Source organism: Zingiber officinale, chromosome 11A (assembly GCF_018446385.1).
Source record: "Zingiber officinale cultivar Zhangliang chromosome 11A, Zo_v1.1, whole genome shotgun sequence".
Lineage (NCBI taxonomy): Eukaryota > Viridiplantae > Streptophyta > Magnoliopsida > Zingiberales > Zingiberaceae > Zingiber > Zingiber officinale.
Window position 1 is genome coordinate 15,187,974 of NC_056006.1, and position 58,830 is coordinate 15,246,803.

At 40.1% G+C, this 58,830-nt stretch overlaps 2 protein-coding genes and 1 long non-coding RNA gene across 5 annotated transcripts; 1 reads left to right on the plus strand and 2 right to left on the minus strand.

Moving 5' to 3' along the window:
* Nucleotides 1–792: 792 nt before the first annotated feature.
* Nucleotides 793–26,042, minus strand: LOC122032681. Of its 2 annotated transcripts, XR_006126189.1 has the most exons (3): nt 25,759–26,042; nt 1,302–1,427; nt 793–980 (listed from the first exon to the last, which is right to left on the minus strand). It is a non-coding gene; the product is annotated as an uncharacterized LOC122032681 (long non-coding RNA). The 2 variants fall into 2 exon arrangements; XR_006126188.1 differs by lacking the exons at nt 793–980; nt 1,302–1,427 and adding an exon at nt 21,627–21,837.
* A 2,450-nt stretch (nt 26,043–28,492) lies between these two features.
* On the plus strand, nt 28,493–29,462 carry LOC122030853. Of its 2 annotated transcripts, none has more exons than XM_042589903.1 (3): nt 28,493–28,841; nt 28,917–29,076; nt 29,154–29,462. In XM_042589903.1, the coding sequence occupies exons 1-3, from the start codon at nt 28,586–28,588 to the stop codon at nt 29,254–29,256; spliced, it is 519 nt and encodes a 172-aa protein (XP_042445837.1). In that variant the 5' UTR covers nt 28,493–28,585; the 3' UTR covers nt 29,257–29,462. The 2 variants fall into 2 exon arrangements, with proteins under 2 accessions (XP_042445837.1, XP_042445838.1); XM_042589904.1 differs by having other exon boundaries at nt 28,494–28,841; nt 28,928–29,076.
* A 160-nt stretch (nt 29,463–29,622) lies between these two features.
* Nucleotides 29,623–38,379, minus strand: LOC122030852 (pyrroline-5-carboxylate reductase-like). Its single transcript, XM_042589902.1, has 7 exons — nt 37,980–38,379; nt 34,648–34,696; nt 33,254–33,345; nt 31,929–32,001; nt 31,586–31,706; nt 31,352–31,457; nt 29,623–30,013 (listed from the first exon to the last, which is right to left on the minus strand). The coding sequence occupies exons 1-7, from the start codon at nt 38,307–38,309 to the stop codon at nt 29,825–29,827; spliced, it is 960 nt and encodes a 319-aa protein (XP_042445836.1). The 5' UTR covers nt 38,310–38,379; the 3' UTR covers nt 29,623–29,824.
* Nucleotides 38,380–58,830: the final 20,451 nt, after the last annotated feature.

A 58,830-nucleotide genomic window follows, 5' to 3' on the forward strand; every position in this document is an offset into this window, starting at 1 on the left:
GACCAAGAGTCCTATGTGGCTGCCACAATGGAACACACGGACCAAGCAGTGCAGGATGATGTGGAACAATTTGATGATGTGGCCAATGGTGCTGGCTTGCCCAACTTGTCACGTGGGACACATGAAGCTCCTTCCCAAGGTCAGGCTCAAGGAGAAGAAACTCCACCAACGCCGGAGGAGGAAATCTTGTCGGAAAATCAGTCACCTCCGGCAGAAAGAAACCAGCCGGATGGACCTAATGTTACTGCAGAGAATGAAAGGGATAGGCAGCCACAACAAAAGAAATCTTGGGCCAATCTCTTCAAGGACAATAGGAAGACAAAGAACACCATGAGCTTGGATCAATATGAGACCAAGGGGGAAAAGTTAGCCTTCGATTTTGCTATATTGACACAATGGAGGATGCAACAGGTTTCTGCCTCGTTGATTGTTTCATGGGCCAACACCCGGGTAGAAATGGAGTGGTTGCAATAGCATCTCGATGGACAATCCACAACAAGTTCTTCCTGCATAAAAGTGGATGGATTGTGTTCCAATTTAATACAAAACATGGACAGCATCTTCCAAGGAGGGTCATACTTTGCGTTTGGAATTCCCATCTTCTTGAAGGCTATGCCATGTTGTTTCCTATTCAATGAGGATGAACGGCTCGTCCCGGCTTGCCACGGGATTATTGGTCGCAAAAGGTATTGAGCATGATAGGATCGGAGGTTGGAAAATCATTGTACACGAACAAATTGACAAGGACATGGGAAAATTGGAGTATGCTCGTCTAAAGGTCGAAGTTCCGGTTATCGGTGAAAGAGTCCATAAGGTCCCAATTACGCTGCCCACGGGAGTACAAATTGAGTTCAAAATATACTATGAAATGGTCCCTGATTATTGTGAAGTCTGTAGGAGAATTGGACACCGTAAAGAGGGCTATCATAGAGGTGCTGCCCCTGTTGCCCGCCAGCAGAACCACCCAGATCGTCAGCAACCTGGAAGGCAAAGATCACAATCAATGAGGGGGAGGGGTAGGACAAGAACGAGATTTAGAACTCGCTCAAGGCAACAATGGAGACCGGCACAGCAGCAAACAAATGTGAAAGGTCCAATGGAAAGAAATGGGCTGGAAATTGTAGCAGTAAGCAGCCCCATTCCAGTAGCAGTGGTACCTCCATCTGATTGTGGTGGTGAGACTCATAGAGGTGATGAAGCAACAGGGCAACATGTACATCAAATGGAAGTGCCGGATCTAGACACAAGTGGAAACATACACAACAATGAAGAAAGGCGGCCAGACATTGAAGCGAACCAACCTGCACCGGCTGGATCAGTGAGCTCATCCTCCTCTTCGGATACAGCAGCAAGTGCTACCTTATGCTCCACATCAAAGGCTTCATCATCCTCCCTTGCAACAGCCACCTCCTCCGGTGCAAAAGAGCCTGCAGAACCGTCATTTCCTATACTTAGAAGTCAAAGACAAATACGGGTGCGAGCAACCCACAATGGTCGTAAATGAGGGTCGCTTCTTGGAATATTAGAAGCTTTCACAAGTCTCTAGAGCATGGAGGAATGCAACACCTTCTCCAACAAAAAAATATTCAAGTTATGGCATTAACGGAAACAAAGCTCAATGAAGATTCCTTAAGTCCATTATTACAAAGGAGGTTCTCAGATATGAGTCATGCACATAATTTTGATTTTTCTAATCATGGTCGCATACTACTTCTATGGGACCTGCAAAAGGTAGATGTGGATATTTTTATGGCCACCGATCAGTATATACATTGTCATGTTCGATGTCGTATTTCTAGCAAAGGTTTCTTGGTGACTTTTGTATATGAACTTCACTCAATCACAACAAGAAGACTATTATGGGAGGTGTTCACATATTTGGGAGATACTATCACGGATGCATGGATGTTCATGGGGGACTTTAATTCTTTCTTATCCATTGATGAAAAGAAAGGGGGTTCACTGATCACAAACCATGAGATGAGAGACTTACAGATTTTTGCACAAGCTTGCGGATTGGTAGATCTTCGGTCCATTGAGTGTCGTTTTACATGGTCTAATGGTACCGTTTCTTGCAGGTTAGATAGAGCTTTAGTTAATTCTTTTTTTTTGTTAATGGCAGAATTTAATGCGTATGTGGAGTTTATGGCGCTGGGATGCCTCTCGAATCATTCATGTGCCATTGTGCACACTTTGGCCAAGGGCTGGCCACCAAATAAGTCTTTCAAATTCATCAACATATGGTCATTGCAGGAAGACTTTGAGAAGATCGTGAAGGGTTCATGGGTAGCTCCGACAATGGGTACTTGAGAGAGCTGAACAAGATAAAGATGTTCCGCTTGAAAGGGTGCTTAAGAGAGCTGAACAAAAAAAATTTTGGGCACATTTCAGAGAAGGCGAGAAGAGCAAAGGAAGAGTTGGAGGTGCAAAGAGGTATTCTAGATGGTGGTCCAACTCCTATGAAGTACAATCATATAAGAAAGAAAGCCAATCTACTAGCTGAAGCGGAAAAATAATTTTATCAACAACGGGCCAAGAATGTATACTTGAGGACTACGCACAAATGTACAAAGTTCTTCCATGATGTGGTGAAAAAAAAATAACAAGAGAAATACAATCATTACACTCAAAAAATTGAATGGGGAACAAACCACAAGTATAGGTGAAGTTGCGAAGGAATTTGTAGACTACTTCCATGGTTTACTTGGCCAAAAGGAGATGTACAGAATTTTGAGCAGCAATGAACTCACCGGAAGAAAGCCAACAAGGGGGCAATCTGAGAATTTATCCAAGTCAGTTGTCCTTGAAGAAGTAAAGGTTGCACTATATGATATTGGGTGTGGAAAAGTCCCGGGTCCGGATGGCTATGGTTTGAAAATTTTCATTTCTTCTTGGAATATCGTTAGTAGTGATTTTGTTGCAGCTGTGCAGGAATTTTTTTCAAAGTGGCAAGCTACTTAAGCAATGAAACCACTCATTGATCTCTCTTGTGCCAAAAGGAGACCATGTTGTGAGGGTATCAGACTATAGGCCAATTTCTTGCTACAATGTTATCTACAAAGTTATTTCTAAAATACTTGTTAGCCGGTTATCAGAGGTCTTGGATTTCTTATTGGATCCGGCTCAAGTAGCATTCATCAAGGGGCGTTCTATAGGTGATAACATCTATTTGACCCAAGAATTACTTCAGAGGTATACAAGGAAAAGAATCTCTCCTAAATGCATAATCAAAGTGGACTTAAAAAAAGCTTTTGATATGGTGGATTAGAACTTATGTCAGCGCTTGTTGGTTTTAGTTTTTCCCAACGATATTGCAATTGGATCAAGAAATGTGTCACAACAGTATCCTACTCAATCTCACTAAATGGTGATGTATTTGATCTCTTTAGTAGACAAAGAGGACTTAGGCAAGGGGATCCCCTTTCCCTCCTATTGTTTGGCCTATACATTGAATGTTGGGTGTTGCAGGGGACGAAGGGGCACCGTTTCCCCTTCATTTCTCTGATTGCTGTAAACGTCTCTCTTTGTTGCAAATGCCAAGGAGACGAAGGGACGTCCTTTCCCCTTCGTCTTCCTCAATCTTCTTATAAATGGTGCGTCCAAGCCATGAGAAGGCATCGGCAAGAGCATAAGGGTTGAGGCGACGGTGATCAGTGTTGGTCGAGCAAAGGAGAACGCCCAAGAGGCTGGGGATTTGGCTCGTGAACCTTGAAGCACTTTCCGGTTACCCGTGATCGTACTTCCGACAGCAGCAACATTCGACTGTTCTTCTTTGATTTCTTCGGGAGATCACTATGAGTGGTTACAACTTTTTCCTATGTTTGATCCATGCTGACAAATAGGCAACAATGGTATCAGAGCCATTTTTTTTTTAAAAAATGAAGAAATCCCGACGTTACGATTTCAGCGATCTCTGCCAAAATTGCATCCTGAATCGTGATTTCCATCCGGCTACATGGGAATCATACAATCCTCGGCAGCATAGAGTCACGACAGAGGAGCGTCAGCGACTGCATTTAAATATCGATGAAAGTCGGCCGCGGGATGCCTCACGTTTGTCACGAGAAGAAGATGAACAATTCATTTTTTTGTTTTAATCGATTGCTCAATCGATTTAATTATTTGAATCGATTGATAAGGAATTGAATCGATTTAATTCACGGGATAGTGAATCCTGTGTTTAATCAATTTTTTAATCGATTGAGAAAAAAAATGGAATGAATAGTATGTTGACGAAGTACAGTAAAAAAAAGCGTGAGGCCATGCATGAACAGTAACATACATGGTAAAATTTAATTAAATATATTTATTAATTAATTAAATATATATAGAAATGTATTATTAATTAATAAATATATTTAATTAATTTATGGTTCAATTAACTGAAAATTGAACAAGACCAACTTGTCTAATCAAACTCAGGTCTGGTTTAAATTATTAGTTGATTTAAGCAGACCAATTTGATTCAATGATACCTAGATCTGGTTCAAATTATTTGTTGGTTTAACCAGTTCAGTTTATTATTGAATTAATTGAGATCGTTTTGATTACATAAGTTGGGTTGATCAAATATGACCAGATTAATTATGTTATGTCAGATTTGATCAAAAAGATTAGATTTGTTCTAATGGGTCAGACTTAATCCAATGGATGAATCAAACATACCTAAGTTTGATCAATGAGTCTGAGATTGACTCAAATGGGCTTAAACAATAACAGAACATAGGTCAGAAATCTCTGTTCAATTAGATTAGTTCTAATGAGGAAACGGAATAGACTAAGCTTAAGATCCGGATTCATAATCGACCGATACAATGTATCAATCATATGAGACTCCCAAAATAAAGAAATTTATTTTTCTTAATTGCTTGTGTATTCTGTATATATTTATTCTATATGTGGGAATTGAATTTGACCGATTTTGTTATTGGTCTGTCGATTTTGTACTGACATCATGATTTTCAATTCCAGAACAATATACACGATGAATGGTCGCTATGAACGACAACATGAGCTATGGGAGGAGATCAAGAAGCTGGAATATGACTCGGATCACGGAGTCGATAGGCTTATTGGTCGGCTCGATTGGCTGTTATGAAATCTAGAGCAAGAAGGGTATCCAGTCCAGGACAAAAAAATAAGATGGGCTCTGGTTTATTCATTGTCGGAACATGTTAGGCAGATAACATTCCAACTTTGGGATGATTCTTAAGGGCACATCTCATACTCAGAGATGTATAGACAGTTATTTCATTTGGAATGGGGTCCTGAAGAATCTGAAGAGGATTCAGATCTCGAAGAAATGGATCTTGAAGAATCTGAGGATCCGGAAATAGATACTCAAGATTTTGAGGAGGATCCAAATCCCGTAAAATCTGAGGATGATCCAGGAATGAACCTCGAAGAATTTGAAGAGGATCCAGAAATGGATCCTGATGATTTTAAGGAGGATCCAGAGATGGATCCTGAGCAGGATGTAGAGATGGATCCCGAAAAATCAGAGGAGAATCCTCAAGAGTGTGTAGAAGATCCAGAAATGGATCTGATGGATACATCTGAGGCTGATCCACCCATCATAGAATCCGAAATAAACAGGATACAATTGCCCACTGCTTTAGCATTTATCCTAGTGGGAGTAGTGCTAGCTTATCTATGTTACTAGTGTTCTATTTACTATTGTTATGTACGAACAATGTTAGCTCATTTAGTTTTTGAGTCATGTAATAATTTCTGTCGTTATGTACGAACAGAGTTATGATAAATAAAAAGTTATATTATGCATTAACTGACTTGCTCATGATTAGTTCATATGAATATGATTAGTTCATATATCCATATGATTAGTTCATATAAAAAATGATTAGTTCATTTTAATAATAATTCATTTATTAGATGGGATGTGTGTAATATAATTGATCAATGTTGATTAGATTAGAACATACAAATGATGAGTGGAAACAAAGTTATCACTTGATTTTGTAAACTAATTCTAACTTACACTGAGTCAATAATTAATTACGCATATATGAATTACACTGAAATAATAAATAATGTGTTTATTTATGTAGATCATGACAACTAAAAACATCATAGCTGAACTCAATAAGGGAGAAAAAGTATATGGGGATAACTATGAAATTTGGCACCTCAAGATACAATACGTTCTTGAGAAACAAGAAATTCTAGAGGTTGTAAATCAATTAATGGAAGAACAGCTAATGGTTCTACAACATAGCACAGACGTGACCTTGATGCTTATAAGACATAGAAAAGGAAGGACTCCATTGCTAAGAGAATATTGATTAGTTCAATGGTGGATGACCTAGTATTTGAGTATGAGTTATTACCATTGGCTTATATTGTCTGGGTAGCCCTTAAAGAAAAGTACAGTGGAGTAAGTCAGCTAACAATTAAGTTTGATAGCTATAAAAAACGCTCGAATGTTACCATGGCTCAACGTCTCAGGGAGATGAGTAACATAATTCGAGAGCTTAATACTGCTGGTCATATGTTGACCGATGAACAACAGATTCAGATAGTTATCCGTTCCCTTCCTGATTCTTGGTAAACGATGAAATAGAATCTAACTCATAGTGAAAGTATCAAGACTTTCACCGATGTCTCACGCAGTGTTGAACTTGAGGCGGAGAGGATTGAATCCGCAAGGATTTCTAATCAAGATTTTGTAGCTGAAGGTTCTGGTTCCAAGAATAAGAAAAGATTGTTTAAGAAAGGAAAGGAAAAAAGGAAAGAAAGCTAGTGCTCTTGCTGTTAAAAACCAAATCAAGAATAAAGGAAAGAAATATAGACAAAAACCTAAGAGCAAGTTGACATGCTTCAACTGTGGCAAGAAAGGTCATTTTGCTCAGGATTGTATTGAGCCAAAAAAGGTAGATCCATCTCTATCTTCTTTCCATTAGCATCATGTTACAAGTACAGTGTTGTTAATTGATTCGTATCCTTTGTGGATTGTAAATTCAGGAACAACGAACCATGTAGCACGTGATCGAGCTACATATGTGGAGTACCGTCGGGTACCAGTTGGTAACAAATTGATATATGTAGGAAACAATGCAAGAATTGAAGTAAAAGGAATTGACACTTGTAAGCTCAACCTACATGGTGGGCTCACCATGTTTCTACATGATGTTCGGTATACTCCTGAGATTCGACGGAATCTAGTTTTCGTTATTTGTCTTCTTGATTTAGGTTATTGTGTAAATTTTTATAGCTGTTGTGTGGAACATCGAATTAACTTTATGTTAATTAGGCATGGTTATGTAACAAATGATTTTATGGTTCTTGATGCAAAATCAAATAATAATGATGGTTGTTTTTCAAACATTGCTCTGACTAGTAATGTTGATGTTAATGATGAAATTTGGCATGCTGGATTAGGATATATAGGACAAGAACGAATAAATAGATTAGCTAAGGAGGGTCTTTTAGGCACTCATGCTAAAATTAACTTATCTATATGTGAGCATTGTCTTGCTGGAAAGACGACTAGAAAATCATTTGGTAAGGCTATTAGGGCTAAATCACCATTGCAATTAATTCATTCAGATATTTATGGTCCAATGAATATGAAGGATAGAAATGGGAGTTCTTATTTCATTACATTTATTGATGACTTCACACGTTTTGGTTATGTGTATTTGATTTCTCACAAATCTAAAGCATTAGATTGTTTTATTCGTTATTTGAACGAAGTTGAGAATCAATTAGAACGTAAGGTTAAAACCTTGCGCACTGACCGTGGAGATAAATATTTGTCTGATTAGTTCAAGACAATATGTAATGAGAAAGGGATTATTAGACAGCTAACTATCCCTGGAACTCTACAGTGAAAGAAATAGGACTCTTCTTGAAATGGTTAAGTCTATGATGACACAAGCTAATTTACCAATCTCCTATTGGGAAGATGCATTATTAGTTGTGGCCTATATACTTAACAAAGTGCCTTCAAAATCAGTTCCATCTACCCTACATAAACGTTGGACAGGCAGAAAGCCGGATTTGAGTAATCTGAGACCTTAGGGGTCAGCTGCCTATGTTCATGATAAGACTCACGAACATGGAAAATTAGAACCCAGAGGTAAGAAGTGTATCTTTATAAGGTATTCTAAGACTTCTAAGGGTTATATTTTTATTGGTGAGCGACAAGATGGAACCATCTCTGAAATAGAGTTAAGAGATGCTACTTTTCTGGAAACTGAGCTCCCAACACGAGGTGAAGTTGATAAGACAATTTCTCTATATGAGATAGAGGAGGATAGTGTTCCTTTATCAACAAATCAGGAAATGCCTGAATCTAGACAACCTAGTAGGAGTAAATTGTCACTAAATGAGTCAGTTTCTCAACAGTCTAACCTACGAAGAAGTAGTTGTCAGATTATTCCTCATAGAAGGTTTGATATTGAGAATGAAACATTGATAATTCTCCCAGTTGATGATGAGAAACCTCGAACAGTTGAGGAATCTTTGAGAAGCTCAGTAAGAGAAATTGGAAAATTGCAATGGATGAGGAAATGGAGTCAATGAGAAAGAATCAAGTTTGGGATTTAGTCGATCTTCCTCCGGACCGAAGGGCTATTGGGAATAAGTGGATTCTCAAAATAAAGAGAAAAGGAGATGGATCGATTAATCGATACAAAGCTCGATTAGTTGCAAAAGGATATACCCAAATGGAGGGTATTGACTTTGAAGAGACATTCTTCCCAGTTGTGAAGTTTGTGTCAATACGTGTCATCCTAGCTATAGTAGCACAATTTGATATGGAATTACATCATATGGATGTAAAAACGATTTTCCTTAATGGTAATTTTGACGAAAAAATCTATATGGTACAACCAGAAGGTTATGTTGCTGAAGGCCAAGAGAATAGAGCATGTAAACTTAGGAAGTCTATATATGGACTAAAGCAAGCGTCAAGACAATATAACATGAGATTTAATAAAGTCATTTTGTCTTATGATTTCGAAATGATCAATGAGGATCATTGTGTTTACCTTAGAAAGGAAAAAGAAAATTTTGTCATTTTATCATTATATATTGATGATATGTTAATAGCTAGAAGTGGCATAAAGTATGTGATAGAAGTCAAATTTTGACTTTCATCGCAATTTGACATAATAGATATGGGAAAAGCAGAGTACATCTTAGGAGTGAAGATCATTAGAGATTGATCAAAAAAGCTTTTGGGTTTGTCTCAAGAAGCTTATATCACTAAGATGCTACAACACTTCAATATGTCATATTGCAATATCGAACAGACGCCTATAGCGAGAGGTACTATTTTGAGTAAAAGTATATATCCCAAGACTCTTGAGGAAATAGCCGAAATGAAGAAAAAATTATATGTCAGTGCTATTGGTAGTTTAATGTACACTAGGTTGTGTACTCGTCCTGATATAAGCTATGTTGTTGGCTTAGTTAGTCGTTTCCAGTCAAACTCAGGATCGAGACACTGGAAAGCGGTGAAGAGGATATTCAGATATCTCAAAAGAACAGCAGATTATTGTTGGTCCCTTTGGAGGCCGGCAAGATGGGAGGGGTGAATTGTTCTACAAAATAAAACTCGAACCTTTCTCGGATTTCAACTATATCATAAACACTTGTAATAAAAAGTAGAGACTAAGTAAAGAAATCATACACCACAGATTTACTTGGTTTGCAATCAGAGGATTGCTAATCCAAGGAAAGTAAGCGCACTATGATCTCCTCTGGGCGGAGAAGCCTCTTTACAACGTTGACAGCACAAATGAAAAGAACACAACTGGAAGCACAGAAAGAATTGATTACAAGTGAGTTGTTCTGAATGTGCAGACCAGTACTATATTTATAGTACCGGTCCGGGCGCATGGAAGGAGTTCCGGGCGCCCTGGAGGGGATAAAATTCTATCCCCAACGATCAGATCGCGTTTGACGCGATCCTGGTCAAAATCCACCTCCGGGCGCCCTGAAGGGTTCCGGGCGCCCCGGAGCCCAAAGTCAACAATGTTGACTTTTTCGCCTCCGGTTCAGCTCGTCTCGGTCCGGGTCTTGTTCGCTCCGGCTCCGTTAGTTTGGGTGATCTCGGCCATCCGGAATAAGGCTCACCCGAACCCAAATTCCAGCCTTCTCCTCGAGCAGCCTTCCTTCCCGATCTCTCGTCCCTCGAACGCCGCGCACGTTCTTCTCGTCCACCGGTGTACTCTTCTGCGGTCACCTCGTCCCTCGGACGCACCGAGCCAGTCGGCTCTCTCCCTGTGTCGTCCTTCTCGCTAGTCGCGTCTTCCGCTCGACTTCCTGTGTTCCTAAGCTCCTGCACACTTAGACACAAGGGTTAAACAAACGCAGGACCTAACTTAGTTTGTTTGATCATATCAAAACACCTTGGGGTTCCAACAATCTCCTCCTTTTTGATGTGAGCAACCCAAGTTAAGTTAGGGTAAACATATGCAATAAAAACAATTTATATTCAAATAAGTCCAAATATTTTTCAAATGAAAAATTATATTACCTCTCCCTAGACTTAACATACTTCTCCCCCTTTGATCACATAAAAATTGAGGTTATAAACAAGTCTAAGGTAAATTCAAACAAAAATTTTGAGTGTAAAATAAAAAATGTCTAAGTAAAGACACTCTTCAGAATTTTTCTTTCGAAAAAAAATTTAAGTAAAATATTTTTCAGATAAAAACAGTCACAAGTGTTAAAAAAAATTTTAAGTTTGAAATTTATCTCAACATTCCCAAAAAAAAAATTTCTAATTAAAAAAATTCTAAGTTAATATTCATAAGAACCAATTCTAAGTCAATTTTAAGAAAAATTATAAGGCAATATTATCATAAAAAAATTCTAAGATAATTTTCATATAAAAAAAATTCTAAATCAATTTTCATAAAAATTTCTAAGATAATAAAAGAATTTCTAAGTCAAGTTAAAAATTTTTTTAAATATTTTCTAACACAAATTGAATAACTCTTTTAAAGCATTAAGTAATTTAAATTAATGCTTTTTCAGTTAGTCCATTAAACTTTTCATTTCGATACTTGGCTTCCAGGTCGTGGCGAGGCACTAGGCCTTCTTGATTATTGGAACAATAACCACTTCCTTAGACAAAGCCTCATAAAGAAATTAGTTGTTTAATTTCCTTGCTGAAAATGTTAAGTTTGATTTTAATTTTAAATTAAACAGGTTTTTGAAACCCAGTAGAAGTTCCTACCTACAGGATTAACCAAGTATTTCCTAGGTACATAGATTTTTGATATATTTCTAATTTGACTTTGATGAAATCTATAATACCAATTTAAACCTCTATAATTCCTAAAAGTAGAAATATTTGAACCATTAGATTTTTTCAATCTTTCTATTTCTTCTTTTAGTTTTTGATTTTCAATTTTCAATTTTTCAAAATCCTCTATAAGACATGATTTTGCCAAAATTCTCTTTGTTTCTAAAATTTTATTTTCTAATTTGGCATTTTTATTTTCTAATTTATACATGGATTTAGTCATAGCTTTGATACCAAAGTAAAGTTCATCAGGGGGTAAGATGCATACCTCACTTATCATATCATATTTGAAGCCTGAATCTCCCCCTGCTTCACTACTTCCATCTGAGGTCGCTCCCCCTTCATCAATGCTGGGTTCTGATGTACTTTGTCCTTCGTAACTTGCCATCAGTGCTATCCCGGCATATTCTTGAGCTTCTGATTCGGATGAAGAACTGTCGTTCCAAGTTGCTTTTAGGTTGTGTATCTTAGGTGTCTTCATTTTGACCTTCTTGAGTTCTGGGCAGTCTTCCCTTAGGTGTCCCTCCTTCTGACACTGGTAGCACCGCACCTTTCTTCTACCTTTTTGATTCTTTTTATTCTGCATTTTAAATTTATTAGATCTAAAAAACTTTTTAAAATTTCTTACCATGTACGCTTCTTGATCGTCTTCGGAGTCTGACTCGGGTTCATCCTTGTTGGTTGCGTTCAATGCCATAGTCTGGGTTGTGTCCTTTGATATCTCTGCACATCTAGTTTCATGTAATTCAAGGGTAGAAAAACATTCCTCTAATGTACTTACCTCCAGGTCCTTTGAGATGTAGTAGGCGTCGATGATTGACGTCCACTCCGGAGTTCTGGGAAACGCGTTGAGTGCGTAGCGTATGTTGTCCCGATTTGTTACCGTTTCTCCAAGGTTCTCGAGATCAGTAATCAGTTCTTTTACCTTTGCGTGTAGATTGGCTACCTTCTCACCTTTTTCCAGACGAATGTTCATCAACTTGTTCCGGAGGATGTCTCTTCTAGCGAGCTTCGCTTCAGACGTGCCTTCATGGAGTTCCAGGAACTTCTCCCAGAGTTCTTTAGCAGATGAATAACTTCCGATGCGGTTGACCTCTTGAGGTGGTAACACACTCAGCAGGTGATATTCCGCACGACTATTTGCTACAGATTCACTCTGCTCCTTCTTTGTCCAATTGCTCTCTTCTTTTTCTTTTCCATCTTGATTCGTCGGAGCTAAAAAATCATACTTCATTATAAACCGAATTTCGAAATCAGTTCTTAGGAATACCTCCATACGACGCTTCCAGTCTGCGAAGTTCCCTTCGAATTTTGGTGGGACGATGCTTGGTCCGGCCATCTTGTTGCTTCGATCGGCGGTTAGTCCTCCTGAAGCGCCTTGCTCTGATACCACTTGTTGGTCCCTTTGGAGGCCGGCAAGAGAGGAGGAGTGAATTGCCTTACAAAATAAAACTCGAACCTTTCTCGGATTTCAACTATATCATAAACACTTGTAATAAAAAGTAGAGACTAAGTAAAGAAATCATACACCAGAGATTTACTTGGTTTGCAATCAGAGGATTGATAATCCAAGGAAAGTAAGCGCACTATGATCTCCTCTGGGCGGAGGAGCCTCTTTACAACGTTGACAGCACAAATGAAAAGAACACAACTGAAAGCACAGAAAGAATTGATTACAAGTGAGTTGTTCTGAATGTGCAGACCAGTACTATATTTATAGTACTGGTCCGGGCGCCTAAAAGGAGTTCCGGGCGCCCTGGAGGGAATAAAATTCTATCCCCAACAATCAGATCGCGTTTGACGCGATCCTAGTCAAAATCCAGCTCCGGGCGCCCTGAAGGGTTCCGGGCACCCCGGAGGGCTCCGGGCGCCCCGGAGGGCTCCGGGCGCCCCGGAGCCCAAAGTCAACAACATTGACTTTTTCGCCTCCGGTTCAGCTCGTCTCGGTTCGGGTCTTGTTCGCTCCGGCTCCGTTAGCTTGGGTGATCTCAGCCATCCGGAATAGGGCTCACCCGAACCCAAATTCCGGCATTCTCCTCGAGCAGCCTTCCTTCCCGGTTTCTCGTCCCTCGAACGCCGCGCACGTTCTTCTCGTCCACCGGTGTACTCTTCCGTGGTCACCTCGTCCCTCGGACGCACCGAGCCCGTCGGCTCTCTCCCTGTGCCGTCCTTCTCACTAGCCGCGTCTTCCGCTCGACTTCCTGTGTTCCTAAGCTCCTGCACACTTAGACACAAGGGTTAAACAAACGCAGGACCTAACTTAGCTTGTTTGATCATATCAAAACACTTTGGGGTTCCAACGATTATTGCCTCTGTTTCCAAGAATCAGATATGAGCCTAAGTGGCTACACAAATGCAGATTGGACAGGGGACCTTGATGACAGAAAATCCACATCTAGCTATGTCTTCTTGCTGAATGGTGGCGTCATCTCATGAAACAGCAAGAAGCAGGCTTGTGTAACCTTGTCGACAATGGAAGCTGAGTATGTGGTTTGTGCAGCGGCTGTGCAAGCGGTTGTATGGCTAAGAAGGTTCTTGAAGCATCTGAAGATTGCTGAGGACAGTGGGAGTCCTGTTATAGTGTACTGTGATAGTCAAGTTGCAATAGTTTTTTCCAAAGATCCCAAATATTATAGCAAAGGCAAACATATAGAAATTAAGTATAATTTTGTAAGAGATATTGTTGACAAGAAAAAGGTAATTCTTGAGTACAACCCTACACGAAATATGCTTGCTGATCCTTTTACTAAGCCATTGACTAAAGAGTCATTTCATGGACATGTGAAGTCTTTGTGACTTCGAAGAATGTAATTTATTGTAAAGACATTTTGATAAATGAAAAATGTCATGATCTATTCAGTGTATGTGTCTTTGTTACATTCGAATAAAAGGTCTCGATAAGCATGTTGGCAGATTGAGATTGATCCACTCACATAGACAATCATCTCTATTTGTTAAGTACGAATAGAGGTAAGACCGTTGCTTATGGGATAACATATGTAGCTATGAATAGAGACATACTCGTAAGTTAAGGTTGTCTTGATAATTGTGTCAAGATGAGATCATTTATGTAATGATTAGAGTAAATGCATCCATCATTACTAAATCTACTTAAAGCCATATTGGAATTTATATATTGAATTCAGGATTAGACATTAGGTATGTCTAGATCAAAATTTGTACGATGTTAAATTTTGGAAAAAACATACGCTCTTTTTAGTAAAGAGAATACTATCGTAGCATGTGATTTATACCACATGTGATATGACGACAAGAAGGGTAGTAGGAGAATGAACCCCTCTTTCTCTACTATGTGAGACCCTTAAGATTATAAGTTAATCTCAATCTTACCCTAAATGACTATTTAGCTGTCTATTTGAAGTTCTGATCAGTGTCTGCTACTTTAGCATGTTTCCTATTGACTATGGATGATTCGGTCTATGGAGCATAACTAGAAAAGCAACTGATTAGAATGAATAGATTCTAGCTAAAAAGGAATAGTAAGATTGATTTACATCTGTGACATTTATTCACTGGTGTCAGTTATATTTTTAATTCAGTACATAAAATGTAATTGTGAATAATTTGTTTAATTGAAGATGTTGAACATGCTCTTGACATATAGTCAATATGATGGATTAGAGATGTTTATAATGATGTAAATAATTTAATCTGGGGTAAAGGCAAGTCATTGATATCTCTGATTCGTTCTATAGAGAAGCTATGTAAGGTGTAATAATCTTCTTAGCAATAAATGCTCAGTATGCTTGTTGTCGCATGAACCATTTTCCCTAATGTATGGAATGAATGTTCTTATATGGTCTTTATGACTAATTAATGCTCTGGTCTTCGTGACTTGATCATCATAAAGTCTATGCGACTTATTTGGTCTTTGTGACTAATTAATTTTACTCTGGTCTTTGTGACTTAATCGTCAAATAGTCTATATGACATAATCAATCTTTGTGACCAATTAATATTTGGCTTTGGTATTATAACATGATCACCTCATAGTCTATGTGACTGACATGGTCTATGTGATCATATAACCTTATGGATTGACTTGGACGAGTGAGAGATATTGGGCGTTGCATGAGACGAAGGGGCACTGTTTCCCCTTCATTTCTCTGATTGCTGCAAACGTCTCTCTTTGCTACAAACGCCAAGGAGATGAAGGAGTGTCCTTTCCCCTTTGTCTTCCTCAATCTGTTTATAAATGGTGTGTCCAAGCCATGAGAAGGCATCGACAAGAGCATAAGGGTTGAGGCGACGGTGATCAGTGTTGGTCAAGCAAAGGAGAACGTCCGAGAGACTGGGGATTTGGCTCATGAACCTTGAAGCACTTTCTAATTACCCGTGATCGTGCTTTCGATAGCAGCGACGTCCGACGGTTCTTCTTCGATTTCTTCCGGAGATCACTGTGAGTGGTTACAGATTTTTCCTATGTTTGATCCATGCTGACAAATAGGCAACATTGAAGTGCTATCAAGAAAGCTCAAGACCACCGCCACTTTGCCATCTTTCCACTTCCATCCAATGTGCAAGTAGGTGGCATCACACATCTTGTTCATGCGGATGACCTTATGTTGTTTTGCCGAACGGATACATCATCTACACAACACTTAGCAAATTACTTGGATTTCTTTGAAGGGACCTCAAGACTAAGAGCAAATCCACAAAAAACTTAGATTTATATGACCGGTGTAGAGGCAAGGGAAAAGGCTCGGATCCTTGGTATTATGGGATTCCAAGAAGGTTCTTTTCCTTTTCGATATTTGGGAATTCCATTAGCGGCGAAGAATTAAGGATTATCAATTATGGGTCACTCCTAGAGGCTACTAAAGAAAGATTAATGATTGGCCCAAGCACAACTTATCATATGCCAGAAGGTTGGAATTGCTAGGTACGGTTCTCCAAGGTATGGTATATTTTTCGTTTTCAATGCTTCCAATTCCTAGTGGAGTCATAGATAAGATAAAAACTATTTGTCGTATGTTTGTTTGGTCCCCAAAACACCCTCTTATATCTTAGTCAAAGATTTGTTTATCAAAGCAAATAGGAGGGTATGGACTTACGGATCTTCTTGCATAGAATGAAGCATTGTTGAGCAAAGTCTTATGGGATATCAAGTCCAAAACAAATTCGTTATGGGTCAAATGGGTGCATCATCATTATATGAAAAGTGCAGATTTTTGGACATGAAAAACCAAAGATTCGGACTCTCCCTTGATAAAAAAACTCATAGAAATCCGTAACAAGGTCCTAGAAGCCTCAAATGGAGTAGGAAGAGCAAACATGAAAATGATAGATTGGTTCATTGGTGATAAACAAGTGGTTGCGAATACTTATCAATTCTTCATGCCAAGGGGTTCAGAGGTGGCTTGGAACTTGGTGGTGTGGAGGCTGGAAATCATGCCAAAACATCGGTTTATTTTATGGATGTTAGCAAATGGAAGTCTAAGAACCAAGGATAGAATAATGTATGAGTCGAACAAAGAATGTGAGTTGTGCCGACATCACGATGAATCTAATCGACACCTATTTTTTGAATGTTCTTTGGCTTGTGATTTATGGTGTAAGGTGAGGCAATGGCTGGATATTGGGTAGATTTTTCACTCTTTTGATGAGTTGCAGCAAGTTCTTGGGCAGAATTATAAAGGTAGCAGTCGAAAGACGAAGGCTCGATATCTAGGCATCTCAAGCATGATCTATTTTATATGGGAGGCACGAAATAGAAGCTGATATCAAGGGATTTCAATCACCATATATTGATTGGATGTTTCGCAAAATTCAGATTCATGTGCACCGCTTTATGGACCTCAAGCCAGCATGATGTTCTGTATAGCATGTGTTCGTCGGTTTCTGCCTAGAATTCTAAACCCCTATCCGTGTTTTTGTAATTGATGGTAGCATGTGTAATTGCTGGAAATGTTGTCCGTGTTTTGTGATTGGTTTGTAAACACCACTGAGATTGTTATATCCGTAAGATGTTATGTAATGGATGTAACTATGAATGCAGGACCAAGCTTGGACTTGTGAGTGTGTGAAAAAGCAAATCCGAATGTGGACTTGTGAGTGTGTGATAAATGGATTGCATGTTTGTAAAATGTATGCAACGTGGTTAGTGTGATATCATAGTGGACTCATGTGTTCATGTGATGAGAGTTTTGAAGGTATGAATAGAGTGGTAATTGTAGAGCTTACCTCGACTGTAGAGGTTTAAGCTCTTAAGTTGCTTTGAGAGTTTTTAACTCTCAAAACATATTTATACAATATGTATCTATTTCAAAAAATAAAATAAAATAAAGGCTTTGATATCCACTGAGACAGCAGACAGAATAATAATTATCTTATGGACTATATTGATTTTGTTAGTTCTAATATAAACATTGAAAATAATCTTTTAAAACCTATTGGTTCGAAAGAATACTAGAAAATAGAAAAAATGAAAATAAATGGCACAACCAAAAATATTATTCATCCAAAAACTAATTCTAATATTAACTAAATAATTATTTAAATAGACCTAAAATCCTAAAATACAAAAGTTGAAAATAATCCTAACAAAAAAAAAGAAATTTTAGAAAAAAAAATCTTCGGACTTTTCTGCATTAACATTTGTGGTGTTGAATCTTGATTCTAAGACCCTACGAGAACTTATGGGTTTGTGTCACTTCTGTTGATTCGAAGTCATGACCTCCAGCATTTTGTTGATATCACAAAGACGTGGTGTTGATTTCCAAGGATTAGCACAACTTATAGTGCTGTACTTGAAGAACAACACCACAATGTATTGTTGATATCACAAAATGATGGTGTTTTACAAGGATCAATATTGAGGTGTTGTTATTCCAAAAACAGAACCTTCGTATTACAACAGGGTGATGCTGGTTTCCGAAAATCAACACCACTATAGTATTGTTATTCAAAGACCAATACTAAGTTGTTTTGTTGATATCATAAAATAATGGTGCTGATTTGGGGGTGTAAATGAATTGAGCATGTTCACGAGATTTTCGACCTGACTCGATAAATATTTGATTCGTATTCGAGCCAAAATCAAACATATTCAAACTTTTTTTTCGAGCCTAAATTATTTAGTTCGATAGTTTGCAAGCCGCTGGCAAGCTTTAATATTTTATTAATATAATATAATTATATATTAAATAAATAAATTTTGAGTCTTTCGTATACTTATTTTTCAGCAATAGTTCGAATAGCTTACGAACTTGTTCGAATCTTTTGAGCCAAACTCGAACCCGAGCTCCGACTCGAGACAAATCCATGTCTAAAATTTTAAACTTTTCGGGCTTTGAATCGAGCTCGAACTCGAATATAACTAATTTAAGACGAATTCAGGCCTTAGATTTTTCTTCATATTTAGCTCGATTCCATTCGTTTATATCCCTAGTACTGATTTTCAAATATCAATAGCACTATGATGTTGTTATGTGAAGAATAGAATCGCAGTGTACTATTGACATCACAAACGATACTACTGATTTTCAAGGATCAACACAACTTTGATGATGTTATTCGAAAAACATAACCATGGTGGTGCTGGTTTCAAAAATCAAAACATGTGTGATGCTATTATTCAAAGATTAGATTTATAGTGGTGTTGGTTGTAAAAATCATAGTGCCCCAGGCGTGACCGGATCCTCTGGACCGCTTTTTGCAATCCAAGGGATGATCCCTTTGCATGTATTGGTGGTGATGAATGGTCTCCACCTATTTTATAAGTGGGGGTCATCTATCCCACCAATATATGTAAAAGGACCATCCCCTGGACCGTAAAAAGCAGTCCAAAGGATCTGCTCTCCCCAAGGCACGGTGCAATGATAAGACACTTGGTGGATACTCAAGAGCACCACGGTTTGATTGTCAATCGAACCATGCACAATTCTAATTTGGAGGAAAAATTATGAAAAGTGATATGAAGTACTATTATCCAAGTGGGGTCTGATGACCCCACCTAACGATTCTAGCATCCAAGTAGAGCATGGCAACCTGCAACGATCAATTGTGGAAGTTGGCTGTCAATAGTCTTCAACACGAGTACTTCCTAGATTTACTTTAATGACTTATGAAAAATTATTGTAGGACCGGATTGATCATCTCCAAAATTAATCGATTTGAAAAACTTAAAATCTGGATTATAAAAAAAATGAATCATAGAATTATTCACGAATCTTAAGGCAATGAAAACTAACGAATATCTCCATTAGGTTTCTATCTAAGATCTCTCCAAGTTTAGTGTAGCATCACTAAATAGGATCGAAAAGGATCGGTGTGTCTTCTTATTCATCTAATATTCTATCCCTTTTTTTTATAACCAGTACGAAGTATCCTACCTTTCAGACTGACTAATCCTAGAGATAACTGGTCCGACTCCATAAAAATTTCCTATCACCTATCAGAGTAAATTCAAAAATACTTACAGCTAAGAATATAGCGAGGATTCAAAACTAACTGGAGTTGATGCCAACTACCTAAGACCGGCTACTTAGGAACGATGGTTTGTGATGAAATTGGAAAAACAAAACATAAAATTTAAAGCCATTAATTTTTTTTTAAAAAAAAATGGAGCCAAGCCCACCCTAGCTCAAGGGTGGCTCCGTCCCGGCTTGTAATGAGCGGTACAACAATCCAACATCCTAGATTTGTCATCCCACTGAAGGAAAATATACTACAGTGCGTCATAGTTAAGATCAAACTATGAATGCTTAAGAAATTATATAGGCACCCTACCACTGCACCATTAAAAAAAAACTCTAATGTTCTATCTTGTGCTACTAGAAGGTGATCTCAATGATCCAGAAGAAGATTAATCATCATTGCCCATATGTAGCTCGATATGAAGTGAAGATTTAGAAGAAGATATTAACCATTGAACTTTGCAACATGCCGCCTTCATTTTGAAAGTGTAGATTTCTGATATGTTCCTTGATCGTGTGGGAATCAAATCACTAAGTTATTGAATCACATGCCATACATAGTATCAGAGCAAGCAAAAAGTTGATTTCTCACCTAGAACGCCCCTAGTTACCGGCCCCACAACCAGATGAAGGGAGATAAATCATGTACTAAGGGACTTCTTAGGTGGTAAATCACGTATCAGAGCAACCTCAAGCTCTGTTGCTCGGCCAATTGCTTGAAATGCAAAACCCCAAGTTATCAGCATAAATTCTCCAATCCCCTTCAGTTCATTCAATGGTTTCGCTGGCGTCGACACTTGAAATTAAGACTGCAATCATGGAGCTTCAAGTGTAACACTATAATGCAATATCAATCATGACCCTTGTTTCAGTCGAAGAAAATCAGGAAGGAGGTGAAAGAAAGAGACAAATGCAGGCATTCATTAATTGCCTCTAAGAAGCTGAAGGGCTCATGGGGCCATCAGAAGATATCACCACTAATCTGGAACCTGGAAATCTGGAACTTGTGCTCCATTTAAGAACAAGAAGCTACTCATGCAATGAGAATGAGACCCCAAGTATAGTGTAATTAGAAAGGTTTGCCTACTGACAAACTCTAAGTTTGTTAAACTTTCATTTGTTTTTTTTAAAAATCCAAGTGTTCAAACTTCACCTGATTAATTTTGGAGATAGACAACCTTCCCCTAATTCACCTATCGAGTAAATTCAGAGTGCAACTTATGCACACTCAGAAACTAACTGATATTCTTATTGTTCCTTTGAGTACTAGTGCTGTATTGTTCCATGGCCAGATCAACTCCAACACAACTCTGCTGACAAGCAAACTCATAGACACTAGAGTTCATGCATAATCTGTCCTCTAATGGGACAATGTTCCAAGCATAACCTAAAGGTTCAGATTTGCCTGTTGTCCTCATTAGGCTTATGATACAATAACTTGAACTACTTCAATCATAAAATGAATCAAGTCCTGGTCCTATAATTAATTGGCACAGTGTTCAGATTCAGATCTGAAATGTATACATATTCTGAACTGTTTCTACTCCCCTACAACTGGATACAATTCTAAGTTGAAACATCTGTAGATCCAAAATCGAAATGTAAATATATACTTCCTAAGTTCTTGGTGACATTCTCAGCTGACTGTAAATATTATCTTGATCCAACTTGAAGAGTGAAATATGGAAGCTTCATGGAAGAGAAGGGACTTATGTTTGAATGAAATGAGATTGGAATACTCTTAGAGTGCTCCAACACTTCACATGGCTATTAATGGCGTTTATTGGGTGTGAAAGTCTAACCGAAAAAAGGTTGATGATTGCATTAGACCCACACAAATCAGCTGTGAAATTTGTCTAAATTTATGAACAAGCTGACTATAAATAATTAGGACAAACATGACTTAACGATGATGATGATAATACTATATGAATAGCATTCGAGGTTTTTTTTTTCTTAAGAAAATAAGTGTCTTACTGAAGTTGAGGGACCCTTTCATATGTATCATTCAACACATGACCACCATCAGATGAAAACTGGAGGTTGTGGAAGTGGCTGATGACAACATACCATTATGTTTGTCAATAATCTTGGCAGGTGGATGTGCTGAAAAAAAGTTAGCTGGACCAGCAGAGAAATATATTATTTTTGATAGGCATAAACTAAACTTCACAAAAAAAAAAGTATGAAAACAAGATAGTGACATTTACATTTGGACCATGATTAACTAGGGTTGTAAACGAGTTAAATTTTGTGATATTCAATCTTATTTGATGAGTTAAATTTTGTGATATTCAAGCTTATTTGATAAGATAACTGTGTCAAGCTTGAAAATGATAAAAATAAAAATAAATAGCAAAATCGATGTGACCCGAGCAAGGCCACCTAAGAGTCGCGCGAGGTGGACTGCCACATAGGGTGTTGGATTCCGTGCAAAATTAAACAATAAAACACAACGGAACAAGGAACTCGCCGAAGATTCAGGCAAATTCTAATTTCATCGTTGATACAGAATTTTACCTCTTGATGCGTAAAATCGTTGTGTATCAAGAGAGTCTAACCAATATCAACACAATCATTACATTCGCACCTCTAATGATATCCACACGAGCAGAGTCATTGTCCGTCTCACGAACACAATTGGAGTCTCCCGATATTGTGTACATAGTGCTAGCTACCCTACATATATATAAGTTGAGATTAAACTATAACTATTAGGGTTATCTTATCATATAAAGCGTGGCCAAGTCTTATCTAATAAGATTTTATGTAATAACGTGATCAAGTCTTATCTACTAAGACATTATCTAATAACGTGGGTTTCATTTGGTTTGAGCATTCGAAAAACCCAAACAAATATTAGATTAATCATTAATCCAATAAGTTTAAGATCCAAATAGATCCAATAAGTTTAAGATCCAAATAAAAGTAATCCAACAAGATCCCATTAGATTAACTCATGATCTTTTCAACGTGGGATTTTGATTGTATTCTTAACAATCATCCCCTCAAACGAAAGACCATCATTAATCTAACAAGTTTAAAATCCGAAACTAATTTCAAATTTAAAACTTAGGCCCACTTCATTTCAATCAGACAAAAATAAAACAAACTCCAAAATTAATACGCTCTCTGTGTGACCTAATAAACTCTCGTAACGTTAGCAATGACTCTAAAATCATATTTTAAAAACACAAATAATGAATGACAACTAGCAATGCATCATGACTATCCAAGTGACGATGATATCATAGATCCAACCTAACCTGTCAATGGCTATTTTATTGTATAACTTAGTCCTTTTGTCCATGATACTTAGATTGATTTACGAGACATAGATCGCGTCGTTCTTTCATTAGTCTATGTGTTTCTTAATCTCTAAGTAGACTCACTTGACCAAATAAGCTTAATATTTCATACTGACTTATTTGAGCATGGTCATGCATTTTGGTAGTCCTACTTAATCAAGGGGTCTGCGAACATCACTTTTGTTATATAGAAGGGACAAATTTCATCTACATCACTCACATCCCTCCACATAACTCATTGCATACCTAATGAATGACTTTATAATCAACCTTGTTACAGGTGACATTTGTCGATACTAAAATACATAACTCCTTATGTAAGAAATCGTAGTTATTTCTGGTCAAATGATTGTTTATACTAATAGTCATTATGAGAATGTTTATGACACTCATATAACAATTCATGAAACATTCTCATGGTAGGTCAATTCAGTACATATTCTCTAACATATACTCATGTGTTAACTTGATATCTTATATCCATGACTTATGAGATTAAGTCATTAGTTAACTTATATACTAGTCTCAATGTATTAATATTGTCCTTGAATATTAATACTTGACTATGAATAATTTAGAGTAGCATTATATACATCTATAGTCTCTCACAATCAATTCAACTAATTGATATATTATAAACAGAACCTACCACTATAGGATATTATTATATTTATTCAAATTTGCACATATTTAAAGAAAATATAATAAACATAAAATGTTGTCTTTTGTTAAAATATAATACAATAGTCTCATATTAATCATCTCATGATTGACTCTTAGAACTGACACTAACACAGGACTCCCTCGTAGTGTTGCCCTATTTGAGGCAGTCGTGTGATGTCACCCTATGCAAGGCATGATCATCTCGCATGGCCGCGTCAGGGTGACCATGAAGTGTCACCCATTTCTCGCAAGGAGGTCGCACGGTGTCACCCTATGTAGTGCATCCAATGCGGGTGCACACGGTGTCGCATTGCACAAGACGACCGACTGTGCAATGTCGTCGTGCAATACTGTCCTACATGAGGCGATCAATCATGCAATGTTGCCTGCACAGGGGCCACCCATGGCTCACGTAGTTGAGGGAGGCGATGTGGCAAAGGAAGAAATGTGGCTTTCCGTCCAATTTGAACAAATAAAAAAATTAATCCGTTGATAAATTCATAAATTCATCCTTTCAATATTTTATAATAAATAAATAACGAAAAGGATTAATAGTCCATCTTTTTTCATGAAATAAATAAACAAAAAACTTTCTGTACAAAATTTTTCTCAAATATTTTTAAATTTATCCTCCTAAGTAAACAAGGCATCAAGATCAAGGTTAACACCCATCAGCTGCGTTGCATGCTTGTGAGGTCAGGCAATTAATTCAAATTTTCAATTGATTTTTTTATTAAAAAATAAAATTAAAAGAATGTCTTTTTTTGGATCAAAACAATTTCAAAATAAAGCTGTTTTAAAGCAGTTTTGATTAAAATTGAGTCAAAATAATTCTAAAGTAAAACTGAAGTTAGAGTTGCTTTGATAGGTATTGTTTTCTAAAATGAAGCCATAATAAAAGGCATATTTTTTTATTATTGTTTTGATCTCTTCTTTGGCACTTCTTTTAGTCATCAGTCAAGTCTGTGTTAGAAGGACGTTGACCGAATGAAATTGGTCGGAACAAACAAAAAAGTAGTCAAAATAAAATTATTACCTGACTTGAAAAGAACAGTAAATCTATGTATACAATTAAGAAAAACTTCATTTCAGAGCATTTCATACTTCACACAGCATAGTACCAAGCTGCTTCTATTATGGTAAAAATAATAATAATAATAATAATAATAACACTTTCCTCAACATGACAAATAAATAAAACAAGAGACAGTTCTTGGAAGAGATAAGCCTTGAACTGAATAAATAATTCTTTTCAAAGTTAACAATTATTTGTTCAAGCTTGTCTTGATTCCATTTTTATGAGCTAAGTTTGACCAAGCTTGATTTGAGTTTGGTTCGTTTAGATGTTATCGAACTCTCAATTTGAATTGATTTGGTTGTTTAAAATGTTTACATTTTAAAGTTTCTTTAATTGGTTACTGAATTTGATGTTACAAGCTTATTTATTTGTTATGAGAGCTTGTTTGTTTATTTACAAATTTAATAAGAAATTTGTTAATGAACAGTTCACAATCTTTGTTCACATATATGTGTCTATTAAAATTTGTTCATTTAATTGACCTTCTCTATATTGAAGAACATAAACAAACTTTTCAGGAATGGAGATACTAGTTTAATTAGTCCAATTGCAACAAGTGCCCCCATAAAATGAATACTAGTTTAGGAAAAGGACTCAATCAATGATTTCAAGCCACTAAGTAGGGCAACCAAAGACCTGAAAAAAAAAAAGAGGTAGGCCAGTTAAAAAATACCTCCACCCAAATTCTAAAGCAGATGCCTCAGCTTCACACACAAATAAAGCTAACCACTCTGCATAATTTTCAGCCACATCAGTTGTGAGGCAATTTCACAAACAGATGAGACGCGTCATAATTTACCATTGACCCTCGAGGATTTGATTGCCAATTCAATTGGCATTTTGCTTGTTGATTTTAGTGGCTAGAATCAAAAAGCTATCGATGACTGATTTGAAGGCTTTCACTTTGGGGGAAGAGAAATCAAGATGTGGAAGCTAAAACGAGAATGATGCAGAACAAGAAGACAAGAACTGGTACAGAGACTCACTGCTTACCTGATTCCCCATAACGAGACACGAGAAGTAACCCTCAGTGGACCAGGCAAGCTCAGGAAGGGAATGCCTTTTTTCCGTGCCAAGCTACTTCTCCTGGATGATTCAGCGTGTCCCTTATCTCGTTCTTGGTGACGCCTGTGGCCCCTTCCACTCGCAAACTTCCATGACAAAGAGAATCTCACACCTTTTTGGTTGCTTGCTGCCGCTGGCTCCTGTTGCGGCACTGTGCGGTGCAGGAGATGATAGCTCGTGAGCTCTTTTATTCCCCATCCTCACGCTCTGCAGTGCCTACATCCACTGACAGCGTTCCGCGTGGAAGGTTAGCCATCATTGTCGTCAAGAAGGACCAAAAATCAAAATATCATCCTTTCATTCGAACTATTTAACACCGTTATAATAATTATAAAAGTTATGATCCACGATGACACGACCGATACAGAAGTCCAATTAATTACCTCATCCTTACTTGTGCTATTATTACCGGACAAAATCCTTTGTAATTTATTTTTCTATATCTAACTGAGGAATGGTGTTAAACCGTATGAAATGAACGGTATTATTTTTCACCATAAGTAAAATTTTAACTATGTAAATATAATAGTAGCTATTATATTTGTATAATAAATATAAGATGATAACGGTTTTGCTATTTTATTAAGACCGATAAGCATTAATTTTGGTAAAATTTAAAATTAATTATGTTAATATTTTTTCTTTGCATACTAAAAATAATTTTAAAATTTATTAATAATTTTTTTATTATTTTATATAAAAATATATATAGTGTTATGATTCTTTTTAATTTCATATCATAAAATTAGTAATATCACCAGCGAATAAATTTTTATAAATAACTATCAAATATGATGTTAAATTATTTGTTTATAAAGAAGAATTTATTACAGTAATTTGTTATTAGAATTCTGGAGCATTATCCTTATAATATGCTGTTATATAGATTTGATGTACTTTTAACCCGTCTAATTTATGTATATTCATGTATATCAGAGGCTCATTTACTTTATGTTTTCTCTGATCTCCCATTATCAGGATCCTATTTTTAACCAACTCAAGACATAATTTCATAAGTATTATAATTTAATATTGATAAAAATAAAGTATTTATATTATATATAATATTGATAATTCAGTGTCTAAATTTTGTCCTATTAATTTTAAAAATAAACGGTATTTGTCTACCAAATAAATTTGGAGTGTAACTTATATATGCTGGTTGACCTCCAGAATATAATCCTTATTGGAATTCAAACTGTGATTTTTTTTTTATTTTCCTAAGTATTTTATGGTTAAAACACATCAAAGTGTATATTATAATTGATCCTGTCCGAGCGCTGAGTCGACGGACGCTGGGGACGTGACGCTCTCCGCTGTCTCCGGCTAGTGATGTGGATCTCCGGCGGACCTGCAAAGAAGCCGAGCCGGGAGGGGTTTCCCGGCGACGACCCTACGACGCTCAAGTCAGGCAGTGAAGATGAAGAGAAACGAAGTAACGCTACTGTGGCTATAGTAATGAGAAATTGCATACCTTCGTCGAAGTCTGGGGGTCCTTATATAGGACCCCGGGGAGGCGCTGACACGCTTCTCGATGCGTGCACGTTTCCCCAAACATACCTCAGTAGAGTTGTGTCAGAAAAGCATGTCTGACGTCATTCCGCAATCGTCCGAGCATATCCCGGATGTGACGGTGGAAACTTCCACCGTACGATATTCTGTCTGATCCGGCCGCCGACCATGCTGTTGGTCGGCGGCAGGTGTCTCGAGGACGAAGTTACCAGTTGTCCTTTTTGTCTCCTAGCGCTCTTGTCTCCTAGCGCTCTTGCCTGTTCCCGGGCCGAGCGGACCAGCCGCTCGGCGCTCATGGCCTCCGGGAATGTGCATACCTCAGCCCGGGCGGTGAAACCCTGCTCATGTGCTCGGATGGAATTACGCCTTATTGTCATGCGGTTCGGACGAGCGTTCCGCTCGACCCATAGACTCTACTTGAGCATCGGAAACCCGACACCTGGTCGAGCTGTCTTTCGTCCGGTTCGGGAGACCCCTGGCCGGATGTCCGGTCGGCCGGATGCTTAGTCGGCCTGCCAGTCCGCTCGACACGACCTTGGGGTTGACCCTCTTGACCATTGACCTCCACGTGTCGTTAACCTCCCGCCAATGAGGGTCTCCCATTTTTACCACTGGATCAATAGTAATTATTAAAGAAAAAATAATTATATTGTAATAATTAAGAATGTATTGTAATAAATATAAATCATAACTATAATAATGTTAAATAAAATCCTAATGAATATAAAATGTCGAGTTGGCAAAAGATAATTATGCTTACCTAGTACCCGTATCAAGTTGTCTCAGGTCCAATACAGAAAAAGTAAATTGCAGATGACTATTAACCCTTGGAGCGAGATATTTACCTCGCCTATACTAAGATTTAATTCTCAGATCTCAAATTAAAATGTATTTAATCTTCTTATGCAAACGATTATGGTGTTAATATAAAGGTATAAAATATTTTTATAATTTATTTGTATGTATTTTATCATGAAATTGATGATATTTGATTGTTTAGAATGAGCAAAATCTATTTTTATTTTAATAATATTAAATTAAAAAATACTTTCAAACTTTAAAAAAAAAACAAACTGCTTTTGATAAGATTTAAAAAAAAACGCCACTTATAATGTATTCATAAAAAAACACACCCCTTTAATTTTTACCTTTAAAAGGAGGCTACACAGAACGGCAGCTGGTTAAGGGCTTTTTCTCTTCCTCGCCTTAACGCTCATGCTTCCTTGTTCAGCTGAAGGAAAGAATGGGGAATTGCCAAGCGTCTGAGGCGGCGGCGGTGGTGATTCAGCACCCCGGAGGGAAGGCGGAGAGGCTTTACTGGCCGACGAGCGCCGCCGACGTGATGAAGAGCAACCCGGGGCACTACGTGGCCCTGGTGACGCTCACTGTCTCGGAGACCAAGCAGGACGGCGGCACCGTGAAGTTCACCCGGGTGCGACTGCTGAAGCCCAAGGACGTGCTGTTGCTCGGCCAGGTTTACCGACTGATCACCTCCCAAGGTCCCAGCCCGTAGGATTTTGAATTTGCAATCTTGGATTTCTTGCTTTATGGGCTAATGGTGTGAGGCATTTTAGCGATCCGCCAGAAGCTACGCAGGCGATCATGCAGAGAAAGCAGGACAAGCTCAAGAAATACCAGGCTGAATCATGCAGAGGACAGCCGCAAGAAGAGGAACACAGGAAACCTGATGCTGCTGGAGAGGCACAGCAGGAGGATTCAGAGAACAAACCTCAAGTTTGTGTTCTTTTTTTGTATCGTTAGTAGCTGATTTCATACAGCAGCCAATGCCTTCTCTCTTTGATGCGATTCAGGTGGCGAGGGAGGACGGAGACCAGCAAAAGAACAGCACACAAGCAGCGGCAGCAAGAGGCCGGCACTGGAGACCTTCATTGCAGAGCATCTCTGAAGCAGTGAGCTGATTGAGCCACAACTCTGTGTCCAAGTGTGCAGATGATTATGAAAAGTGTTTCGATGTAGAATTGAGGTTTGGAGTGTTGTTTCCAGAGATATCTTCTCAGAGTCCCTGTAAAGATCACAGTCCATGATGGATACTAAACATGGATTGCAATTTAACCTGTAAAGTTCCACCTTTTTATATCTGTAACAAAAATTTCACACAACTGTAGTTGCTTTGGAACAACATTTACTGGCAGACATTGGCAAACTCCTTTTACCGTAAAGCTTGACTTGAACCCCTTGACATCATTATCACAAAGGTTTCCAGAAGAAAAAAAAAACATAAAAAATGCATTGTAAATTAAAAGATGATACTCACTACTCTTGATGAGAAATAGTGCCCTTGGCAACTAATGTGTGAAGATGATACAATATTGGCATGAACTATCACAATGATTCTGGCTCAGGAAGTCTTAGCTAGTTTCTTATCTTATTTTGACAAGGATGGACTGGCAGACACTAGACTATTAATCACTATGCCTAATTGCAAAATCTTAGCAATGGAGCTCGTTAAGCAAATTCTTATTTATGACTGTGATAGCTCTCGGCAACGTTTGGTGGCAGCAACAACAGCATTCATCAGGGTAGCACGGTATGCACCCTTCTCCAGTTCATGAATCCCAGCTATTGTCGTCCCAGCAGGGGATGTCACTGCATCTTTCAGCTGACCAGGATGTTTTCCAGTCTGATTAACCATGGTTGCAGCACCTAACACCTGCAAAAAAGAACCTAAATTTCATAGGATAACCAAAAGAAAGGAAGTTCTTGATTGCTATTTATTAAAGATTAGTCCAGAGTTTAGGATGGGATGTTGGTTGGAGCAAATCAGAGGAATAGTCAACATTTACCAATTGTAGAAAGAACAGATGATTATCTGAGATAACATTCGTCGTCCTAGGTAATAAACGAGGATTCATTTTTATGCCCGATTCAACATTACTTGACTAAGCAAGGGAATGAGTACACTATCAATTCCATGGATAGCAAGCGGTAATACACATGCTGCCACCGTTAAACAAACAAGGAAATGGACGACTTGGCACAACAAATACCCAAATTAACTTGTTTATTGGCAGCTCAAAAACAAAAAAAGGTGATCCACCAAAGAGGCCCAAAACTCGTTGACTGCATCCTCCTTAGGTGCCACCATGCAGAAATGTAGGAATGGTCTCTTTATTCTATACTGGGTTTGCAAAGTGCATTTTTGAAAAAAAAAAAAAAAAACACTTTGTGCTGAAATGCATTGTATGAAAGAACTTGAATGTTTGGTTTGGAAATTATAGTTTTTGGTTATTATACTTTTTGCTTTAACTCATCAATGATAATAGATAAACAATTATAAGAAAAAAACACTTATTAACTAAAATTTATAATAAATTATATATCTAATCTCCACATGTCAATCTTTTTATTAATGTGTAATATAATATGATATATTATTCGATAAGTATTATTTGACAATATAAATATCTTATGATTGAATCACTATTTTTACTATAAAGCTATTACAATATACTTTTACATACATAGTAAAATATTAAAAATACTATTTGTTGGTCCAAACTAGTATTTGCCTATATTATATACTATTTTTTGTACAATTATTTTAAAATATATTGAATTATTGACATAATATTTTAACACATTCATACTATAAAAACAATATTATTTATTTTATAGAATAATAATTTTAACATATTTTCATTTCTTTATTATTTTAATATACGATGATAATTAATGAACATTATAGTCTATCAAAGAATGAAATAATCTTTCTATTTTTTCAAATATAATTTACTCATTATTTACATATTATTTTTTTGTGCTGATTCATATTATTTAAATATTGAATATTCTGTTATGATTATGCTTTGGCCCCCAAAAATGCTTTGTCAAAGCACTCCCAAACCCAACCTAGTCAAAAGTGCTTTGTGAAGCAGCAGTAGTTTAACCTCTATTTGCATTTTGAAAATACCACAAATAATTCTTCGAAGTAGTTTCAGTCATGATTGATAGTTTGTGAGTAATCATTTATGCATTATTAACAAGATACCGTTTGTGATGCCAGACTAAGAGCAAGATCACGAGGAAGACCAGCTGCCACTCCACCATCAGCCAAGGCCTCTATTGCCAAATATACGTATGCAGGGCCACTACCACTGGAATTAGATAGCATGTCAATAAAAACCATGTTGAAGAATTACGATCAATTGAATGTAAAGAATCAGTAAATAACAAATTGCTTCCATCCAAAATATCAAAATGCAAAATCATGCAGAAGATGTACCTCAAACCAGTTACAGCATCAAAATACTTCTCATCTGCTGTCCATACCTTTCCAATTGCACGGAATAAACTGGCCACACGTTCTTCATCTTTTTCTGTTGCCATCTCCCCGACACACATGACTGAGAATACTCAAGCATTTAAAGGCATAGAAATTGTTTCAGGGAGAAATCAAAATGGCACCCTTTTTCCCCCAAATTATCAAAGAAGCATTCATTTTGGGAAAAAAAAAAAACAACCGAAGGGTGCCCCTCCTTCCATACAATAATGCAATATGATTATAATATGCACTAGGATGCATTTAATGCATTGGTTAAGTTTAAAAAGAAACACAGATTTTTCACCTGATGCTGCTTGTCCAACAGCTGAAGGTGTATTTGGCATTACCCTAATTATCCGACGCTGACCAGACCAATCCTGTGTTTATTATTGAATGTACAGCAGAATCAAATCAATTTTTGAAGATTTTTTGATACCACAACCCCAACTCCAAAATAAAAAATACAAGAGAAATTACATGGTGAGAATGGAAACAAGTTGGAAAGCTTAATTGATGGAAACTGACAAAGAAATTATGTTGCATTAGTTGACTTGTGCTTGCAATTATTCCAGTTCATCAATAACAGTTCAGAAACAAGTAATATGTTGTTGGCTGTTAGCCATCATAAGCCAATATTCTTAGAATACAATTTCTCTAACTTCATAGAGTGCCGATCCACTAGGATTAGCTTAATATGATCATATTTCACAAGATTATTTGCAATGTGGGTGGTTGTTTCTTTGTCAGAATAAAAAATGCAAATCCTCATACTAGAGAACCTACATAATTAATGAACTATAGCTCTGTATCACTGGACTTACATTTTTTTTTGTGCAAATCCACTAGCCACCAATGGAAGTGCAATAGTCAAAAGTAAACTTTCTACATGTATTCACTTCCATCCCAAGGAATTTGTTGCAGGCAAAGAACAGTCTTTTTTTCTAGGCATCCTTTTCAATACATCAATATCATGCATCTTGCCATTTATGCATATATAGCTATGAATTCTAACAGCATAAGCAGTGATTGAGTATGTGTGATAATTTAAGGGGCCTATAAATCATTGTAAATACCCTATCCACCCTACTCATTCACCTATTATGTGTCAGCTAGTTGACACAAAGAACAAGCTTGGGTAAGTAATCTTTAAATCCTCGGATATAATAGTACTTCACAAACCTAAGCTTGGGTCAAAAGTCTGCCATAAAACAGATTTGCAAGAGGTTAAATGTTGAGTTGGATGTGTGATGTTATTAGGAAATAAAAAAAATATATAACATTATTGTTTTGGAATAAGATGCAGAACGCCAACAAACAATGAAAAAATAGGAAATATATTAAGGTGAATATGACATAATTAATTACTATCAACCATATGGTTTTAAATAAAGCCCAATATAAGAACCATGTAACAAAATCCCAAACAGTTAGGAACATGGCTCATTATTATTGAGGACCATAGTTCCTCATAAGTCATAGGTACTCTACCAGAAAGGTTAGAATAGAAAGAAAGAGAAAATTAGCATTTATTAGTCCATATAAATGATCTTCATGAATCAACACATTCAATATCTAGTGAGGTTATGAAATAAGTTGAGAAAGATAATTAAAAATAATAAAGCAACCAACCTGCAAATCTCTTAGCTTAATTCCAGCAGCTATGGATACTAAAAGTTTCTCATCTGATAAAAAGGGCTTCAAATCTGACAAGACTTGTTTAGCTGCAATTAGCATCAATTATCACCATAAGAAACAATATGTTTGATATCTAAAGGTTGTGGAATGACCCATCATATTGATGGATCAAAGTGCTACGAAGTTGGAACAACACTATGAAAAATGCTAAATGCATAAGTAATATTGTTAGGATAGATAAGACAAAAAAAAATTCCTATCTGGGAGAAATTGGGCATAGTTCAAAGAGATGATAAAGTGAGAGAAAACAAGTTGCAACAGTGTGGGCACGCTCAAAGATGATCATGGAATTTATAATTAGATGGTTAGGGTAGAATGTAGAGAGATCAAAGAATCTCTAGTTGATGTAATAAAAATAGTTTAATTAATTTGAATATTACTAATGACATTGTGTTGCACAAAAGTTAATGGAGGAATAAGACTCATGTATCTGACTCTAAATAGTTAGCACCTACACCATCATTCAGCTTGATGATAATATAATAGTTAAATAAGAAATTACAAATATGATGCAAAAACTTTAGATAAAGATCTTCTCTTCTCTTTGTCCATTTTTTTTAAATTTTGGGTCATTTTGTACTTTGAGAAATTCTCATATAATACATCTGAAAAGTTTCTCTATCTTAAGTTAAAAAAACAGAACATTTAACTGATATGATAAATCAATATAAGATAGAGTCAAAAGAATTTTTTACCTGTGATCTTTATATTTGTTCTATATCCCAGAGGATCAATGCAATAGTAGAAAACAAATCAATAAGGATTTGCTTCGGATTGGCACAGAATACATTAAAAGTTTTGACCAAAAACATAAGTGACAAAGAAGTTCTATTTTTTCAATATGGCATTGAGAATATGTAAAATTAAGAAATTATTATCTGTGATTAATTATGTTTGTTCTATATCCTGTTGAGAATATGAATATAATAGTGAAAAGTCAAATTAAAGTAAATAAAGGTAAAATAAACATCTGAATTCCCTGCCCAAGATACAGGTTGTTTTCTTAGACATGCAAGGCCGCGACTAGAGACGCTTGATTACAACACAAGTAGTAATGTACCCAAGAAGCTTCACTGAAACTAAAGATCCTTCAAGACAGCCATATAAGAAAGCATGCAGAAAGACTATGGCATTTGCAACAAAATATATCCAAATTACACTATATAAATAATATAGAGCAGTTAATGCCCAAAATATCCTTATCAAGTATGAATTATCTTATCATCATAGAAATAGACATGGTAGAATGGATATAAATGGCAAATCTAGGTCTTTGTGTTCTGAATTAAAAAGCTGTTCCTCTATCAAGAGTTCGTAGAGAATTGTACCTGCTTGAGGTTTCACAGAAAGAACAATAATGTCACTCTCATCAACAACCTGTCATAAAAAATGGTCAAAAATGCCAAACAAGTAAAATAACTTTCAGAAACTAACTACCCAAAGTTTAGATGGAAGAAAACTACTTGGTAGATGAAAGACATTTGTAGGAATGTTCTTGCCAAAATTTGTAAAGAAAAAATGCTGAGAAATCTTTAAAAAAAAAAGCAGATTAACAAGAAAGAAATTATATAAAAGATTTCAGAATTAAAAGAGTATCATAGTCTAAAGAATGCGTTGACATCTTCACTAGTGGACTTTTTAATGGGGTGGGCCTAGTGGTCTCCAGAATCTGGAAGGTCCAGCATTTATCTGTTGGTATTCGTCTCTGATTAGCTGAAAGAGTTCAATTCATAATCCTATTAGTAACAGTAACATTTAAACAAATGATGTTAATTCATTCAGCCTTTTACACCATATATTGGCTTTTCATTGTATGTGGGAAGCCTCACTTCTTTACCTCTTAGTTATATAAGCAAAAGAGATCTAACCCAACAATCCAAAAGGAGAATAAATCTGGGTCTTTCCTTGGACTTGGTACGGTTTCAAGTTTCCATATAAAATTTAATGTGTCAAGCCTTTGCATAAATGCCAAAAATAATTATCTAACTCAAATTCAATTAAATATTAATAAAAAATAGAATATAAGAAATCTAATAAAAAAAAGCATATGAATGGTTTGGAGAAATGTTAATCTTACCCAACTTGACCCTAATCTAAGTTTAAAAATAAAAAGGACAGCCCGGTGCACGAAGCTCCCGCCATGCGGGGTCCCGGGGAAGGATCCATTGTACGCAGTCTTACCCTGCTTTTTTGCAAGAGGTTGTTTCCAGGATTCGAACTCGTGACCTTTTGGTCACATGGCAACAACTTTTGGTCACATGACCCTAATCTAAGTTTAAAAATGACAAAAAAGAAATTGTATGAGTTAGGGATTGTGGTTTGTTTCCTGTTGTTATTTTTGTTGTACAAAGGTTGTTTGTGGGGTGTGTGTGTAATTAAAGTTAATTGAAAAACTTGATCTGAGGAAAACCCTGAAACCAGCTAGAGTCGAACATGGTTGTGAAAGATTTCACCAAAGAGAAGGGTTGGGTTGGAGTTAGGTTGGGGCAACTTCCCCTGACCGTCAGTCAGGGTTGGGAAAACCTGACAGACCATGCAATTAACAAATTTCTAAATCTGCAACAAAAGATTATCCATCTATTCTATAATTATAAGTTAAGAAACATAATAATAACAGAACAGTACAAATGTAGAAGCCAATAAATAAGACCCCCAATGAATTCTTGGCTGTGTGAAGTGGTTCTGAACAGATCCAGATCACATTCTTGGAGAATTATCCGGCTTCCTACTTTTGATTGTTGGAATTACTTTCATTGCCAGTATGAATGCCTGAGGTGTCTCTTAGGCACAGCAGCTGGGTTGAGGACATCACACTGAAACAGTGCTTTCCTCGTCTGTTTGACATTTGTAATGATCAGGTATCCAGCTTAGGGAACTTAACTTGGAGTCTCCAACACTCCTCATCTATTTCAGACAAGCAATTTCCAGTCAGTGCCTATTTGAGCTTCATCAAATCTTTGGTGGTCTGGTTGATGCCTTTAACTGCACTGTCACACATTGGCATTGGGATCCAACCGGAGTCTTTTCTAGCAGCTCAGCCTATTTTATGTTAGTCCATGGGGGTTTGTTGGAGAACCTTGGAAGGAGGTTATTTGGATCTCTTATGCAACTGTTAAACCACAGATTTTTACTTGATATGTTTTGCATGTCAAACTCAACATCAAAGATGTTTAGAAGGAAGCATGTTACTATTGATGATATCTCGTATATCAACTATGGAGAAGCAGCTGAGAAAACTTCACTGAACTTATTCTTTGCCTTCCTCTATGCTTTTTCTGGATGGCGGCTAATTCATCTGTGTTTCTTTTTTTTTTTAGACTAGGCACCTAACTCCAGATCTCTGGAGTTCTGAAGCTAGTAGTCTCAGAATAGGCAAGCAACAGATGATATCTCTATGCTTGGCTGCATGTTGTTTTGGCAGCACAAGGTCCAGTATGGCATTTCTAAATTAAATTCCTATCTCAAAGCTCTACAGATTTGGTAGGCAGATTCACTATGGCTTTGGAAGGTTAGAGTGCCTGCTGTAGCTTCATTTGGATACAAGAGGATCCTGTGTAAGCTTCATGATCTATTCATGGCTGATTTTGTAACTGCGTTTGGCTTTTCCTTTTTTTTCTCTGTAACCTGGTTGTATCACTATGTGTACTGACTTCAAGTTTATGTTAAATGAAATAGGAGCATACTAACTTGGCTCTCTGAACTCATTTTTTCAAAAAAAAGTCCATAATTTATGAACAAACTACCCCAACAGTGGAATCTTCACCAGAGTTGTGATGAGCAATATGAACTTAAAATTAATTATTCATGTTCATAGAAGGTTAAAAGGATGATAATTTAACATATTATTAAAAATGGCGGATTCAAGAAATACTGTTTAGGCTCATGCTATATTGCTATGTAAGAACAGTATCGTTTCTAGTTCAATCCAATACCTTCTGTAGGGATCACCCAATGACTTCAGCTGTTGACACAAGCTCTTTTCCACTTGTTATTCAATCGGATTGACCATTTTCAACTTCTCATGTTTTTGGTATCCTTCACCCACCTACCAACCAAAACAGGGAAGGAGCATCCTCTTCGTGCACCAGATTTTCTATAGGGCTATTATGGCTATACTCTTGCATATACCCATAAATTAGCATATTCATATAAAATTGTGGCTGTTCCTTGCAAAAATGGGTTTGTTGGATGAATGAAACTTGCAAACAACTAATAAGGACCATATAAAGTTCTGCCCAGACAATAACTAAAACATTGCATATTTTTGTTCTATTGTTTGTTGAATTTTCATAGCTAATCATTTGCTGGTCGAATTTTCATGTATTTTTTAGTTATAAAGAATGTTCATGATTCATGTAGCACGAATTGTGCAACAGATGATAGTCATCTATCATAGCCGCCTCCAAACTAAAGGAAGTTGGGAGAAATAGGATCTCATGGTGGTTATAATGATGATCATCTATCACTTGGTTTTCCTTTTTCAGCAGATTAAAAGTAATTTGAATTCACTTTATTCAATTATTGCACCTCCAAGTTGATATTGAGGGACTAATTTAGACAACGATTCCAAGAAAAATAGCTTTTTTAGTAAGCAGCCTAAACAAAATCACCTATGTGACCGACGCAACGAAAAGAGAAGGGATAAGAAAGGAAATAATACCTGGGAGTTAGTCTCAAGGATTCGCACGCCAAATGATTCAAAAACGAGGCGACGCTCAGGACGCCGATGTGCGGTGCGGATGCTAGGTGGCGGGAGGACGCCAGACTTAGCGACACCCCGGGCGATGCTCTCTGCCATGTTCCCGGCGCCGATGAACCCTAGCTTGAATATGTCCGTGGATGGTACAGCCATCTCCGACAAGCAAGAGCTCTCGACAGATCCACTTGCCCTTTCCTCTGCTAGGGAACAATGCTGACCTAGTGGCGGCGGCCGGAGCTGGATATTTAAGGGGTGGGCAGGCGGAAGAATTAGGGCTGCAAACGGTTCCATCTTCCAGATGTCGTCCCGTCCGTGACACGGAAGCTCTTAACACGGGAAAAGAGTTGATACAGTCGTACGAATATTAAAGTCGGCAACTATTGGCCAGTGGAGACTTCTATCGGCATAGGCGAATCCAGAGATAAGTTCTAGTGAGGGCTAATAATTTTTTTTTTGCGACATAATAAATATATTTAATAATAAATAATTCAATTAGACATAATAAAAATAATAAAATAGTAAATTAATAAATTACAAAATTACTATTAGACTATTGTTTATTGAACTATCGGTTAAATCTAATTCCACAAGAGATTGATTTTCCACAGCTTCATTGATATTAGGATCATTGGAAGAACCTTCACTACGTACATTTAGGTTTAAAAAACTTTCCATAATCTACATTAAAAATAAAGTCATGTATATTATGCGATTAAATCAATATTTACAATTATGAATGGTAAAAAAAAAATTACCTTGAATTTTGAATGAACAATGGGCAATGGAAAATAAATATGTTATTTTTTGACTGCCAATTGGATATGGACTGAGCACTACAGCAGTGATTGGGGCACTTGGGCAGCAGATCGGCAATGAGAAAGAGAAACAAGAGAGACGAAAGGTGGAGAGGGAGAGGCGGAGAGCACTAGAAAGAGTTGAGAGTTTTGAAATCACATTTAGGAAAAATAAATCAGTAAGAGAATGAGAGAATGATTTGTTAACCTAGGCGGCTGGGCTTGGGCCCAGGCCCGGGCTACAGCAGATTGCAAAAGGTAAGAAGATGACTTTTTTTTAATAAGGAGTTCCTTTATAAAATAAAATAAAATAAAAAGAGATGAAGACAAAGCTTCTTCCCCATTCGTCCAAGAAAGGCTGAAAGCTGTTAGTTGCGTGATTTAATTTTGATCGGATGCATAGAAGAGGAGGCAAGTGCGGATCGGCAGTGGTGGCAATGCCAAGATGGCTAGGGAGGTTGAAGGAGGAGAGCTTCTTCGTGGGATGTGGCACCCATGGAAGCCACAAGAAGAACTAGAAGAACATCTTCTGCCTCGATTGCTTGTCGCACAAGCATCTACCCTCACTGTGCCCCTTCCCACCCTTCACAGGCTAGACGCTCATCGACAGACAGCAGTCGACTCATGGCTGGGACTCCATCGCTCTGTGAGGGCGGATAGCAGTCAGCCCCACAGCAACCCCATAGCTCCTCCTTGTCCGACAGATCTTGGCGAGGGCTTCAGCCCACTCCAGCCCTCGCCTAGATCCGCCCCTGTCTATCGGCCGTACTGTCATGCTCAAATTATGTGGGTCACGTCCTAGAAATATTGCCTGTCTGAAGAAATAGGCGGTATCCTTGTAATAATGGTAGATATAACATAATATAAGTTCATAAATCAAGAATAAACCGCCCCTGGGGACGATGCGATGATTAAGATATGGGATGTTGTCACATGAGGTTTTGGGGTCGAAACTCGGCGTGACCGAGCATAACCTCCCCATGTCTTAGTCATTTGCACTAATGGTTAGTAGCCACCCATGATTTACCTCCTCCGTGTTAGCCTAGGGACAGGTTGGCGGGGGCGCTGGGGGCGAGCGAATCGCATTTTACCACATAAATCAAGAATAAACCAATAATAAAGATAACCAACTATATATATAATACGGAAATATATCAAACTCATTCCAATAAAAATTCAAATGACTATCAGTACAATTTAACATACTAAATACCATAACTGAATAAAAGTAAATTATAAAACTAAAATCACATTCAAATTAATTATTACATGAATAAATTCAAAAAAAAAAAAACAAAATGTAAGAAACGTAAAACTATGAACAAAATCTCCAAATAACTTCATATAATATATATTTATTATATGAAGAAAGGAGAAAATACAACAAAATAGTGAGTCCAAATGACTCCATGGATAATAGAAAAGAGATAGTGTATGGTCAAAGTGTATAGAGATCAAAGTATATAGTCTTACTAGTAGTATCATTATACACAATAGTAAACAACATAATAAAATGTACATACCAGAACCAGTTTAACAAGTATGGGATAATGTGTTGGTGTAGGTGTGAATAGCTGATCCCAAATTCTCGTTTCTTCCTACAATTTGAGTTAGCGCAACGGAAATAAAAGATAGAAACGAAAGTGGAGAAGATCAAACCTCAAACGCGATGATATAACGAGGTTCGGAGATGATACTCCTACTCCTCGGCTTGTCCGTAAGGTGGACGAATCCTATCAATCCGTCGGTGGATGAGACCCCAGAGAACCGGCTAATAAAAACTCCTTCTGGGTGGAGAAACCTCACCACAATTCCTTTTGCAACAGTAATAATGGAGTACAAAGAATTGAGCAAGAAACAATGAACAATATGAATGTAAAAACACACTACCCAGTTTGCTTGTCTTCTCGTTGTCGACTGGAGTCCGTTGATGAAGCAACAACTTCACGGATCCAACAATAGCAGCTAGAAAACCAGCCTACGGAAGCTCACACGAAGCTTCAGAAAATGAAGAGCTCAGCAAAGCTCAGATCGCAGTCTTGAGGAAGAAGAAAATCTTCCAGAGTATTTCTACCTTCACTGTAGAGGCTTATAAACTGCACTGCGAAGAAGACACAGAAGAATCCAGAAATCTAGCCGTTGAGTCACAACGGCTAAGCCTGGACCGATCAGGCTCCATCCTGATCGGTCCAGGAGGTCCCTGATCGGTCCACAGACCGATCAGGCATCGGTCTTGTATCCCTGATCGGTCTGTGGACCGATCAGGATATAGATGGATCGGTCCACAGACCGATCCCCCCTTCTCTGAATCCCCTTGCTTCCTCAGATAACATCGCTTCCTGATCATTCTACGGACCGATCAGATAATCCACAGAAAGCTTCTATTGGGTTACTGATCGGTCACTAGACCGATCAGACAACTAAGGTATCACTGGATCGGTCAACAGACCGATCCAATTTCCCAGCCTTAAACCTAAAGTCTTCCCGGTCTAGAGAACGAGCTACCGAGCCCTCTCTGACCTAGTCCGGAGAACGAGCTACCGAGCCCTCTCCGACTTTCTCATCCGGTCCAGAGAACGAGCTACCGAGCCCTCTCTGACCTAGTCCGGAGAACGAGCTACCGAGCCCTCTCTAACTCTGTCTGGTCCAGAGAACGAGCTCCCGAGCCCTCTCTGACCTAGTCCGGAGAACGAGCTACCGAGCCCTCTCCGACTTCGTCCGGTCCAGAGAACGAGCTCCCGAGCCCTCTCTGACCTAGTCCGGAGAACGAGCTACCGAGCCCTCTCTGACTTCCACGTCCGGTCCAGAGATCGAGCTACCGAGCTCTCTCTCTGACCTAGTCCAGAGAACGAGCTACCGAGCCCTCTCCGACTTCCCATGCCAAGCTTCCATACTTGGACTTTTTCCCGTGCCAAGCTCCCTGTTTGGACTTTTCCACGTGCCAAGCTCCCTGCTTGGACTTTTCCGTGCCAAGTCTCCATACTTGGACTTTTCCACGTGCCAAGCTCCCTGCTTGGACTTTTCCCATGCCAAGCTCCCTGCTTGGACTTTTCCGTGCCAAGTCTCCATACTTGGACTTTTCCACGTGCCAAGCTCCCTGCTTGGACTTTTCCCGTGCCAAGCTCCCTGCTTGGACTTTTCCCGAATTAGGTCAACTCAAGTCGGGTCAACCAGATCAACCTTGACCAAAGATTGCACCCACAATCCCCCAAGTTTGTATTCTTGTCAAACATCAAGATACAACTTTTCTATTCTCGTCAAACATCAAAATACACCTCGAGTCAGGTCAACTCGAGTCGGGTCAACCAGGTCAACCTTGACCGAAGGTTGCACCCGCAATCTCCCAAGTTTGTATTCTTATCAAACATCAAGATACAACTTTTCTATTCTCGTCAAACATCAAAATACAACTCGAGTCAGGTCAACTCGAGTCGGGTCAACCAGGTCAACCTTGACCTAAGGTTTTACCAACAAAAGTGTATAGAGATCAAAGTATATAGTCTTACTAGTAGTATCATTATACACAATCGTAAACAACATAATAAAATGTACATACCAGAACCAGTTTAACAAGTATGGGATAATGTGTTGGTGTAGGTTGCACTGATAATCAGGTTTTAATTTATGACAAATAAATTAAAATTAGATATGTTGTTTGTCTAACCTTTCTACCAAGTGTGCAGGAGTTGACTAGACATCAGGCTGAAATCCAGCTAAGTCTGCAGGACTCGATAGCTAGTGCGAAGTATAAATAGGTTCACAAAATCCAATATCTGGCGGAAAGTCCGGTTCGGTCCGCAAAACCTGACAACCGATCGAAATCCAATTGGGTCGGCAGGTCCTGACAACTGGCGAGAAAATCTGATAGGCCAAAGACAAGTCAAGCGATTGCAGTTAGTAAATGGAGATAAGCAACAACAGGAGAGATCTAGTGAGGATGCGTTCCCAGTTGAGAGAGCTATAGGCGTCGGTCCAACTAAGGTCCATTTGGGAAACATAAGTTGAGGCAGTGGCTAGATCTTGGTCTTAAGGAGACATAATTTAATTACTACTACTATCCTGTTGAATTGTACTAACTTTATTTTGAAGGATAAACATATTTTTGTTATCCAGAACTAACTCTTTTTTACAGGGAAGAAGGTTGGAAAAAAGGGTGTCCGGACGCCCGGATGGTGTCCGGGCGCACATACGTCGAGCTCCTGGACCAGGTGCGTCTGAGCTCTCGGACCAGGTGCGGCCGGTCGCCCGAACCAAGTGTGCATGGGCGGGTGCCGCAAGCACCCGGGCGTCCGAACCAAAAAAGTTATCGAGAAGCTAATAAGTTAGAGTGTGATCACTGGCCGAACTCACATCAACGGTCCAGGCACCTGGAGGGGTTCGAGCGACATAAACTTCGCAGATGAAGTTTCGACGAGAGATCACCACGTCAACAATAGTCCAAGTGCTCGAAGGGGTTCCAGGTGCCTAGAATGAGCTGGTATAAGGGCCCTCGATCAACAACTTTAGGAGATCATCTACTATAACTTGCATATTCAAGTGCTGCTCCGAAAAAACTCCGACAACACTGAAAGGCTCTCCGAAATTCGAAGAATGAAGACTTCTTCATTTGTCGGTAACAGTTTTATTTTCAGATTTTGTACTCAATCTTTGTAATTCATTTAGGACCTGATAGTGATCGCCTAATGAAAGCGATCGACGATCGCGGGCCTTGAAGTAGGAGTCGTCATAGACTCCGAACCAAGTAAAACTTAGCATTGTTGGCGTTGTTTTTTTTGTTTCCCTTTTCCGCTGTGTAACTCGTTTTAACTCGCAACTTTCGACGAACACTATTCAACCCCCCCCCCCCTCTAGCGTATTTACAGTTCTACAAGTAGTATCAGATCAAGGTCGCTCTGAATTGGTGAAACCACTAATCGAGCAAGGGGTTCGTTTTTGAAAGAAAATTATATATCATTTTTTATTAGAAATTATTCTTACGTCTTTCATTCTTTTTCCCTCAAATTTTCTCTTCATTGGAAAATTCTCATTTTCTTTCTCTTTTAAATTTTCACTGTTGGTCAAAACTAGTAAAATATCTCATTTGGTAAAATTTATCAGAATTTTATTATTATTATTTTCCTCGCAAGTCATGGAATACTACGCGAGTAATTTATTTATCTCCCGCACTACTTATCTTAGGCATAGTCTTGAAATCTTTGTGAGTTTTCTTTTAGTGCTGAAAAATGGTGTATAAAGAATTGCGCAGGCGAAATGTCAACGAACCACCTCTATATGAGATGTACAAGAGGCATGAATTCAATCTGTGGAGGATACAGATGGAAAGCTTCATCCTTATGAACGACTTCGATGGCTGCATGACACTGAGACGATCAACCCAAAACACAGAAGTCAATATAAAGATAATAAATTCAATTGTAAAATTAAGGGAGAGTGTTAAATTAAGGGGGAGTATTAACTTAAATAAAAGTATTAAATTAAGGAGAGGGTATTTGAAAACTCCTTTTAAAAGAGTTCTATTTCAAATTTTTTTTTACAAAGTGTTTATTAAAAATTCTTTTGAAACTTTAACTTACTTTGTAAATGATTATAAATAATATCTATTTTGAATAATAAAATAAAAATATTTTACAAATTGCATTGAAAACTACTTTAAAAAATTTTGAAAGATATTTTTGAAAAAACTTTGACAAGTTTTGAAAAGCTTTATCAAATTCTTGTAAAAATACAAAATCTATCTTAGTAAAATGTTTTATTTTGTTTTTTTTTACATTGAAAAATCATTTGCAAAATGTTTTGTGATCCTGTCCGAACGCTGAATCAATGGACGCTGGGCACGTGGCACTCTCTGAAGTGCTGACGTAGATCTCCGACCGGTCGTGTGGACCTCCGGCGAACCTGCAAGGAAGTCGGGGCGGGAGGGGGTTCCCGGTGACGACCCTCCGACGCTCAAGTCAGGCAAGAGGAAGACGAGAAAGTGGCTCTGAATATGTGAGAATGCGTAATCGCATAAAAAGCGTACCTCCGGCGAAGTGTGAGGACCCTTATATAGAGCTGTGAAGAAGCTAGTGCACACATACCGAGGTAAATACATGTCCTCTAACCATACCTCAGTATGGGCTTGTCAGAGGAGCTTGCCTGACACCATACTGCTACAGTCCGAGCACCTCTCTGATGGGACAGTAGAACCTTTCGTCATGGGCTTTTGCGTATGAGTTAGTCGTCGAACACGCTTGTTGTCAGAAGATGTCCCTCGATGTTTCCCTTATCCTTTTGTCTCTTCTGTTCCCGCGCCGAGCGTCTGGCAGCTCGGCAGTCCCCTTACGTCCGACCGGACGTAAGTACTGATCCGCTCGGGAGATTTCAAGTCGTGTGCTAGGATGAAACTGTTCACAGTATTACTGCTTAATGCCTTCGGCCGAGCGGGCTACCCGCTCGGCCATACGACCCTGTTCAACATGAGCGTCGGAACCCCGACTCCCCGTCGGGGTGTCTTTGCTTCCGTTCGGAACGTACGGTCGGTCGCCCCAATCTTTATCCGCTCGGCCAAACCTCTGGTTGACCTTTTACCTTTCAACCTCCACGTGGTGTTGACTCTGCTTAAAAAGGGGGGTCCCCCATCCTTACTGCCGGATCACTTGCCTCCCCTTCAAGTCTAGTCGAAGGAGGTGATTAGTCTGACTGACTCGACGATTGTTTCGCCGATTGGCTCTTCCAAGAAACCATCCTCCGCTCGGCCGGTGTGGCGGTAACTACGGCTTCAGTCAACGCTACCAGATCTCCTCAGAATTTGTGCCAATCTCCGTCATTAAGGCCAAGCACGCGCTCTGTGCCTCGATAAGGCGCTTATTAAATGCTCTCCCATGGTGGAATGCCACGTGGCATTGCTGTCGTCATCGTACGGTGGCGGGGTCGCAGGCGACGAGATCGAGGTGATTTGAAATGAACGGCCCGATGCGTGCTTCGGTTCTCGCGACCTGAATCCGACGGTGGAGGCCGCTCGGGCTCAACCCTATAAAGCCTTCGCTTTCTCCGCCTTCGCCGCATTTCTGCTCTCGCGTGCTCAGAAGCTTCGGTGTTTCAGTGCTCCGGCGGCTTCGATTCTCCTTTTTCCGGCGATTCAGTGTTCTTCTCCGATCCTCATTCTTCTCCGTAAGGTTCTTCTTCTTTCTTTCTTTGTTAGCCTTGTGTTTCTTGTCGTGTTTTCGTCCTTTGTGCACTGTTTCGTCCATCATCTTCTTCCTTTTATCCTCTGCCTTTCGTCTTTTTTGGTTTCGTCCGCTCGGACAATGGCTAGCTCCTCCCAACCTCAAGACCAAACCCTCGGCCCATGGTATACTACCCTGGAGTCGCGCTTCGATCGGCGTGACGCCGATATTTTGATGGACTCTTTTGAAATCCCTTCTGATTTTGAACTTATATTACCTTCCCCTTCCGCTCGGCCACACAAACCGCCGCGCGGAGCTTTCTGCGTCTTCCGCGACCAGTTCGTCGCCGATCTGCGTTTTCCCATCCATCCGTTCATCGTAGAGGTTTGCAACTTTTTCGGCGTTCCGCTCGAAAGCCTAGTCCCCAACACTTTCTGCCTTTTATGCGGCGTGGTTGTTTTGTTCAAAACCCACAATATCCCCCTCCGACCAGAGGTTTTCTATTATTTTTATTACCCTAAGCAGTCCGAGCCGGGCACATATATATTCCAGGCTCGGCCCGGTCTAGTTTTCTTCAATAAACTGCCTTCTTCCAATAAGCATTGGAAAGAATTCTACTTCTACCTTCGTAGGCCCGAGCGGGCCCCCTTCCAGACGCAGTGGCAGATCGGACCACCAACCTCACCAGAGCTCAAAAGGTTCAAAACCCGACCAGACTATCTTCATGCCACAAACATGCTAGTCGGTCTGAGGTTTGACATCAACAAGTTCTTGCCTGAAGGGGTGATGTATATATTCGGTCTGAGTCCGATCAGGACCCCCCTTCCGAGCGGCTTCGGTAAGAATTTTACTTTGTGCATTCACTTTGATTGCTAATTGATTTTCTCCCTTTTCCTTTGCAGCGGACATCGTCATGGAGTCCGTGATGGCTGACATTTTGAAAAGGAAGGCGGCGGCGCTCGAGGCCGCGGCGGCCAAAGAGATGGAGACGCTCGGCATCCAGCCGGTCGGCTCTAACGAAGGAGAGAGCAAGACAAATGCTGGGGATTCGGCCGCTCAGGCTTCTCTCCCAGAGCCAGCGGCTGGCGCAACTGCTAGTCGAGAGCCTTCCGTCCAGGATGAAAGCTCGGCTCAGGAGGAGGAGCGCCCCCTCCGTCAAAAGAGGCACCGCACGGAGACACCACTCCGCTCGGCTACATCCGCGGTCCATCCCACCGAGCGGACCACCGCGGATTCCCGAGGCAAGGCTCCAGCTGTGGAGGATATTTCGTCCGATCGGACTCCCTCCCAATTGGATGCGTCCGCAGACCCCTTGGAAGCTATACCCGTCAGCTCCCTTCCGCCCGCTCCTCGCCAAGTTCAACGTTCAACAATTTTGTCCCAATTTTCAACGTCGGCCTCCGATCCTTCCCCGGCTTCCACCCAGACGACCCCCGGTCGGCACCACACCATCCGGGTTTCTTTGCATCTCCCCACCGAGGAATTAATGCCCGAGGCCGCTCGGTCGACCGCGCCCGAGCACATGATCACAATGAAGGGGCCTCTGGCCGAAATGTGGGCCGACGCTCGGGCACGCGTCGCTATGATTCCTCTCAGCAACTTGGCCAATAGCCACATGCAGCAGGCCACGGGGGTAAGTGCATTTTCTTCCTAAGCTTTTTATGCATTCCTCCCGATCGGCTATTAACAATTTTTCTTTTGTCAGAGATGGGTGGAGGAGATTGCTGTCTCCAATCAGCTCGCCATGGTGGACGAGGAGCTCAAAAGACTACAGAGTTCATGCGGTGCTCCTTCCCAAGGCCCATCATATGCCGAGCTGCAGAAGGAGCTCAAAAAGACTCAAAATCTGTTGGAGGCCGAACGGAAGAAAACGACCGACCAGGCTCACAATCTGGCCGAACTTGATCGCGTGAATAAATCACTGGATCGCAAGATAAGCCTGGCGATTGAGCGGAAGAACACGGCTATCTCCGATCTGGAGAAGAAGAATGTAGAGGCTCGGGGGCTGGAGCAAAAAGTTAAAGAGCTGATGGACCAACTGGCGAACGAGAAGACTGCCCGCTCGGATGAGGTGATGAAACTCGAGGCTATTTTACAAGAACACCAGGCAGCTGCCGATGCTTCCCGAGCAGCACTTAAAGAATATCAAGAGGCCGAGCCGAGCCGGGTCGCCGCCCTAAGACAGAATTACATCCGTTCGGCCGAATTTTCAGAAAAAGTTTACGAACGGATGTACATGGCCTTTGAACTTGCCATGAATGCCACGACAGAATATTTGAAGTCCAAAGGGCAACTTCCCGATTCCACCGTTATCCCCGCTCAGGACCAGGCAACACTCCTCAACAATATCTTGAAGGATCTCTACGAGTATTTAGAATAGAAGTTTGCCTGTTATTCGGCCGCTCGGCCAAAACACTATCCCTTTTTGTAATCTGGCCACTCGGCCTTAATTTCTTTAATGCTATCCTTTTACTTGCTTTTTCTTTTGCTAATCAATACGCATGTCGTCCGCTCGCCTCTTGTCACACCTCTCTGGTGTTCGAAAGGGATTTTTACGAAGTATTTTGCGTAGCTTTTCCACTCAGCTTAATATATCATGTCTCGACAAAAGAGGTTGTTCGCTGGACGTTGACGAAGTACTTTTGGGTACTTGGCCGATCGACTAAACGACTCACCAGCGAAACCTCTTTATTGCATTCGTTCGGCCGGAGCGCGACTCTCGATTTTTAACGTCGGAGCTCGACGGTCTTCCGGCCGGAGGGTTTATAGTCGCCGGTGCGACTCTCGATTTTTAACGTCGGAGCTCGACGGTCTTCCGGCCGGAGGGTTTATAGTGTTGGTGCAACCTTAGGTTAACCTGGTTGACCAGACTCGAGTTGACTTGACTCGAGTTGTGTTTTGATGTTTGACGAGTTATGTTTGACAATGTTTGACGTGAACAGAAAAGTTGTATCTTGATGTTTTACAAGGATACAAGCTTGGGAGATTGTGGGTGCAACCCGTGGTCAAGGTTGACCTGGTTGATCCGAGGTGAGTTGACCTGACTCGGAAAAGTCCAAGCAGGGAGCTTGGCATGGGAAAAGTCCAAGCAGGGAGTTTGGCATGGTGAAAAGTCCAAGCAGGGAGCTTGGCACGGGAAAAGTCCAAGTATGGAGACTTGGCACGGAGAAGTCCAAGTATGGAAGCTTGGCACGTGGGAAGTCGGAGAGGGCTCGGTAGCTCGTTCTCCGGACTGTGGTCAGAGAGGGCTCGGGAGCTCGTTCTCTGGACCGGATGGAAGTCAAAGAGGGCTCGGTAGCTCGTTCTCTGGACCGGATGTGGAAAGTCCTAGTGAGTGAAGCCAAGCAGACGGATAAGTCCTGGTGAGTGAAGCCAGGTAGTGGGAAAGTCCTGGTGAGTGAAGCCAGGCAGTGGGAAAGTCCTGGTGAGTGAAGCCAGGCAGTTGGAAAGTCCTGGTGAGTGAAGCCGGGCAGATTGGAAATCCTGGTGAGTGAAGCCAGGTGAAAATCCTAGTGAGTGAAGCTAGGTGAAAGTCCTGGTGAGTGAAGCCGGGCAAGGGAAAATCCAGATGGATCAAGGGTGATCGGACATCTGGTGTCGAGAAGGTCAAGTAGGTCAAGGGAGTGACCGGATATTTGGCACGAAGAGAAAAGTCCAAGTGGGTCAAAGGGATTGACCGGACACTTGGTGGGGAGTCTTAGCAGGTCAAGGGAGTGACCGGATGCTAAGCATGATGTACCAACAGGTCAAGGTTGACCGGATGTTGGTTTGGAATGCTTGAGACTTGGTTTGGGCAAAAACCAAGCTCTGGATCGATCAGTGGATCGATCCAGTGATACATTGGGTATCTGGATCGGTCTGGTGACCGATCAGTAACCAAACAGTAGCCTACTGAGTGTTATCTGATCGGTCTGCAGACCGATCAGGAAACAACGATCAGAAGGCAAGAAGTTCGGGAGAAAAGGAAGGGACATGCATGCTGATCGGTCCCTGGACCGATCGGAGGAAGCTCTGATCGGTTCCCGATCGGTCTTCCCGACCAATCCGGACAGGCTTTCAGCTTAGCTGATCGGTCCCAAGACCGATCAGATGTGGACCGATCGGTTGAGTCGATCGGTCGAACTATCCGTTAGCTCTACAACGGTCTTACATCTTCTGCCTTCGGCTTCTTCTTCGCAGTGGATCACGAGGTTATAAAAGGAGATCGAGGGTCGCTTTCTTCTTCAATCTCTCACTGCGCTTCTTCTTGATCTTCTTCTTGCTTCGCAAGTTATTGCTACTGCTGTTCTAGAGCTTTGTTAAGCTCGCTTCCGAAGCTTCGCGTGAGCTTCCTCAACTTCTTCGACTGGTTTCTGGCATTCTTCCGTGAAGTTGGTGCTTCATCTTGATTTTAGTCGACGAGAAGGCAAGCAAGAGTTGTTACATTCATCTTTATATTTGTATCTTGCTGTGCTTCTTGTACTTGTACTCTGATCTTGCTGTTGCAAGAGTTTGTGGTGAGGTTTCTCCACCCAGAAGGAGTTCTTATTAGCCGGTTTTCCGGGGACTCATCCACCGACGGATTGACAGGCTTCGTCCACCTTACGGACACGCCGAGGAGTAGGAGTTTCATCTCCGAACCTCGTTACATCGTCGAGTTCGAGTTTGAGGTTTGTCTTCTTCCTTTTCGTTTCTACGGTTTCATTTCCGCTGCGCTAACCCTAATCGTAGGAAGAAACGCGAAGAATTTGGGGTCGGCTATTCACACCCCCCCTCTCTAGCCGCGACCGTCGATCCTAACAAGTGGTATCAGAGCAAGGTCGCTCTTCGTTGGATCAACACCCGGGGGAGCACGAGCTAGAGAATGGAGTTATTTGGAGAAGACGTCACAATTCCACCTTTCTACGATCGCGACGACTTCGCGTTTTGGAAGGTAAGAATGAAGTACTTTCTTATGACTAACCTTGAAAATTGGAGTTGTGTTCAATTAGGTTTCAAGCCTCCGATGGACAAGAAAGGAGAAACCCTAGAGAAGAAGGAGTGGACCAAGGAACAAGTCCACCAATCCCTAGTCAACGATGAGGTATTGAAAATTTTTGAATTTTCTTTACCTAATGATGTTTTGTGTAGGATAGGTGGATATAACGATGCCAAGGAGTTGTGGAACAACTTGGCAAAGTTCCATGAGGAGAACTCCACTTCAAGTCATGAAGAGGAGTCAAGTGAGATAAGTAGTTCACTTCATGGAGGAATGGATTTAGAAGTTGAGGGCCACTCAACATCTAAAGAAGAAGAGGAGGAGAGTTCTTCTTCAAATTCGGAGCAAGAAGAAGAAGCTTCTATCTCCGGAAGGGATGAAGAAGAGAGCTTTCATCCATCCTCAAACCTAGGTAACTCAAGCATTTTAATTTCTAGCAAATTACACATAATGTGCTTTGAGTGTAGGGAATTTGGGCTCTACAAGAGTAAGTGTCCAAAGAGGATTAGAAAGTCCCCACCGGCGCCAAAGATCAAGGAAGCCGGAGTCCCGATACGCAAGAGCAAGGAGCACGTGGTGTGTTTCCAATGCAAGCGAAGGGGACATTATCGGAGCCAATGTCCGAGGGGGAGGCAACCTCACAAGGACAAGAAGACGAGCACATCGATAGGGGGAGCTAAGGCAAACCCTAAGGTAATCTCTAAGGCACATTATTGCAATAATAATAAGACACATGCTAGTAGCTTTATTGCTATTGTTAATAATGGTAAGCATGATAACATTAGAAATCGATACACATGCTTAGGTGTCAAACATGTGAGCCTAGATAAGGACAACACTAGGAAAGCCAACCCTAGGATTAATTCATCTAAGGTTAAGGAAAATCTAGGTAGAAACCCCAAAACTACTAGACATATGCCTAGAAGTACCTCAAAGAACAATGACAAATTAAAACTTGAGGTATTAGAAAAGGAGAATCAAGTCTTGAGGTCAAAACTTGACACTTTAGAAAAGACCCTTAAAAATTTAGAGAAGTCAACTCTAGGGTCTAAGGGTCAAAAACCCAAGTCCAAGGACATGAAAGGTTTGAGTCACAAACCTAAGTCCCAAGTGGTCAAGCCCACTTATCACAATGTTCCATTCGATTATGGAACAAAATCTAGGGCAAGGAAGACCATCACCAAGGTCACAAGGGGAGTCACCCCTAGAGTTGATCTTGATGAGTCCCAAATGACCAAGGCTTCAAAGCCTAGGAGGGTCATTAGAAGGGTTGCTAGGGAAGTCATCCCTAGTGAATACTTAGTGAACCCAATGAGCTCCAATAGGTATTGGGTTCCTAGGAGCATGATTCCATCACACTAGATGGTTTAGGGTGTGCCAACCTTACTTGAATAGGTAGTTTACCTAATCATGGCAAAAGGTGGCACTTTAGGAATTTTCAAGGTATAATCAAGCCTTGAAAATGAAGTGAAAATTATTCCTAAGATAATTAGGATGTGCCAACCACATTTGAGGAATTTTTCTAGAGTCAATCTAGTTGGCACATAGTGATCTAAAAGTCTTGAGGATATGATTTTAGGTCTATTACACTTAGGAATATAGAATTTATGGCAAAATGATCAAAACTATCAAAAATGGCAATTAAGGCTAGAATTAGGTATCTTCTATACCTTTACATGTTATTTGCCATATATTGTTTGTCATATGCCATGTCATGACATCATATTTAATTTAGTATCATTTGAAATGTCATGATAATGCTTAGGTTATTTAGATGTCATGCCTTATTTAAGTTTCATACTTTATGCCATGACATCATGACATTGGCACATGTTTTTACTTATGATATCATTATATGCCATGTCATCATCTTGTGCATTAATGATCAATGAAATTGATTTAAGGACTAAAACACAATTTGATATGGAGATCAAATTGTTATTTAGAAAAATGCATGAGAACTTAGATTAAGCTAACCTAAACTCATATCTCACATCAAAATTGACTTGGATGTGTTTGATACACCTTAGATGTGTGTGAGATATTAGGATTGTGAGTTAGGATCAAGGTGCATAGTTCTTGTACCTAGATGAGCCTAATTCTAATTGGGGATCATAGGGAAAGCTTGTGTACAAGTCATGTACATTTAGCCCTAAGATTGTGGTCCTAAATTAAAGGGTTTAAAATCATTTTAAAATTGATTTGAAAAACCTTGATGAAGCTTTTCTAGTGATAGCTCTCATCATTGAGCAAAGTGATACAAAGATTGATTAACTTTGAGTTATTTCAAAATCTTTCGAACTTTGTATCAAGATTTGAAAATGGAAGTTATTTTCATAGAAAACTATTTTTTCTTGATAGTATATGTTATGAGGAATGTATCCTCAAAGTTTTACAATTTTTGGAATTTTCTGAAATTTTCTAGGAGTTTCTGAATTTCGGGAGGAAAATCAGAAATTCTGATATCAGACTTGTGGACCGATCAGAGAGGATTCTGATCGGTCCAGGAAAGTGTGGATCGGTCACCAGGACCGATCCAGGAGAGTGTGGATCGGTTTGGTGACTGATCAGGGCGTGCCAAGTTGCTGAAATTCGACTGGTTGTCTGAAATTTCAGCTCGGGAATTGGTGTCTTAGAGTTCTAAAGGTTTGAAACTCTCCAAGACATTGTTGGTGCAATGGTCAAGGGGGAGTTGACCTTTCGGGGGAATTTTACCTATTAGTCAAGGGGAGTTGACTTTTAGGGGGAGTTTTTACTCCTAAAGACTTGAGTGATATGGGATTATCACTAAGTTAATTGTTGACCTTAGTATCAAGGGGGAAATTAAGGGTTTCAATGAAAGGTATGGGACCTTCATTAGAAAAAAAACTCTTGACCTTGATTCACTCTTTTTGATGTGTGTCAAAAAGGGGGAGAGTGTAGGTTTGGGGAGAATGTTCAAGGAAGAACATTAGAAAACCTAAGTTTGATTATGAGTTTTGTCAAACATCAAAAAGGGGGAGATTGTTGGTGCAACCTTAGGTTGACCTGGTTGACCAGACTCGAGTTGACTTGACTCGAGTTGTGTTTTGATATTTGACGAGTTATGTTTGACAATGTTTGACGTGAACAGAAAAGTTGTATCTTGATGTTTTACAAGGATACAAGCTTGGGAGATTGTGGGTGCAACCCGTGGTCAAGGTTGACCTGGTTGACCCGAGGTGAGTTGACCTGACTCGGAAAAGTCCAAGCAGGGAGCTTGGCATGGGAAAAGTCCAAGCAGGGAGTTTGGCATGGTGAAAAGTCCAAGCAGGGAGCTTGGCATGGGAAAAGTCCAAGCAGGGAGTTTGGCATGGTGAAAAGTCCAAGCAGGGAGCTTGGCACGGGAAAAGTCCAAGTATGGAGACTTGGCACGGAGAAGTCCAAGTATGGAAGCTTGGCACATGGGAAGTCGGAGAGGGCTCGGTAGCTCGTTCTTCGGACTGTGGTCAGAGAGGGCTCGGGAGCTCGTTCTCTGGACCGGATGGAAGTCAGAGAGGGCTCGGTAGCTCGTTCTCTGGACCGGATGTGGAAAGTCCTGGTGAGTGAAGCCAAGCAGACGGATAAGTCCTGGTGAGTGAAGCCAGGCAGTGGGAAAGTCCTGGTGAGTGAAGCCAGGCAGTGGGAAAGTCCTGGTGAGTGAAGCCAGGCAGTTGGAAAGTCCTGGTGAGTGAAGCCGGGCAGATTGGAAATCCTGGTGAGTGAAGTCAGGTGAAAATCCTAGTGAGTGAAGCTAGGTGAAAGTCCTGGTGAGTGAAGCCGGGCAAGGGAAAATCCAGATGGATCAAGGGTGATCGGACATCTGGTGTCGAGAAGGTCAAGTAGGTCAAGGGAGTGACCGGATATTTGGCACGAAGAGAAAAGTCCAAGTGGGTCAAAGGGATTGACCGGACACTTGGTGGGGAGTCTTAGCAGGTCAAGAAAGTGACCGGATGCTAAGCATGATGTACCAACAGGTCAAGGTTGACCGGATGTTGGTTTGGAAGGCTTGGGACTTGGTTTGGGCAAAAACCAAGCTCTGGATCGATCAGTGGATCGATCCAGTGATAAAAGCTGGATCGGGCTGGTGACCGATCAGTAACCAAACAGTAGCCTACTGAGTGTTATCTGATCGGTCTGCAGACCGATCAGGAAACAACGATCAGAAGGCAAGAAGTTCGGGAGAAAAAGGAAGGGACATGCATGCTGATCGGTCCCTGGACCGATCAGAGGAAGCTCTGATCGGTCCCCAGGACCGATCAGGGTCTTCTTGGACCGATCAGGACATAGCCTGATCGGTCCAGGCTTAGCCTGATCGGTCTCCAAGACCGATCAGGGACAGTGTGGACCGATCAGGTTGGAGTCTGATCGGTCCAGAACTATCCGTTGGCTCACAACGGTCTTCTGTCTTCTGCTGTCTTCTGGCTTCTTCTTCGCAGGTGGATGCAGGTTATAAAAGGAGATCGAGGGCTGCTACAGTTTCTTCTTCAATCTCTCCGAAGCTTCTGCTTCTTCTTGATCTTCTTCTTGCTTCTGCAAGTTATTGCTTCTGCTGTTCTAGAGCTTTGTTAAGCTCGCTTCCGAAGCTTCGCGTGAGCTTCCTCGACTTCTTCGACTGGTTTCAGCTGCTGCTGTGATTCTGTGAAGTTGGTGCTTCATCTACAGATTTTAGTCGACGACGAGAAGGCAAGCAAGAGTTGTTACATTCATCTTTATATTTGTATCTTGCTGTGCTTCTTGTACTTGTACTCTGATCTTGCTGTTGCAAGAGTTTGTGGTGAGGTTTCTCCACCCAGAAGGAGTTCTTATTAGCCGGTTTTCCAGGGACTCATCCACCGACGGATTGACAGGCTTCATCCACCTTACGAACACGCCGAGGAGTAGGAGTTTCATCTCCGAACCTCGTTACATCGTCGAGTTCGAGTTTGAGGTTTGTCTTCTTCCTTTTCGTTTCTACGGTTTCATTTCCGCTGTGCTAACCCTAATCGTAGGAAGAAACGCGAAGAATTTGGGGTCGGCTATTCACACCCCCCCCTCTCTAGCCGCGACCGTCGATCCTAACATATAGTCGCCGGCGTGACTCTCGATTTTTAACGTCGGAGCTCGACGGTCTTCCGCTCGGAGGGTTTATAGTCGCCGGCTCGACTCTCGATTTTTAACGTCGGAGCTCGACGGTCTTCCGCTCGGAGGGTTTATAGTCGCCGGCTCGACTCTCGATATTTAACGTCGGAGCTCGACGGTCTTCCGCTCGGAGGGTTTATAGTCGCCGGCTCGACTCTCGATATTTAACGTCGGAGCTCGTCGGTCTTCCGCTCGGAGGGTTTATAGTCGCCGGCTCGACTCTCGATTTTTAACGTCGGAGCTCAATAGTCTTCCGCTCGGAGGGTTTATAGTTGCCGGCTCGACTCTCGATTTTTAACGTCGGAGCTCGACGGTCTTTCGATTCGGCTGACAATGCCTTATACTTACGCTAATTTTTTAATTTTTACTCCTGCATTTCAAATATACAACTGAACGAAAAATATACAACATACATTTCATTAGCGCACCTTTCACCCCACCCGTATGAAACAGGGCCCGATGAAATGGAACTGTGGCGGGTGGTGCTTCCGCTCGGCCTCTCGATGCGGACATCGCTTGTTGCTCCATCCGCTCGGCTTGCGCCTTCTATTTTTGTTGTTCCACAAGCTTAGCTGCTCTTGCCTCGATCAGAGCTTCGAGCTCCTCCTTGGAGAGCATCACCGTATGTGGTCGTCCAGCTTCGTCCATCTCTTCCACTAGGATACAGGTGCGTTCCCACAGACGGCGCCAAATTGATCCTGTCTGAACGCTGAATCAATGGACGCTGGGCACGTGGCGCTCTCCGAAGTGCTGACGTAGATCTCCGACCAGTCGTGTGGACCTCCGACTAACATGCAAGGAAGTCGGGCCGGGAGGGGGTTCCCGGCGACGACCCTCCGACGCTCAAGTCAAGCAAGAGGAAGACGAGAAAATGGCTCTGAATATGCGAGAATGCGTAATCGCGTAAAAAGCGTACCTCCGGCGAAGTGTGAGGACCCTTATATAGAGCTGTGAAGAAGCTAGTGCACATATACCGAGGTGAATACGTGTCCTCTAACCATACCTCAGTATGGGCTTGTCAGAGGAGCTTGTCTGACACCATACTGCTACAGTCTGAGCACTTCTTTGATGGGACAGTAGAACCTTCCGTCATGGGCTTTTGCGTATGGGTTAGTCGTCGAACACGCTTGTTGTCAAAAGATGTCCCTCGATGTTTCCCTTGTCCTTTTGTCTCTTCTGTTCCCGCGCCGAGCGTCTGGCAGCTCGGCAGTCCCCTTACGTCCGACCGGACGTAAGTACTGATCCGCTCGGGAGATTTCAAGTCGTGTGCTAGGATGAAACTGTTCACAGTATTACTGCTTGATGCCTTCGGCCGAGCGGGCTACCCGCTCGGCCATACGACCCTGTTCAACATGAGCGTCGGAACCTCGACTCCCCGTCGGGGTGTCTTTGCTTCCGTTCGGAACGTACGACCGGTCGCCCCAATCTTTATCCGCTCGGCCAAACCTCTGGTTGACCTTTTACCTTTCAACCTCCACGTGGCGTTGACTCTGCTTAAAAAGGGGGGGTCCCCTATCCTTACTACCGGATCACTTTGTTTTTGAAAATTCCTTTCAAAATTTTCTTAATTATTTTGAAAATCTTTTATAAATTTTGAAATCCTTTCAAAGTTACTTTAAAATTTTTTCATTTACTTCTCCCTACAATAATTTTTTTTTTTTCTGAAAACAATATATCTTTGTAACATTTATTATTTTCAAAAACTCGTTTTCGAAAATATTATTTGGAAATGTGAAATCATTATTTGAAAACTTGCTTGAAAAACTAAGTTTGCAAAGTTTAGTTTGCTAAAACTTTATTTAAGTTTTCAGGCCTCCTTGATTGAATTGCTATTATTTCTACTTGATGCATGACTTTATTTATTTGATGTATGTCAAAGAGGAAGAACAGTGGGTTGGGTTAGAAAAATTAACTCGTTTTACTCAATTTAACTCAATGCTTGCTTAATTATATTTTTTTTTCTAACTTTAACCTAGATTGTCATTACATTAAAAAGGAAGAGATTGTTGGTGCAGATTGCACTGATAATTAGGTTTTGATTTATGACAAATAGATTAAAGTTAGATATGTTGTTTGTCTAACCTTTCTACTAAATGTGCAGAAATTGACTAGTCTGAAGGATCATACACCAGGTTAAAATCCAGCTAGGTCCGTGGGACCCGATAGCTGGTGCAAAGTCCAGATAGGTCTGCGAGACCCGATATCTAGTGGGAAGTCTAGTTGGATCTACGAGACCTGACAATTGGCCAAACTCCAGTTGGGTCGGCTAGACCTGACAACTGGCGGAAAAATCTGGTGGATCAAAGGCAAGTCAAGCGACTGCAATTGATAAGTGAAAGTAAGCAACTGGAGGAAATATTCAGTGAGGATACGTTCCCGATTGAGGGAACTGTAGGTGTCAGTCCAACTTAAGTCCATTTGAGAAATCTAAGTTGAAACATTGACTAGATCCTGGTATCAGGGAAACAAGATCTAATTATTACTACTATCCTTGTAATGACCCGCCTCCTACTAACTAGGCTGTGAGGCCGATCGTCACATTAATCTGTGCTAACTATTCCCTAACCATCGCTAAATCTAGATGCGGAAGCTGTACTAATTAAAACTTTGCTAAACTACTAATATTTCTTGATTCTATACATGCTAAGGGGTGTAATCTAACTATTCATGACATATTTTACCTCCCCCATGGTCAAGGAACTAAACTAAAGGCTTCCCAGCAAATCTCAGGCCTCCCAATCGATCCACAGATCGATTGGAATGGTTGAATCGATCCAGTGATCGATTCATCCGGCTAC

Excerpts from the sequence above, each read along its gene's own strand:
- LOC122030853 (XM_042589903.1), top strand. The coding sequence starts at position 28,586 with ATGGGGAATTGCCAAGCGTCTGAGGCGGCGGCGGTGGTGATTCAGCAC. Across the intron at positions 28,842-28,916 it reads CCGACTGATCACCTCCCAAG|CGATCCGCCAGAAGCTACGC; the intron begins GTCCCAGCCCGT and ends GAGGCATTTTAG. Across the intron at positions 29,077-29,153 it reads ATTCAGAGAACAAACCTCAA|GTGGCGAGGGAGGACGGAGA; the intron begins GTTTGTGTTCTT and ends GATGCGATTCAG.
- LOC122030852 (XM_042589902.1), bottom strand. The coding sequence starts at position 38,309 with ATGGAACCGTTTGCAGCCCTAATTCTTCCGCCTGCCCACCCCTTAAAT. Across the intron at positions 33,346-34,647 it reads TTCTGTGAAACCTCAAGCAG|CTAAACAAGTCTTGTCAGAT; the intron begins GTACAATTCTCT and ends TGCTAATTGCAG. Across the intron at positions 31,707-31,928 it reads TGTTGGACAAGCAGCATCAG|TCATGTGTGTCGGGGAGATG; the intron begins GTGAAAAATCTG and ends GAGTATTCTCAG.